General features: G+C 41.0%; 4 protein-coding genes and 3 pseudogenes across 5 annotated transcripts in view; 5 read left to right on the forward strand and 2 right to left on the reverse strand.

The window, feature by feature from the left end:
* LOC4335509 (probable aldo-keto reductase 1) overlaps positions 1-1790 on the forward strand; it is a 5099-nt gene extending 3309 nt beyond the window's left edge. Inside the window, exons 3-5 of the mRNA NM_001402349.1 lie at positions 128-300; positions 385-487; positions 1097-1790. Coding sequence (NP_001389278.1) covers positions 128-300; positions 385-487; positions 1097-1435 — 615 coding nt within the window. The 3' untranslated portion in view covers positions 1436-1790. The remainder of the gene's footprint in view (positions 1-127; positions 301-384; positions 488-1096) is intronic.
* A 2631-nt stretch (positions 1791-4421) lies between these two features.
* On the reverse strand, positions 4422-12343 carry LOC136356197 (uncharacterized; annotated as a pseudogene).
* Positions 12344-12571: 228 nt separating this feature from the next.
* Positions 12572-19822, forward strand: LOC4335510 (probable aldo-keto reductase 2). The gene is given in 6 exon segments (XM_066309709.1): positions 12572-12897; positions 13034-13237; positions 15777-15949; positions 16035-16080; positions 16082-16141; positions 19229-19822. Coding segments are annotated over 6 exon segments (1056 nt in total). The 5' UTR covers positions 12572-12663; the 3' UTR covers positions 19568-19822.
* A 3849-nt stretch (positions 19823-23671) lies between these two features.
* On the forward strand, positions 23672-26925 carry LOC4335512 (probable aldo-keto reductase 2). The gene is made up of 5 exons (NM_001419243.1): positions 23672-23973; positions 24084-24284; positions 25394-25566; positions 25651-25753; positions 26283-26925. Exons 1-5 carry the CDS (start codon positions 23740-23742, stop codon positions 26625-26627), a joined length of 1056 nt encoding a protein of 351 aa, NP_001406172.1. The 5' UTR covers positions 23672-23739; the 3' UTR covers positions 26628-26925.
* A 5348-nt stretch (positions 26926-32273) lies between these two features.
* LOC4335513 (probable aldo-keto reductase 2) lies at positions 32274-36117 on the forward strand (annotated as a pseudogene). The gene is made up of 5 exons (XR_001545428.2): positions 32274-32687; positions 32796-32996; positions 34981-35150; positions 35212-35312; positions 35540-36117. The product of XR_001545428.2 is annotated as a probable aldo-keto reductase 2 (transcript).
* A 15250-nt stretch (positions 36118-51367) lies between these two features.
* Positions 51368-56569, forward strand: LOC107278021 (tau-cadinol synthase). Its single transcript, XM_015778862.3, has 6 exons — positions 51368-51711; positions 51879-52257; positions 52717-52941; positions 53069-53204; positions 55079-55330; positions 56105-56569. The coding sequence occupies exons 1-6, from the start codon at positions 51447-51449 to the stop codon at positions 56399-56401; spliced, it is 1554 nt and encodes a 517-aa protein (XP_015634348.2). The 5' UTR covers positions 51368-51446; the 3' UTR covers positions 56402-56569.
* Positions 56570-61723: 5154 nt separating this feature from the next.
* Positions 61724-65025, reverse strand: LOC107278417 (tau-cadinol synthase-like; annotated as a pseudogene).
* Positions 65026-72089: the final 7064 nt, after the last annotated feature.

A 72089-nucleotide genomic window follows, 5' to 3' on the forward strand; every position in this document is an offset into this window, starting at 1 on the left:
CGTTGCATGTAATTATTGTCTATAAACTGAACTATCTTTTATTTTTGTCCTGAGAACCATGCACTCCTTTTAAGTAATGACCTTTCTTCTCAAGATTATCCAGTTGATTTCCCTTTCACATTGTTAGATTGGTGAACTCAAGAAACTAGTTGAAGAAGGAAAGATAAGATATATTGGCTTATGTGAAGCATCGGCATCAACAATCAGAAGGGCTCATGCTGTACATCCTATCACTGCAGTTCAGCTTGAGTGGTCATTATGGTCTAGAGACGTCGAAGAAGATATTGTTCCAACTTGCAGGCATTGAAAAAACAAATTAGTTTGTCTGTTGAGAAAAAAAAATCACATGCTGCATTTTAACTATTTTTCTAATTTTCATTTCAGAGAACTTGGAATTGGAATAGTAGCTTACAGTCCACTTGGTAAAGGGTTTTTTTCTAGTGGAGCTAAACTAGTGGATTCTCTACCAGACCATGATTTTCGCAAGGTATATTTCCATGATTACTAATCACTCAGTTTTCCCTAAGAATGGCTTTGAAGGAGGTCATTAAAATAGCAGAACGGGTTAGGGAAAATGCTGTGATACCTGTCGTGTTAATGTCTTTTAGAATAAGAAGAACAGAAATTAATTTGTTTCCTTTCTTGAAACAAATCTTGTTTATGAGTTTACTCATACATGGAGTAGAAATGAATGATTAATGTAGGAAAAACGAGAAGAAAGATCATTAAATAGGCATTCAGACCTTATATTTTGAAACCTTGTAACATAATTATATGCCTTGTTGTTTGGATGATGGGAGTAATTATTATATATGTACCTTCTTCTGTATTCTCATTTTCTGTACTTCTGCATCGGTAGTACAAATTACACTTATATTCGGTAGTACAAATTACACTTATATGTTCAGTAGAGCAAATTACATTTATGTTCATTAGAAATTTTTACTTTGTATTGATCGGACATAAGCCTTTTCCAATTAAGCTAATCTTTGTGCTGCATATTCACGTCTCGTCTATTTAGTCTTTGAAAAATGAAGTAGAACTATAATGAATTCTCATTCAATTAACTAACAACTTGTATTGGTGCCTTTTGCAGCTTATCCCTAGATTTCAACCAGGTAATATCGAGAAGAATGCTGAAATATTTGAGCGTGTTAACGAAATGGCAGCCAGAAAAGGATGCACACCGTCACAACTCGCATTGGCCTGGATCCATCATCAGGGGCGTGATGTGTGCCCCATACCCGGGACAACAAAAATCGAGAATTTCAACCAAAATGTTGCAGCACTATCTGTGAAACTCACCCCTGCAGAAATGGCTGAACTCGAGTCTTATGCTAGCAATGTCCATGGCGACCGGTATCCTCTGATGATGGCTAACACTACTTGGCAGGACTCTGAGACCCCTCCCTTGTCGTCTTGGAAATCCGAGTAAATCATTTTCGTCTGTTCAAATACAGTTCCTGGTTCAAAATAGCTGGTTCAAAATGGAAGAGCGTTGCACAAGATTTCATCAGAAGTGTTTCATCAGACGCGTTGCTTGCTCCTGTTCTTCTACATCGCGTGTATTTGGAATGAGCTGACCTGTCGATCTATGCGTAGCGTGTTGTGTCATATGCTTTCGTGATGTTTAATTTGCGCGTAAAACTTACTTGAGTGAAGCGCCGTTTCATAAGCTTGTGCATTGCACGCAGAATGTGTGGTAATATTAAATAAAGTGTTGCCATCACCAGTTTTAATTTGTGTTATTAACATGTTTGTTCAAATTAACCACTATCATGTCTAATCCTATGTTACCTTTACCTTGTGAACCGTGATTGGTGGGAAGACTATTCAGTGGGGTGGTGAAATTAAACTGAAAACTGTTGTCGTGAGCTAATGACTACCACTAGCATACAAAGTAACAAATAAGCAGTTTATATATGGAAGGAAGTTTATTTTTACATCCTTAAACTTTTTGAACTGGTCTAAATTTCATCCAGCCATCAACTTATACACTGGACACTTAGAGATGTTAATGGGTCAAGACCCTTTTGTTTTTTCACAACTCTAGGTACCTCAGATATTTTTAGACAAAGAAACATTATAGAAATTGAGCCCACCTTATTTTAGACCCAACTCTCAAAATTTTATAACCTAAAAAGTTAGGTTTATTACCACTCCTACCGACACTATCCATTAACCACGAGATGAATCTTCTGAGCACAATTAATCCGTCATTAGTAAATGTGGGTTACTGTAATACTTATGGCTAATCATGCATGGACTAATTAGGCTAAACAGATTTGTCCGTGATTTTCTCCCTAACTGTGCAATTAGTTTTTTTAATCCATATTTAATGCTCCGTGCATGTGTCCAAAGATTCGATGTAATATTTTTAGAAAAAAAATTTGGGAACTAAACCAGGCCTAAGGAGAACTTAGATGCGGTTGTGGTGACCAACGAGGATGCGGTGGCTCATCGTGCAAGTGGATAAACCTCGAACCTACTTGTAAGTCTAAATAAGTGGGTTCATGATTTATTTTGGTCCATAAGTAGATTTCGTGGATTAGTCACTTACACCCTTAGTATTGACTGCTTGATGCGTGGGAAGAGGTATATGAGGAAAATTGATGTTTATACATGGTCAAAAGTCATTTTTGCAAATGGGTAGAGCAACTGCCTGAACCCAGGTATATGTAGAAATCAGCATTTTTCAAGCCGGCTGCACAATTGTATGCAAAAAGTGATTTTCACAGACGATTAAGTTATATTGACTGCTTTCACAAAATAAAACACAAAATAACATAAATAAAAGTTCCAAAATCATGAAATCCTACTTTTGAACTCAAGCTCCGTGGTGGTGGATCCACCACTCCCCCATCGTCGTTGTTCCTGGAACTCCTGAGGCCCACAAGAAGCCCAGAGCTCACCAAATGAAGTGTCGTCGCCCAGGCTTTGCCGCCATTGCCAGTAGCCCACCGCCTCCACCCCTCGAAGCGCTGGCCACCATTTCCGGATTGGCCCCTCCCAGAGTCAGCTGCCTAGAACCCGCCACATGAGCTACTGCCAGAATCACACCATGAGGCCGCCACCAACAGATCCACCCACTACAATACCGAATCAGCTAGGCACGGGGCCACCAGCGCCAGCTCAAGCTCATGTTGTAGCTGCCATCGCCACCCCTCCCATCATCGCGGCTGCTCTTGTCGTCGCTAACCGGTGGAGGATGGGAGAGTAGTGAGGGCTTAGATTTTTTTTAAGAGAGGAGAGAAAAGAGTAGGGGGAGGACGGGCTGCCCTGCGAAAATAGATTTATTTTCGTAGGTGGATCTGTTAAGAGGCCCACCCTATAAATGATTTTTTTGTATATAGGTATTTATTGGGCACCCAGATCTTTCTTTAGCTAGTTTGAAAAATATAAAGAGGGTGCGGGTCGTGACGTCATCTATTCCGAAGCTCCACCAACATCAAGAACCTGACACGTCCCTTAGATCTGGCAGTGGGTGGTCTGGCGCTCATCGATCTGACTTGGCAATGAAGGGGAAGGAAAGAGAGAGCATTGTTTGCTGCACCTTTGTCGTCGCCAATGCGTCATTCCCCTAGTCGGTTTTTTCTACACAAATGTAGCAGAGATAAAAATGATCAGCTTAATTAGCTTCTCTGTCATGACATATATGGTATTACGTGTGGGCATCATTACAGAAATAATTGTAACTACTCCCCTTCATACTACTTGTAAATTAGTTTCCTAAATACTACTCCCTCCATATTTTAATATATGACGCTGTTGACTTTTTATCAACATTTGATCATTCATTTTATTCAAATTTTTATGTAAATATAAAAATATTTATGTAATGCTTAAAGAACATTTGATGATAAATCAAGTCAAAATAAAATAAATAATAATCACATAAATTTTTTTAAATAAAATGAATAGTTAAATTTTGGTTAAAATGTCAACAACGTCATAATACATAAAAATATGGAGGGGAAGTAACATTTAATATATTCTGATAATATATTTGTTTTGTGTTAAGAAATATTACTACATTTATCTGTAGACTTAATTTAACTTTAAAATTATAAGAAAACGAATCAAAATCGATTTATTGTATTAAACTGAAGCAATACAATATTCTTAGTTCTTACACAAGTACTCCTCCCCGTTTTTTTTGACAAATTGACCCTTTTCAAAAACTTATTTCGAAACTAACCCCTGTCAAAAACTTCAACCAAAAATAGGCCGTCGACTCAGCGCCAAGCGCATTGGCGCTGAGGTTGGTCGTGTCAGCGTCAATGGGGCTGGCGCTGATATCGTGCCACCGTGGCGGCCGGGCCGATCCCCCAGCTGACGTGGCAGCTACCTCAGTGCCAGCTGCATCGGCGCTAAGATGGCCAATCTCAGCGCCAACTGCATTGGCACTGGACCTAGGGACCTCAGCGCCAGGTGGGCTGGCGCTGAGGTGGGACTTGGCCGAATCGGCCATGGCCCAGCCCGGCAAGCCTTCTGGATGGCTTGCGGGCTAGGAACTCAGCGCCAGCCATAATGGCGCTGAACTAAGGGACCTCAGCGCCAGCCCACCTGGTGCTGAGGTGGGACTTGGCCGAATCGGCCATGGCCCAGCCCGGCAAGCCTTCTGGATGGCTTGCGGGCTAGGAACTCAGCGCCAACCATAATGGCGCTGGACCCCTTGCGGGCTTGGAACTCAGCGCCAGGCATAATGGCGCTGGACCTAGGGACCTCAGCGCCAGCCCACCCGGCGCTGAGGTGGGACTTGGCCGAATCGGCCATGGCCCAGCCCGGCAAGCCTTCTGGATGGCTTGCGGGCTGGGAACTCAACGCTAGCCATAATGGCGCTGGACCTAGGGATGGGACTTGGCCGAATCGGCCATGGCCCGGCCCAGCAAGCCTTCTGGATGGCTGGGCTGGGACCTCAGCGCCAGTGCACCTGGCACTGAGGGTGAAAATCTCAGCGCCATTTTCCCTGGCGCTGAGTTTGCAGTCCTGCTAAAACTTAGCAAGACTGCTCTCTGTCCAGTCAGACTTTGCACACAACACACATCACAGGCAATAATATATTCACAGGCAGTAATATATCCAGAGAACCATACATCCATCCATCAATTCCAACATCATTCCATACATCCATAGAATCCATCAATACATCCATACATTAACTCCATACATATAACAAATAAAAACATCCCATCCATCCATCCATCCATCCATTCATGCACAACAAGCAAAAGTTCTAGTCCATACATCCATCGAACCATGCATCAAGTCCATCCATCCATCCATCCATCCATTGAACCATGCACTCACCTCCTCCTACCTCTAGTGCGAGGATGAGGCACATCGGGGGTGTACCTCCAGTCCTGCGAAGGAGCCTGCCGGCGTCGTGGTCGAGACGGGCCGAGTTGCGAGAGATCTAGCTGTGATGACTCTGGTGCGTCCTCCAGCTGCGAGGGACCGAGCTCATCCGCCTCCTCTTCTTCCTCCTCATCCCATTCTTCCTCCTCATCCCCTTCTTCCTCCTCATCTCCTTCTTCCTCCGCCTCCTTGTCTTGCTCGCCCTCCTCGTCACCCACCTCCCCTTCTTCATCCCTCTCTTGGTGGGCATGAGCATGTTCGACCACATCGGTCGACCTGCAGCCGAGCCTTGTTGCCAACTTCTGACACCGCTGCCGTAGTCTCTGTATCAAAAATAATCCCTGTTAAGTTATCGATTTTGGAAGAAAACAACGTAGTTTCATCTCTTATTCCAACGATTACCTGTAGGGCGTTGCGGAGGGTGCCGCCCTCTCCTTCGGAGCCAGGAGCCGTGCCTAGCGCCACTCCCGCATCGTTGACGGTCCGCAAGAGCTCTCGAGCCTGCAGGATTGAAATGAAGTAAGTCACAACATTTATGGCGTTGAAATGAAGTAAGTCACAACATTAATGCTAGAACTAACCACTCTGTCGCGAACAGGTCCCGTCTCGACCGTGGTACCTTGACGGGTACGAGTATCGTACTCGCTCTGCTTCTCAACATCCTCGGGGTCATCCGCTATGTCGGCTAGCGTCCAGGCCGGACGTAGGACAAGACGGTAGGTCCTGTGGAGCCACGCCAAGTACACGTCGAACTCTGTCCTGTTGTGCTGACCCTGGTCTGGTACTCCATTCTCCTCGAACTTCTCCCATTGCGTGATATGATCCTGATGGTAGTAAGCCCAATCAGTCACCTTCTTGTTCTTCCGACGGTCCACCCTGCACATATGCAAAATATCCAACTCGAGTATTTAATAAATGTTGATGTGAAAATAACTGAGCAAGCAAAATAAATTTTTAAGTGAAATTACTAACTTGTGTAGGTCGACACTTGTGGAGAAACGGTGCGGGATTGTTTGAAGCCTCCCGAACTGCCACATCACGCGGTGGCACATCTGGAACTCCACTGCATAGAAGCAGATCAGTGGGCACCGTAGGGTCTTCAACGCATCCTCTATATGGCACATGGGATTTAGTTCTAGCTCGAGCACTTCCTGTGCCTCATATGGCATCCACACCACCTGCAGCAACAAAAATAAAACACATTGAAGCACATTTAGTACTATATAGTAAGAAACCATCTTCATGTGTGATAGAATGGTGAATTGCTTACATGTTCTGGCTGTAGATAGTCCATCTCGTTTGTGTAGTGGTAGTAGGCCAAATTCCTGCGGCCTACTACTGGAGATGGGACCGATTCCCATAGGTGAGCTACAGTGGGACGTCGGTCGGCATCCTGGTGCGGCCAAACCTGATGGGTCCTCCACATGGGCCAACCAACAGGAAGCCTCATCCACATCCAAACCTGCGTCACATACGTTAGCTTCCAACTTTTTAGCAAGAAATTGAAATGTTACGAAACATAATATGCGTGAACTAACCTGTAGCAACCAAACACAGCCTGCTAGGTTCGCGTCCCCGCCTTGCCTTCGGCAAGCATCACAGAGTTGCCGGTAAACCAGGCTAGGGCAGCAGACCCCCAGCTGAAGGTACCCGCCTCGTCCCAGTCCGCGAGCAACGGCAGCCACATCCAAGAGGCCATGTCTCCACCAGAGTCAGGGAACAGAATACTGCCGAAGATGTACAAGACGTACGCCCTGCAGTATCGCTGTACCGTGGCCTTGTCTGCCTCGGCGGGACACTGACCGAAGTTGGCTCGCAACCAACTCAAAGGAACCCCTGATGTCTTCGTCTGCCTCTGACCATCAGGTGCCACTGGAGGCTCCACACCAAGGTACTCCTCGACCCTCTCCCTCCAGTTCCCTGACGCTGTGTCACTTGTGACCGCCTGACCCCGGATAGGTAGACCCAGGATCATGGCGACGTCCTCCAGAGTGACCGTCAGCTCCCCGCACGGTAGGTGGAAGGTGTGTGTCTCTGGACGCCACCGGTCCACGAGGGCCGTCAGAGCAGCGGCGTTGTATAGAGGCATCGGTCGCTGGGCCATGGTCACGAACGCCAAGAGCTTCGCCCGCTGTAGGTACGGGACGTACCGGTCGTCGAACAGTATGTGCGCCGTGTGACCTCTAACTCAAAGGGTCTTCAAGCGCTGCATCAATAGACAAACATAACAACATATAGTTAGCGACAATATATCATATACAAGGGTTGTGGAAAATATATCAAGCAACTGGGAACTTTAATTTTGGGATTGGGTCAGCAGGAATCTCTGTGATTATGATCAAGTAATACAAGCAACTACTACTCATTATGAGCAATCTTGAGCTAAGTACTAGTTCTGTATGACCAGTAGAATTGGCATCTCAAATACTATTTTTAAAAACCAGCACTAATACTTACCATACTGGTAAGCATGTTCCCAAGTACTAAAAAAAGTCATGGAAAAAGCACATCTTAATTCAGTGGCAAGATTATCTTAGCCATATGAAAATTAGCTTATCTGATTAAGATGCTTTGTTGCATGGACGCCATTTTTCTAGGAAAAAGAAAACTGAAAAGAAGATCTATGGCATCCTTGCATACGTTATAAATAAATAAATAAACAAAATGATAAAATTTGATGAATTGTGCCAGGCTGCCAGATCGTCCAACTGGTGTGTTCCCAAGCAAAACAGATATACAGTGACGTACAAAATATCATCAAATTTGTTGTGTCACACTTCAGGCAGCTTAACTGAACTCATCAAGTTTAAGGCCCATTTGGGACCTGCTTCATACGGAAATCGAACTATTTCCTGCTCAGATTTGGGCGTTCTGGAACGGGGACAAAGAGAAGCTGAGATTTCAAAATGAATCAAACAAATTCAGATCAGTTTTTGTTGTTTGTGTGTGTTTACATGCTCTGCTTTGAGGCTCATGAATCATGATCTCTCTCTATGTACAGTGTGAAAAAAACAGAACAAAAAAAATGGGGTTTTTTCTTTTTTGTGTGTGTTTGATTTGAGATATCTCTATGATGGTTGATCTATCTATACAGAATCAAATCAAAGAAGAAAAAATAAATTCAACCATAAAAAAAATGGAATATTGTTGATGCTAACCTCTCCGCTCACAATCTGGGGAGCCCTGTGCTTCTCCTCGTAGAAATCCTCCAACCCCGGAAAGTGCTCCATCCTGCAAATGAAAATGGAATCATCAGTAATTGCAAAAAAAAAAAAAATAAATGGAAAAATCACAATGAGAACGGAAAGGAGGACAACAGAAAGTAAACATTGAAGCAACAATATGAACTTAACAAATGTAATGCAAACTAAATTTAAAACATTAAAAAATATGAATGTCATCCAATCCCACCTGTGTGCTACCCTCACCACCTCCCCCCGTCCTACGGCGCTTTTTCGGTCGATCCTTAGACTTGTCTCGCTTCGGGCACCTAGTTTTCTTATGGCCTAGTTCGTGGCATAGCGAGCATCTATTTTGCATGACCGGCTCTGAATTTGTATTGTTCGGCTTTTGTGACCGTCGGTTGGCTGAGCCTTTGTACACTTTGTCCATGTCGTTCTTGAACCTTCTTGTCCTTCTTCTTCCTCGTGTGTTGTTCTTCAATGACAAGTCCGAAACGAAGAACTCTCCATCATAACTTGGCCACTGCGATGGATCTAGGTAAGGTTCAAACCTAGGGGAGTACGTGTCCTGCACAGCCCTATTGGAAGCTTCATAACACATTCGGGGGGCCACCTCCACATCCAAACCTCGCAACTTACAAACGGTTATCATGTGGGAGCATGGCAAGTGATGGAGCTGAGGGAACTGACAACTACATGTGTTATCTCTCGCAACCACGACGTAGTGACGTCCACCCCATTGCACCCCAGCCGCCGTGACTCCGCCTTGCTCGCTGACCTCATACTTCATCGAAGGGAAATCGAAACATGCTGTTCTTTGCCCCAAAGTTCGTCTTTGCTGCTCCTCCAACATGTCCTTAACTTTTGTGGGCCACTTCTTTCCACTCAGGATATCTACAGTTGCCTCTTTGTGTCTATCAACAAACCAACTATTGCACTTCGAAAATGTGTATGCCACAATAGCTGTAACCGGCAGTTTTCGAATGCCTCTCAAGACATTATTGAAACTCTCGGCCATATTACTGGTCATTATGCTGTGGCGACGCCCGTTGGTATCAAATGCTCTTGCCCATTTGACCTTAAGTGCCATATGGTCTTCTAGCCACTTCTTTGGCCTCTCTCCGACCACACCCAATAGCCGTTTTATCTCATCTAGGAACAATGCTTTCTCATTTATTTGACATATGCGCTCAAGATCTTTCATCTGATCAGTCGTAGCTCCAGCTGTGTAGAAGTTAGCACAGAAGTGCCTCATGCACCACCTGTGGTGAATGGTTAGGTGATGAGGCATGTTGTGGTTGATGGAGTTCAAAATGCCAGGGTGTCTATCAGAAATTATACACACTTCTCTATTAGGACCGATCAGCTTGTGTCTCAACATGTTGATGAACCACTCCCAGTTGGATGTATTCTCCTTCTCTACCAGAGCAAACGCCAAGGGAACAAGATGTAACCATGCGTCGACCCCTATTGCCATGAGCAATGTACCTTGGTATTTACCGGTTAAGAAAGTGCCATCAATTGCTAGCACCGGCCTCAAGTGCTTGAATGCTTCTATGGACTGGCCAAATATCCAATATGCACGTCCAAATACTCGCCTCTGTACTCCCTCCACCATCCTTGACTTCTCGGGGTGAGCCTCAACACGGAAACTCATGGTAGGGTTCCTTGCTTTGATGGCACGCATCAGTGTAGGCAAGCGAACATACGCCTCGTCCCAATCTCCCCAAATGACCTTCATAGCAACTTGCTTAGCACGCCAAGCTTTGCCATATGTAGGCCGATAGTGCCAGATTTGCTCAACTGCCTCGACAATAGCTACAGGAGACAAAGTTGGTTCAGCTCGCACAAATGCCTGTAACCTATTTCCAATAAACCTCGAAGTAAGTTGCAAATGCTTGCCGGTTACTTCCGCACTACAGCATGTGTGGTCTTCGCCCACCCTAGTCACCCGCCACCTATCTCCTCCACTCTTCCTTGCATTAATCTGCCATTTGCAACGGCGATCGAGACAAGCCACAGTATACTTTACTGACGCGTTAGATTCCTTGACATGGTAAGGCCGGTGGACACGGATAGAATAACTCTGCAGCCATATCTTCAGATCTTCCATTGATCAAAACTCCAACCCCTTCCTTGGTTCATCACACATTGGTTCGAAGGCACCGTCATATTGTGGATCTTCATCAGCAATTGCTAGCCCGGCTCTTGTAAGATCCTCGAATTGTGTTATTTCCGGGTTTCTACCCACCAGTTTCTCAAACACAGTCCTTTCATGCTCCGACATCTTGCGCACTGGACGATCATCATCGGAGTCAGAAGCGGACTCATCCAATTCATCCTCTGTATCATACTCCAATCAGCCTGGGTTCAATCCACTGCGTATCATAACCTCCTCACACTCCTGTCGGGTATAGATTTTCAGCCTAACCAACTCCCTAAGGCCCAAACTTACATCCTTAGCATTCGCTTCTTCCTCAGGCAACTCCACATCATCACCTACCTCCCGACCATCGTCAACATCTCGTTCCTCTCTTACCGGCACATTCTCCTCTACATTAACTCCCTCTCTTAACAGCACATTGTCCTCTGCATTTGCTTCCTCCCTTAACGGCACATTCTCCTCTACATGTACTTCCTCCCTTACCGGGACATTCTCCTCCCCATGTACTTCCTCCCTGACCTCTACATCCGCTGTATCATTTACTCCCTCGCCCACCTCCACCTCAATTAATTCTTCCTTCCTACTACACCTCTCCGACTGTTCGTGGGAACTAATGGGTTATTCTATGAGTGGACTTTCATTCAGGTCTATAAGTTCTTTCTTCCCTTTCCTACCCTCTTTCTTCCATGCAAACACCTCAAGAGCTTTGAAATGTGACCCCAATACTATATCTATATATGTTTGCCATTCGATCTCTCCATTCAAGTCTAACATAAACTTATGCAACATGACACCGGCGCCCACATCGTATCTCCCTTGCATACCAACTGACTCATCACTCCAATCCAATTCATGCTTAATGCGAGACATTAACTCCTCAAATGTAGGCTTCGCATGAAACACTAACTGTCTAACAATCATTCCCTCAAATTGGCTTCCACCGGTACTTTCATCTACCACACAACCACCATAATGAAGCCGGACCAATCTATCCATCTACAATATTTAACCCATACATAAACATTAATTAATTGAAAATAATCTCTAAATACCATAGCAATCCCAAAACTTCCAAACCTATCAACATGTCCAACTTTTTCCATAAAACATAACATAATTGTTTCAACTCATATACTACACATTATTCACAAAAAAAATTTCTCTTCTCCTACAAAGTGCCTAGACATCACCACAAATCAACCCCTTGCAACCATTTCAATCACCACACAACAATCCAACAAAGCCCTAACCATCACCACACATGAACCAAATGGAGCAAGATTAATATGTGTCTTCCGCACTACATCCCCACCCACATTATCCAATTAACATCGCAATCGGAGCCAAATATTATCAACCCACGGTTGGAACCAAACAATGCGAAATATCCAATAAAACATGGGGGAAATTAGGGTTTCTAGAGGAGTTTACCTTCTCAATCGATCCTCAACTCAATCCCGACGAAATCCCCTTCGATTTGAGTTGATTTGGGGGAGATTTGGTGAGGGGAGAAGAGAGGGCGACGAACCCTAGCGCAGCCGCGGTGGGGAGAAGAGAGGAGAGGCTGGCTGGGGCGGCCTCGGCCGGCCTCTAAGTACCAAACCTCAGTGCCAAACCCGTTGGCGCTGAACTTTGGCATCTCAGCGCCGAAGTGGTTGGTGCTGAGGTAGCTACCACGTTAGCTGGGGGATCGGCCCGGCCGCCACGGTGGCACGATGTCAGCGCCAGCCTCGTTGGCGCTGACACGGCCAACCCCAAGCGCATGCGCTTGGCGCTGCGCCGACGGCCTATCTTTGGTTGAAGTTTTTCGCAGGGGTTAGTTTCGAAATAAGTTTTTAAAAAGAGTCAATTTGTCAAAAAAAAGGGTACTCCTCCCAACTACGCAGTTGCCATCGCACAGCATTATATGGGTACAGATGTACAGTGGAGGGAAATCGATCGATCCGATTCCGGCCGGCCATGGCACCTGCTGCTCCGGCGACGGCGGCGGTGCGGCGCGTGAAGCTGGGCTCGCAGGGCCTGGAGGTCTCGGCGCAGGGGCTGGGCTGCATGGGCATGTCCGCCTTCCACGGGCCGTCCAAGCCGGAGGCCGACATGGTGGCGCTCATCCACCACGCCGTCGCCGCCGGCGTCACCCTCCTCGACACCGCCGACATCTACGGGCCGCACGCCAACGAGGCCCTCCTCGGCAAGGTACGTATAGTACCTTCCTCTTCCTTCCACTGGTGTCCCTCTCTTTCTTTGGGTTGATTTGCGCCATGCGCGAGTAGTGGTGCGCTGAAGGTGCTCGACGGAATGCTTGTTTGCATATGGGTTGGAAAAAAGGCAGGCGCTACAGGTCGGCAGTGTGCGCGACAATGTTGCACTGGCCACCAAGTTCGGTAAATTTCTCGCCGACGGTAAGGTGGGGATCCGCGGGGACCCGGCGTACGTGCGGGCGGCGTGCGAGGGCAGCCTCCAGCGGCTCGGCGTCGACTGCATAGACCTTTACTACCAGCACCGCGTCGACAAGAAGGTGCCCATCGAGGTCACTGTGCGTGCCCCTTCCCTTTCTCAGGTCTCTCTTTCTGTTTTTTTCTTTTCTTTTCTTTTTTCTTTTTGCCTTTGTGTTTATTGTTTTGTTATGAGAAACATAAACGGGTGAGTGATGAAAAGCTGATTATGAAAGGGAAAGTTGGTGGTGGCCTGGTGAAGGGTTTGGCAAATGGTTGGTGTCAAGGTTCATAATTATTCGGACAGTTGTTGGAAAAACGGATAATTAACTCTTAATTCTTTTATGAGTAAACTGTACTCATGGTACAACAACTTGGTAGATAGGTGCGATAAAGTATGAGAACTTGAGAAATGAACGTATAAGTGTAACAACTTGACAAGTGGGTGTGTTCTAGTACAAGAACTTGACAATTTAATATTTTGATGCATCAACTTGGCTAAGCATATGCTAGTTGATTTTTTTTTTCACGATGTCAATATATCATTAACATATAATCCTACATATATTACCTTATAATATTAGATTTAATCTTTAAAAATTATACTGCACATACAGTTTACATCCAATTAACATTTAAGAATTTTTTTTTCTTCACCTTCTCAAATATCAACCGAAATATAATAATTTTTACATCCAGTTTAATTGACTTTTAGTAATTAGTTATTAGGATAAAAATATAAATATGCTTATACAAATACACGCTAGTATATTATCAAAATAAGTACTTAAAAATTGAATCTATAAAAAAAATCTCCAAATAATTAAGTTGTCTCATAACTTCTTAATTTATTGTATCAAAATTGTACCTACCTTACAAGTTGTTACATTTATATAATTACTTATAAAGTTCTTATACTAAATTGCACCTACCTACCAAGTTGTTGCACTAGAACGCTCATTTCTCAAGTTTTTTCACCAAATTACACCCACCTGCTAAGTTGATGCACCGTGAGTGCAATTTACTCTTCTTTTATTAATGAAGAGCAAAAAAAAGGAGCATTTGATTATTTATCGATTTCACTATATAATTAATTTCATATTCTTTCGGGAAAGAAAAAACTTTGATTGAAGGACTCATTTTTTCCTTTTGGAACATCTAACTACAAACTAGCAATAATTACTATAACACGCCCCACAGTATATGCGTGTTGATCATTCTGGTGTGCTATATCTTTCTAATAACGCATACGAGCTAGCACACATTTTTGAATTGTTGCTTTAAATTATTGTGTATAAACTGCACTACCTTCCCTTGTATTTTTTTATCTTGAGAGCTATGCATGCCTTTTAAGTAATGACCTTTCTTTTCAAGTTTATCTAGTTGATCTACTAGAAAAATAATTTGTTGCCATGAAAAAAATCATGGCATCGATCAATACTAAAATTGTGGCGATAGATACATGCTGCCACAATTTTAAAATCGTTACTAGCCGTGGTAATAAATAGCGTGGTAATAGGTTATTTTAACGATTTTTATTTAGCGGTAATAAATTTTGATGTTTCCACGGAATGGATGTGGCCAAAAAATTATATTGCAACACTTCACATCGTTGTAATAAATAATTATTGCCACCACTCCATATGTGGCATTAGTTCTACATACTAAATTAAAAGTTTAAATATTAACTAATTTTGTTCTACATCATAACTATTTATTATTTGATACCTTGTCTTTGCTAGGATTCGAACACAAGACCTATCCTTCACGTGTGCTCTCCTTTACCAACTCACCTACGCATCAATTCTGTTAGAAAATGCATATCGTTCCATTTGAGCATATCTAACTAAGATTTGAATCACGGATTTAAATATATAAAAGATTTCAAATGAAAAAGTTATCACCTATAAAATTGTAGATCTCGTTGAGAGCTATAACTTTCATATAAAATTTGTTCTAATCCATGTCCATATGAAAAAAATAAGTTAAATTATGAGATGACAATTTTTTATTGCAACGAATTTGTTGATCGTGGCAATAGAAAATAGTAAAAAGTAACATACCACAGCCATGTACTATGCAAATTGCCACAAAATTAAAATTGTGATGATAGAACATGTTTTTTCAACGGTAATGTTTTTTTTGGCAATATCTTATTTTCTATTGCAACAAAAATACTAAATAAAACAATGATGGTAAGTCGTTGCAATAAAATATAGTTATTTGTCACAGAAAAATTATCGTTGCAATAGTACAATATATTGGCACGAATTATTTTTTGTTGTGATAATTTAGTGGAATAGCTCAATTATCTTGTAGTCCTTTCACATTATTAGAGCATGCTCAATGTTTCTTACTAAACTCGGTATCAGTGTGGGCCCAAACAATAGTGGGTAGTAGGTCTTTACTGCATCTGCAATGCTTATGTGTACGGGTGATGAATAAGGTGGGGGCCACTTGAGAAAAAAATTATCCATTGCTGATAGCATTGTGACCGGGTGTGTCGGAGACATTGTTCACATAAGATTGTTTTTTCCTTCCATCCGGTAGTATACCACCTTTAAAATATTTACTACCAAGTAATAAGGTGATATTTAATACTTACTACTTGGTTTCTACTCACATTGTGGATGCCATTAGATTGATGAACTCAAAAAACTAGTTGAAGAAGGAAAGGTAAAATATATTGGGTTATGTGAAGCATCTGCATCAACAATCAGAAGGGCTCATGCGGTACACCCTATCAATGCAGTTCAGCTCGAGTGGTCATTATGGTCTAGAGACGTGGAAGAAGATATAATTCCAACTTGCAGGTAGTGAAAAGAAAACAAATTAGTTTGTCTATTGAGAAAAAATCATATGCTCCATCTTAACTATTGTTTGTTAATTCTGTTTCAGGGAACTTGGAATTGGAATAGTAGCTTACAGCCCACTTGGTAGAGGGTTAGTTCTTTTCTGGTGGAGCTAAACTAGTGGATTCTCTACCAGACCATGATTTTCGCAAGGTAAATTATCATATGCTTACTACTCGCTCAGTTTTCTCGAAACGTGGACTATCAGACAAGGTAGTCATGAAATGTGGGACTGCAAAAAATGCTGAACAATACATACCACATGATCACCGGACAAACCGTCGGATAAACAGGATGACGTACTTGGATGTGGAGCGGTGATGGTGGGAGATCCAACAGGACAACACTCACCTAGATATGGATGCGCTCCCTTCTGCAGTAGCCGACGCTACTGGCTATCCTCCTAGCGTTGGTTATCCCGTCATGGCCTCATGTCGTGACAAGTGCAAATCTGGTGGGCAGCGGCTGTGTTGGCAGATCTAGTGGGCAACAGTGGCGGCGTTGACGATTTCGGATTATATTTTCCAATTCATGGAGTTAGAGCTTTGAATCACTCTTGGCCATTTATTATGTCTAAATCATTTTTACAGGCGGCGTCTTCAGATATCTGCATTGGAATATAATTTTTCCAAGCGGATGCAAGTCGCCGCCTGCGATAACAATTTTCAAAGATTTGAAAAATTCATATGAACTCTGATTGAGATAAACAACTTATCACTATGATCCCCACTACACATGTGTAATGTGTTCCAGCTATGTTAGGTTTCTTCATTAAAATATCTGCATTACTAGGGTTACTTACTATCGTTATATGTTGCATACCATTTGACTTTAATTTGTCAGATATCATGATATTAGTGGTAATCCCTACTAAGTTTGTAGTTGAAAGAGTTATTGACTGAATTAAACTAAAGGAATTGTAGCAAGGATCACTCTGAAATTCTGTTAATTTCAATCAGCCTTCATATAAAATTATTATGAAATTTTGAATAACAAGTAGACCTGGTTCATATGCAGTGGCTTATGAAAGCCGCTTGGGAAAAAGTTGGGACCACATTTAAGTGAGACAACAAATTGTCCACCTGTCAAATGCTCTGGATACTACATTAGATGAAATATTTAATATATATTGATTTGGATGAAAAAATGATTTAACATATATTTCAATTTCTACAAAAGATTTAACCTAGAAAACACAGTACTATAATACAAATCAAAAATTTGCCCCTAATTACATACTACTGAGGCTACTTGTCGTACTTTGGGCCTATACTAAAAAAATAATATGTACAATTAGTTGTGGCGGCGGCGCTTCACCATCGTTGTGGATCAAACGTTGACAGTTAGCCCAGTGTCAGAGCTCGCGATAGGGCCAGCGCAATGGGGAAGGGCCATGCATTCTCCTCAATCTCTGCTTCTGTTGACGGCTATGCTTGACTCTAGCCAGTGGCCCATCCTTCGCCTCATCCTATGGTGCCATAGCCACATAGGTGCCCTCCTCCTGCACCTTGGCCAAGCTGGGGATCAGCTTCGGCACCTCAGCCATGTTGGGTATGCCTCTGGCATCGGCTCTAGCCGTGCCTCTTCTTAGATGGTGTCATCCTCATAGGCTGCCATCGCCGCCATGACCATGGTGATCAAGGAGGTTATCTCTTTCTTCGCACCTGCCTCTGCTGCCCTCATCCGAGTCGTCAGCCTCGTTGCCACTTTTGTCCTCGTTCTATTCCTTCAGCGATAGTGGGCCCTCGTTGGAGTCCTTTGATAGGACCTGTTGTACCACCGGTCATCCTCGCTATGCTAATTATCCCCAGGAATTTCGCCTGACAATACGGCCAGTGACGATAAGGAGGATGAGATGTCCCCATGCTCCTATATATCATTGTTGTCCTCCTCGCTAATGGCGATGTACTACGGCTGACGCGACGAGTACATTATTGTCGTAGATAGTGGAAAAAGTTGGGAGATTATGGAGAGGTTTCTCATTGCTCTCTAATAGACATGGCATGGGAGGTGAGGAGGCGTAGTGTGGTAGTGGCGGGCTTGATTGGCATCCGATGGTTCGTCTTGTGAGGAGTTCGCATGATAATCAATAGTAGAAAAGACAAGACATAGGCGGGCATTTAAGAGCAATGTCTGAAAAATGTCGTGGACATGGGTAGCTATCTGAATGGAGCTGCTTGTGTAAATAAACAGATTTTCGTACAGGGTAAAATCGTGTTACCACATGTGGTCACTGGTACCTGTAAAAATCAAGTGGCTGCTAGCACCCACCCGTGAAAATCAAGTGGCTGGCCGTGAAAATAGAAATGATCTTTATGACTTCCTTAAGCGGTCTCCTATAGGGATGGAAACAGTTAGAAAACCAACTCTACCATTTTCATTTTCATTTTCATATTTTTTAGGAATTAAAATTGGAATAAAAATCCCTATATACAGAATAAAATATTATCAAATAAAAAATGGAGCGAATATGAATAAAAGCGAATACGGTAACTAATATTTATGGGAATATAAAAAACTGTCAAAATGAGCTTCCAAATCTTTTTAAAACAACAGATAAAATTTCCAAATTTTAGCAACAAAAAATAGCACTATCATAAGATAATACCACAGTTCAGAGATCACATTGTCAAATCTAACTTATCATCTTTTTAGACAGTAGACATTATTAGGAAAAAACAAATCCAAAACCGTTCCAAGAAAAAATAATTCCAAATTTGTTTTCGTTATTGAAAAGTTCTAAAACAATTCCGAACGCTTTACATTTCAAAAACAGGTCTGAAATCATGAAACTTTTTTGTTACAAACCAGCCCCGAAATCATCATTGATGGCTAAACAAGAAAGAAACACCTGATGACGACACCGAGACACGATATTTGATAATGGAGTTCAGCCGAAGCCTACATCTTCGAGGCACTTTACGTGCACCCCTCCCCGATCCAACATATTACAGTGAACTAGAGTTATAATGACCATCGGTTGGATGCCACCTGCAGCCGCTCCTTCTCGGCTATGCTAAGTCATCATATGGTTACAACATGTTCGTCTCTCTATCTAAGAGAGAGTCTATAATAGCGTCTAATTCTTACTCTCTATTCTTTTACCTCCTACAACTCCAAGTTCTAAACTATAACCGACTACGTACAAATATTTTGACAAAAACTCTAACATTTTTTAAACTCCTTTGAGCAATCAATTGGCAGCTTAATTTGCTGAGTACGACCTTTCACTTGTTGCAGAATCTGCCTAGATTCCAACCAGAAAACCTTGAGAAGAATGCCAAGATATTCGATCGCGTCAATGCGATGGCGATGAGGAAAGGATGCACGGCTGCGCAGTTCGCACTGGCTTGGATTCACCACAAGGGGGACGATGTTTGCCCCATACCCGGTACCACGAAGATCGAGAATTTCGACCAGAATGTTGGGGCTCTGTCCCTGGAGCTCACTCGGGACGAAATGGCTGAGCTCGAATCCTACGCTGCTGCTGCTGATGTGCACGGTGACTGGTACGCTCAGATGGCCAACACCTGGAAGGATTGTGAGACCCCTCCGTTGTCCTCATGGAAAGAGGAGTAGCTGCTTGGGTCTCTCTTCAAGAAGTAGTGCTCCTGGTTGCACATGAATAGCGGAAGAAAATATATATTCTTGTTTGCTATGGTTTGCTCTTGCATGTTTGGTTCATGATGTGTATGTAACTTGACGATGTGCTGTACGTTGCTGCTGCTTACAATGCTCTACTTGCATCTTTGGTTCGTGATGCACATGTAACATTATGATATCCTATATATACGTTGCTGCAGGAAAACTTGTATGAAAAGAAACAAGCCATTTATATAAGGAAAAGTCTGAATTAACATATAAACCTTGGTAGTCTGATTTACGCCCTTAACTGTAATACCTGGACGTCCGACGTTTCCGAACTTATCAAAATGGATGAATTACCCCCTCTTACTCAATTCGAAGAAGTTTTAATCCTATGTGGCTCATGTATCAATTAAGTCAAAGGAAATAAAATTCTATGGGGCACACATGTCAAGGCCTTTTTCTCCCCTCTCCTTTCAACCACCTCCCTTTTGCAACATGAGCACGGAGGATCGAAGAGGTGGCGGATGGCCTCCGATCCATGAGGTGTGAAATCAAAGTGTTTTTTCTTATTATTTATTTTGTCATGAATAATCGACATATGAGATAATTGATTTTAATATTTGGTGAATAATTGGTGAGCTGACTGTGTTGGACCGGTCAAACTAGGTAGAGAAGGCCAGTCAGACCGGCGTATAGCATGCTATCAGACTGGCTAGCTCGACGGTCTAATCGGCTGGTTCCTGTTTGGAGTTGGTTTCGGGTTGTTTATTTGGATACTCATGATTATTTCATGATTATGACTTCTGGATGATTTCTATATATATGTAATACTGTTGTGTGCTAATGTTGAGTCAAGTTGGGAAAAAAATTATGCTCGGATATGGTTTCTTCTTTGATTCATGTGTAGGTGTGTCTTGATGCCTCGGGATAGTATTGTTAGTGATGATTGGGAGTCAACTTGGGAGAAGATGACGTCCGAACATTCAGGATATCATGTGGTATGCTTAGGCTAAAGAACAATGTGCGTGGTTGGTGAAGATTCCATGCGACATATGATGGGAGATTGTGTATGTATGGAAAGCAGAGTCAAATTTGAGAGGAGGCCAAATTTGAGAAGATTAGAGTTTGAATTGTAATGAGATAAGTTACATATTTATATGGGAAAGTTTCCTTGTGGATTAGGATGACTTGTACAAGTTGGATTCGTGGCTTTTAGGCTTCTACTTCGGGTATATATATATAGAAGAGTGGTTGAGACCTCTCGGTATCGATTTTTTGAGAGTTGAGTTGAAAGAAAAAGTTACGGTTTCGAGTTTAGTCAATTTTTTAGAGATGAGTGTTGTTGTGCACTTTGTAAACACTAATAGAGTTCTTTGATTTGTATTTGCTCGGGTTCGGCGGTAACACCGGTGGCATAATGGGTTGTTGGACCAGCAACGGCGACAAGCATCGGTGGTGCAAAGTATGGTTGGAGTGGCCGATCTATTCCGGTCAGAACTGCGATGCATGGCGATAGGCGTTGGCACCACAAAGGACAGTTGGACCGGCTGATTTACTCTGGTCAGACCAATCTCCTTCAGATCTTGAGGGTAACTTTTTCCGCTAAAAGTTTTGGTTTTTGGTGGTAAGACTTGCTTAGTTCTTATGTTTCGATGCTATACAAAGGTGATGGTAGGCTCCATGAGCTTGCTGAGGAAGGTACCTGCCCTATATCCACATTGATAAACTACAGGCAGGAAGATCCGTAGAGGATGGTTAGAAGCCCAGGGCATACTCGCATGTGGTGGGTGGCACACCCTGCGTTGTCCACACCGTTCAAGCCAAATAACTCCATCTGCTATCGTACTCGTACTCGGATCTATAGAGGGGCCTTGATGTGCGTGGCACGAGAGCGGTGGAAGAAGTTGTATTAAGGGAGTAGCAAGCGGAAATGCTATAGGGCGATCGCTCGCCTGGGGGTGGGGGTAGCGATCAATTCGCCCCACCCCCCCTCCCCCTCCCTCTCTCCACCTCTGGTTTCCTTTTTTGGCACCGCATTACTTTTCTATTTTAGTAAATTTATGCACCTAAAGTTTATATATCTCAAGTTTACACATCTAAAGTTTAGAGACCAAAAGTTTATATCTCAAAAGTTTATATATCCGATTCAAATTTGAATTTGAATTCAAATATTTTTTCATATATAGTATTTCTATACATCTAAAGTTTATACACCTAAAATTTATAGACCTAAAGTTTATATATCCGATTCAAATTTGAATTTGAATTCAAATATTTTTCATATATAGTATTTCTATACATCTAAAGTTTATACACCTAAAGTTTATAGACCTAAAGTTTATATACCCAATTCAAATTTGAATTTGAATTATATCCGATTCAAATTTGAATTTGAATTCAAATATTTTCTATATATAGTATTTCTATACATCTAAAGTTTATACACCTAAAGTTTATAGACCCAAAGTTTATAAGTCAAAAGTTTACATATTCGATTCAAATTTGAATTTAAATTTTTTATATATAGTATTTCTATACATAAATTTTTCTAACTTTTATTTTTTTTAAAATTTTTTTTGTGGTGTACTGTAGTAGGAAGAGAAGAAGGGAAGGAGGAAGGGGGAGGAGTGGGAGGAGGTATTGCCTATAGGGGGAGGGGGGCCGGATCTGATCGCTTGGATCGATCGCTGGCGATTGATCGCCCGTTAGGGCCCCCTAGTAGCAAGAGACATAAAAAACCGAGGCTATACAAAAGGAAATAATAATAATAATAATAATAATAATAATAATAATAATAATAATAATAATAAGGGAAAATTACAAAAACCACCCCACAAGTCACCCACAAGTCACTTGAAGTTTGACATTCCATCCCATAAGTCATTTTGTTGCAAATACCCACCCGCTACTAAGTTTTGTTGAAAAACCACCCAATGCTAGGGTTTGAAATTTTGGTTCGAAATTTCCGAAATTTCGCCATCCCACCGGCATGCTCAAGTCTCGCCCAAAATTTTTGGATTTTTGCATTTTTTAAAAAAATTTGGTCAAATTTTATTCAAATTCAGTCAAATTTTCAAATAATTTCAGCCAGAAATTTCTGAAATTTCAGGAATCCCCGGCATAAAATCCAATTTCAGAATTGAAAACCCTACCCAATGCGCACGTGCTTAACCAAATCAGTTTGTTATTGCGGATGTAGGGTTACCACATGCTAAGCTAGCCAAGTCAATCTTGTCTAAGTGCTTAAATTAGACTTATTTTCCATATTTGATTGTTTTTTTTTCATATAGCGAAACTCAGTGCGACAATGTTTAAACTCTCGTCCACAATTTTATTTGTGGAATCTTACATAAAATGTATCAATAATACTCTAGAAATATTTAGTTTTGGTAAGGACCACATTGATAGATCACATTTTATAAAAACATGTTGATTCGGTTAAGCATACGGGGGCGTCCCGGGGGCCCGTGCGGACTGTGCGACCGAACAGGGCCCCCAAATTTTAAGGGCCCTTAAAATATTAAGTATGCCATATATATAATAATATTAGAGGCTTTAATTTTGTTAACTTGCAGTCCAAATAGTATCAAACACAAGGCCCAAAACGCTGCAGAAGGTGAATCGATCCATCTTCCATCGTGCTCCCATCCAGGCGTTCGCGTCGTCGCGTATCGCCAAAGTCCCGATGCCGCAGCCACTTCATCTCCTCTCCCCAGTTCCCTCTAGCCTCCGCTTCTGCTTCATCGCTGATGATCAGCTAATCGTCACGCCCGTTTTTAATTTTACTATAAAAAAATTTACTAGGCTACTATGGCCTATTTTAATATTTCGCACGGGGACCTGATTTGACCGGGACGCCCCTGAAGCATGTGTTTACTGGGGTGGTTGTTGTAACAAAATTGAGTAGGTGGGTGGGCATTTGCAACAAAATAACTTACGGGGTGGAATGTCAAACTTCAAGTGACTTATGGGGTGATTTTTGCAATTTTCCCTGATAATAATAACCGACACGCGTAAGCTCTTGAACACATGACACATTCCTTCTCCCACCAACCACTAACGATTGCTCTGCACTGTATTTGTATGTACTCCACCATTATATAAGTGACGGAGTGAACCAAGAAGCGGCGGAGAGAAATCGATCGATCCGATTCCGGCCGGCCATGGCAGCTGCTGCTCCGGCGACGGCGGCGGTGCGGCGCATGAAGCTGGGCTCGCAGGGTCTGGAGGTCTCGGCGCAGGGGCTGGGATGCATGGGCATGTCCGCCTTCTACGGCCCGCCCAAGCCGGAGCCCGACATGGTGGCGCTCATCCACCACGCCGTCGCCGCCGGCGTCACCCTCCTCGACACCTCCGACATCTACGGCCCCCACACCAACGAGCTCCTCCTCGGCAAGGTACGTACCTACTTTCCTCCTGTCCTGCCCGCTCTCTTGCTTCTTTGGGTTTGTTTGTGAGAGTGCGCTCAAGGTGCTCGGCGGAATGCCTGCTTGGATCGGAACGGCAGGCGCTGCAGGGCGGCGTGCGTGATAAGGTTGAGCTGGCCACCAAGTTCGGCATCGCGTTCGAAGACGGCAAGCGGGACGTCCGCGGGGACCCGGCGTACGTGCGCGCGGCGTGCGAGGGCAGCCTCCGGCGGCTCGGCGTCGACAGCATCGACCTTTACTACCAGCACCGTGTCGACAAGAAGGTGCCCATCGAGGTCACGGTGAGTGCCACTTCCCCAGTCTCCTATCCTTCTTTCTTTTAGAAAATTTTGTGATGTGTGGATGCAAAAGATACACGTGTATCTGAAAGGGAAAGTAGGTGGTGGTGGGTTGGTTTGTCAATGGGTTGGTGTCAATATTCTACAATAATTATTAGGACAGCTGCCGGAAAAATGGACATCTTTTATTGATGAAAAGCAAAAAAGAAAAAAAAAGGAGCATTTGTTTGTTACCCACTTATCTAGATGATTAATTTCATATTCATTGGGAAAACTTACTAGAGGGAGGATCATGAAGTTGTTGAAATTTTTTTTAAGAGAGGTCAATTTTGAACAGAGGAAATTTTAACCCAGCTTAAGGTACACTTAAATTCTTAAGTTTGTTTGGCTGTTTGTACATTGACCTTTCTTTTATTCAGACCAATTTGGTATGAGTTCTGAAAGGACAGGGTATGTAATGGAGAGAAAGGATAAAAGGAACCTCCATTTCATGGCACCTATCCTTTTATTGTTGTTTTTCTACCTCATCTTAGGGCTGTACCAATTAAATTTTGACTAAACATACTAGGGCATTTGTAAAGATACGTGGTACAATATTATTTGCATTAAGATCTTTCTGTTTGGCATAACTCCCTATTTGATCGCTGGTTTCTATAATTCAAAAATGTTTTCTTCTATTTAAATATTATACTTAGTTTAGATATATAGTATTTCATTTACTCTAGACATTAGCTGTGAAATTTTGATGGGTGACGAGGCAAAGTAAAGATTGAGCCAATAATTTTCATTTACATGTCACTGGGCAGTTACAACACAGAATGCTGTTTTTGTAATAGCTTGGGATCTGAAGCACCAAGTAAACCAATATTTCAAAGTTTAATAAACCAATGCACAAATATCAAAACAAGTAAACATGAGAGGACTGAAAATTTGTGCAAATATGTTTGCTGAAGAGGACTCGTTCTCTTTCTGAACATCTAACTACAAACTAGCAAAATTTACTATAACATTTTGATAATGTGTTTTGATTATTTTGGCATGCTATAAACTGAACTACCGTCCATTGTATTTTTGTCAAGTTTATCTAGTTGATTTACATTTTACATTGTTAGATTGGCGAACTCAAGAAACTAGTTGAAGAAGGAAAGATAAAATATATTGGGTTATCTGAAGCATCTGCATCAACTATCAGAAGGGCTCATGCTGTACACCCTATCACTGCTGTTCAGCTTGAGTGGTCATTATGGTCTAGAGACGTGGAAGAAGATATAATTCCAACTTGCAGGTATTGAAAAAAACACCAAATTAGTTTGTCTGTTGAAGAAAATCACATGCTCCATTTGAACTATTGTTCTTATTTCCATTTCAGAGAACTTGGAATTGGAATAGTAGCTTATAGCCCACTTGGTAGAGGGTTCTTTTCTGCTGGAGCTAAACTAGTGGAGTCTCTATCAGATCAGGATTTTCGCAAGGTAAATTCCATGGTTTACTACTCAGTTTTTCCTAAGAATTGGGATGAATGAGGTCATGAAAATAGCAGAGCATGACAGCGAAAACACTGTGATATCTGTAGTGTTATTGTCTTTCAGATTAAGAAGAATAGAATAATTAATTTATTTCCTTTCTTGAAACCAATTTTGTTGGTGTGTTTACTCATACATCGTGTAGAGATGAATGATCAATGTAGAGAAAAACAAGAAAAAGATCATCAAATAGGCATTCATGCCTTATATTGGGAAACCTTCTAGTTTAATTCTATGCCTTGTAGTTTGAATGATGGGAATACCCATTAAGTACCTCTTCTGTATTCTCATTTTCTGAACTTTCTACATTGGTAACACGAAATACTTATGTTCAATAGAAATATTTACTCTGCATTTATCGGACTCAAACCTTTATTAAACTCATCTTTGTGCTGTGTTGTCTATTTGTTCTTTGAAAAATTAAATAGAACTACAATGAGTTCTCATTTACTAAGAACTTGTATTGATACTTTTGCAGCATATTCCTAGATTTCAACAAGAGAATCTTGAGAAGAATGCTGAAATATTTGAGCGTGTTAACGCAATGGCAGCCAGAAAAGGATGCACACCGTCACAGCTCGCATTGGCCTGGGTCCATCATCAGGGAAGCGATGTATGCCCCATACCTGGGACAACAAAAATCGAGAATTTAAACCAAAACATTGGAGCACTATCTGTGAAGCTCACACCTGAGGAAATGGCTGAACTCGAGTCTTACGCAAGCACAGATGATGTTCGAGGCGACCGGTATCCTCAGGCGATGGCCAACACTACTTGGCAAAATTCTGAGACCCCTCCCTTGTCATCTTGGAAAGCTCAGTAATTGTTTTCATCTGTTCAAATACAAAGTCCTGGTCCAAAATAGCTGAATGGCAGAGCGCACACAAGATTTTGTAGAACGTATTCATCAGTCGCTGGACGCTGCTTGCTCCTGTTATACATCACGTATATTTGGAATGAGATGTCCTGTCTGTCTGTATTGTGTTATGTTCTATGCTTTCGTCATGTTTGTGCCTACAACCTACTTGTGTGAAGTGCGGTTCTATAAGCCTGTGCACTGCACGCAGTACGTGTGCTAATAATAAAATAATGTTTTGCAATCACTAATTTTGTGTTACTAACATGTTTGTTCAAATTAAGCAATGTCATGTCTTATTCTATATTCATATGGTCTGTTGAGTGCTGACTGCCTTGACAACCTTGTTTGTTTCTTACCTTCCCCAAAGAAAAGTTCGACCGGAATTTGGTTGTGAATTGTGACCGGTGGGAGGATTATTGAGTGGGGTGGTGAAATTAGCCTGAAAACCGTTGCCATGACTGAGCTAATGCCATATTGATGAGGACACGACTAGCTCGGATATAACCATGATTATCTTATATATTAATCAACCAAAGGTGCATATGTTCTATATTTGATTTACTTGCTATATATTTGAACAAATGTTGCTACACAATGAGTTTTGTGTATTTTCGTTTGCAGAGGTACTTTCTTGGGCGAAAGAAAAGAGACCAAGCGTAAGGAATGCATGGATGATTGAAGAAGTTGATTGAGGACCAAACCAAGACCTTCTCCAAGTCTTTTTTCATATCACCACGTCACTTTTGGTCCATAGGAGACAAGAGATAAAGTTTTACACGTTTTGGATTCGGATTCGGGCCTCCTAACAGCATTAACTTCAAATGGACCTAGCCGCTGATCTAGAAGGAATTTAGGGACCCATGAGTACTTATTGGAAAGCTTATGGAGTCTACTTTTAGATGGTTTTTGTCCCACGTCAAAATTCCTACCGAGCTACCGGGAATCTGCAAAACAAGCCATGTACCTTATCCAGTCCGAATTTGATTTGTGTTTTGGGCCTTATAATTATGTCATGGGCTTACCCCAAGGGGGTGTGTGCCCTAGGGCAACCCCAGAACGTCCCTAATCATATTTATTCAGTACCCGTCATTGTTTAGAGTCGGGTTTTGCTTAGATTGTTCTGTTAAGAACAGTTTCGCCGCTAGATCGGTTTGTAGAACCATAAATTCGAGTGCTTAATCATTCATATGCAATTTGGTTGCAATTTATCTTGTTCTTGATTGTGTTCTTCAATTCACATGCAGTGATTAGCCTTCTCGGCGAGGTTAACCAGGTTTTGGCACGATTGATAACCAAAGGAGACGTGGTGCTGCGCTTGCGGGGCTCAGTAGCGTGTTCGTTCAGAAGTCGGATCGAGTTGTGTAGCGACTCCGCCCAAATCGACTGTTTATTAATACATTTCGAAAGATCAGGACCTAACACCTTCATCACATCTGGACCTGTATTATTTTATAAGCAGTGATATATATTTAAATACTTTGTTCCGCTGAATAAGACCAGTGATAACCTGATTTTAACACTCTGCGTGTAAAGGTGTTCACACGTAGTTTTGAAAATTAGGCAAGTTTTTTTTAAAAAAACAACCACACAAGATAAACACGGCTTTACATGTACGGAAAATGTTAAAATCGGCACCTATAATGCTTTTGGTATCTGAATGCGCGTCTATGGGATGCCATTTTTTAAACTGGCACCTATATGGTGACATAGATACTGGTTTTTAAGAAGGACTGGCACGTATATGTTATATCAGACGTATGTGTCGGTTGTTAACAGAAACCGGTACGTTTAATTGATACCTGTTCTATCAAAGTAGTTCTTTCGGACCCACTTTAAAATCGACATGTTTCAGACTGTTATATAGAGATACCGGTTCTAATTAAAAACCGACACCTTTGAGACATATCACACCGAAGTGACCGAAGTCATCATCAGTGCGGTTTGCGGGGTGCCGGTTGAGAAATCCGACATCTAAAAGGGTTTCTCAACCGACACCAATCTAATATTTTTATAGTAGTGATAGCACGATCAACTCGACAAGTAACTGCCACCCCCAAGAAATATAGTTAATGCAGATAATGAGGAAGTAGATGAAACCTCGCACACACGGAACTATTATCAGGAAGTACTTAGTAGTAATTAGCAATTCCCATTAAATAACCCCACAAGAGTTTTTCCACAAAAAGATTTTGATCCATACATTTATAAAGATATGTAGTATAATACTATTTGCAATAAGATCTGTATTTTTAGCATAATTGTGCAATAATTTAGCTATATATATATCATAAACACATACATGCCCATCTGTATTATATACCCACTCCTTTCCAAATTGGTCATCATATTATAAAATTCAACATTTCTTAAATTGATCATCATATAACCGCATAGACACGGATTTTATCAGAATACAATTAATGTAGCATGAGAGAATGTGTGCATGTAATTGGCATAGTGTTTTAATCGATGCATACATTGTGAGAGAATGTGTGCATAGTGTCTTGATTTATGTGATTTAAATTATTTTTCGTCTTTGTGTATAAATAGATATGACGATCAATTTAGGAAGGAGAGAGTAACTCTTACTCCAGATTGGTAGTAGAAGGAAATAGGAAGTACGGTGGCTAGATGTTGGGCTTGAAAATTGGCCCATAAATTACATGCAGATTAGATCGATGTTGGGTTTGAAAATTGGCCCATAAATTACATGCAGATTAGATCTTAGGATCTAACGGTCATGATATATCATGATATTAATCAATGGTCAATTTTTTTTGCTGATTAACATGAGAGCTAATAGAAAGTGTATAGATATAGATAGATATAGATATAATATAGATATAGATATAGATATAGATAAAGATACAGAAATAGATTTAGATATAGATATAGATATAGATAGAGATATATAGATTGGCTCTTAACATTATTTTTTATATACTTTTTGTTAATAAATAAATGATGGAGGTCCCAGCGACAGAGCCCAGGCGGCCATTTGTCCGGCCTGGGAGCTTTATTCGCCGCTGTGCGGGACCAAGATATTGCATTTTACGAATTCACATTCCTTTTCCAAAATCCCAGCTCTCTGTACAATTAGAAAAAAAAACCTACATCTGTCCACTCACTGATTATGAAGTTGTATATTGGGGGTTACATGGTTTGGAAAGACTCGCGTATTATTGTATTATTAAATGGTATCGTAGTGTTACCACGGCATATTACTATGTCTACAAATGAAAGCATTATGTTGCTTTCATCCCCTTTTTACCTAAAACAAAGTAGATTAACTAATTAAGGGATGACCCCTATGCAATATTGTTTAGAAAGAGAAAACATCTATCTGGGTAATCCGAGTTTAAGTCCCTAGCCAGAATAGGTGCTCATATTTAAGCTAATTATTCTATCATCGATAGACGATGTACCCGTTGATACTGAGATGCATTCATGTGGTTAATTACTTCGTCAATATTAAAATATTATAACAGTCCAGTGTTTAGAGGTACTCGTAAAGATAGCGTGTGCGTGTATGTTATATATATGGTGAGTGAGCTCGTGCGTATTAGCGTATATATGAGCATCTGGCCATCTGCTATTATCGTGAGGGGAAAAAAAAGAAAGGAAAGCGACACAGTTGGAAATTTAAGGCAGCACGACCACCTTTTGTGGCAAAATTTGCTACAAAACACACAAAAAATTTTATGTAATTTATTGATAGACATAAAAAAATATGTCACAACTAAAAGACATCCTTAAAAGACTGGTAATTTACTAGATGACACTGGAATGATAAATTCTTAATAAAACGAGAAAGCCCCTAAAATCACATGCTTCAAACATGATGTTAAAGTAAAAATTTAGAAATTATGAAAAATCTAAATTTACCATCACCCCAAGTACATCATTAGGATCCATTATATTCCATCTTCACTCTAGTCTTAACTCAAAAGCTTTTGTCCCCCAACAAATTACCAGTTCTTTAGTGTTTTTTTAGCCGTAACGCGTTTTTATGTTCTTTAGTGTCTTGTATGAAATTTTGTCCTTTGCAAACTGAAACGTTCCTTTCATCTCTTACGTTGAGAAGAATAAAAAAAAACTTGGAACTCTTTACCTTATTTTTTTTTCTCGTATTATCCAAAACTACAGGGGGTAATATGCTACTGTATTAATTTGCCACGGATAATGCCTGAGAATTCTCGCGCGAAGAAAGACGGGGCTGCCTACGGCTCGGACGCCCAATGATTCGGAGAAAAATCGGGCGCTGACGTCCGCGCCTGATTTACGTGCAAAAATTACTTTAAACTGATTTTTTTCTTAAATTACTTATCCAAATCATGATCCGATTGCACCATTAAATTTGTTGCAATTAAATCTTCAAAACAAGACCACACATAGATATATTCCGGCGACAACTTTTTTAAGCTTATTATTGAATTATTTTTAAATGTTGTACGATGTTCCACCAGATATATCGGAATTGTTTCGCTAAGTAGATCGAAAATGTTTCACTCGTTTAAATTGGGTGTTGTTTCACCGTATATAAAAATAATGTTTCAGCAAATAGCGAAAGATTGTTTCAGTTCATTGCAACATTTGATCCATACATAGTAAAACATTATAAATGCACTAGGCGAAACATTTTTTGGTGGAACAACAAATAAAACGAATTCTCTTAATAGGGGTTTCTAAAATATGTGGGTTTTTTTTGTTGCAATGGAATATTTCAATTCACTGCAACGTTACATCTATACATAGTGAAACATTATGAGTACACTAGATGGAATATTTTTGGTGGAACAAAAAATAAACCAAATTTTCCTTACTAGAGGGTTTTTAAAATATGTGGTTGATTTGTTAGAGGTGGAGGCAGGTATTGTGGTGGGACCAGCGACATCAGCGTGCGCGCGGGGACAGGGTTGGGGGTAGCGAACGATTTTTCCTCCCCCGCCCGGTCGCCCAACGACCATCATTATCCAAGAAAGACTTCCAAGTCTTCGACCGCGACACTCCTTACCCGCACGCGCGGCCATGGGAATGTGAATCCGACGTATGGCCATGGAAAAACTGATACTCCTTGGTCTCGGTAACTATATGATGACATCTTTTTAAATAAAATTAAACTCGTTAACTTTCGACTAATAATCATACTAACTATATATACTATATACTAAGTATTATACATACTATATAATATATCACTAGATTTATATTTTAAAATATACTTTTATATGACACTAATTTTATTTTTTTAAGAAATACAATATGTAATAAATTGATGGTCAAAAGGCCCTATTTGGATCCAAGGGATATTTTTTAGTCCTCTCTTAAATAGCCCAAAAAGATCCAAAAGGGTGAGCTATTTGAGGGCTATTTGAAAATAATCCACCAAAAAACTATCACATCCAAGAAGTGCTAATTGAGGATATTTCGGGTGAGGTCCTCTGAAAAAGTGTCTTTTCTCTCTATCTCTTTTCATGGGAAGGTACATTAAAGCCAAATAGCTCTCAAAATAACACTTGATCCAAATAACTTAGAGCTATTTTATTAAAGTGTTATTTTCTTGTGATAAAAAATAGCTCTCAGAGTAACTCTTGGCTAATTTAGGAACGGAGAAGCACGTGCGTAAGCTCTTACGCACACTGTGCAGCGACGCTTGCAGTGAGTTGTATGGTACTAGCATTAACCCCTATATATGTGAGTGGCCAGAGCCCACGTAGCATCACCACCGGAATCGCGCGCGCGGCGGAGAGAAATTAATCGATCGATCGATCGATCCGATTCCGGCCGGCCATGGCAGCTGCTGCTCCGGCGACGGCGGCGGTGCGGCGCATGAAGCTGGGCTCGCAGGGTCTGGAGGTCTCGGCGCAGGGGCTGGGCTGCATGGGCATGTCCGCCTTCTACGGGCCACCCAAGCCGGAGGCCGACATGGTTGCGCTCATCCACCACGCCGTCGCCGCCGGCGTCACCCACCTCGACACCTCCGACATGTACGGCCCCCACACCAACGAGCTCCTCCTCGGCAAGGTCAGTTATAATAAGTTTCTTCGTGCACGCTTCGGTTGTTTTTTTGGGTACTGGGATACGCGCTGAAGGTGCTCGACGGAATGCTCATGTGCGCCAATATGCATGCAGGCTCTGCAGGGCGGCGTGAGGGAGAAGGTGGAGGTGGCCACGAAGTTCGCCGTCTCGTTCGCCGACGGGAAGGTGGAGATCCGCGGCGACCCGGCGTACGTGCGGGCGGCGTGCGAGGGCAGCCTCCGGCGGCTCGGCGTCGATTGCGTAGACCTTTACTACCAGCACCGTGTCGACAAGAAGGTGCCCATCGAGGTCACGGTGAGTGCCCCCCCTTCCCTCTCTCCTGTCTTTCAGTTCCTTTCTGCTTTTTTTTTTACTTTTTTTCTTTTTACTACTTTCTCCGTCACAGAAAAAATATCACTTATATGGCCTAAATTAAATAAGGGCTGTTTGTGAACAAGGTTATAAGGGTAAAAAACAATTGAATGATTGGTGACTAATAAGATAAATATAATATTATAAAATTGTTACTTATTTTGAATAGATTTTAAATGGAAAGTGGTTTGATTTTTTTTACGGAGGAAATATCTTTTTTTTTTTGGATGAAAGGCATACATGTGTAAGTGACGGCTGATGAATCCGAAAGGGAAAGTAGGTAGTGATGTGTTGATTTGTCAATGGGTTGGTGTCAAGATTATACATAACCAGATGCGTGGTAGTGGGGAAAGTTTGCATGATAATGATAGAAATAAGGTTTGTAAATAAGATGTAAGATGGGTTTGTTTTTTAGCTGGACTGAATATTTGATCGATCATGTTAAAAAAGTTATAAATAATTCAGATGATATGGTTTGTGATAATTTAAATCTTATATAAATTGACCATTTAAAGTAAAACTAAAGTTACGTAACTTCATGAGAGAAGAAAAACAAGGGAAATAATATAGATGGATCATCCAAAGACAAAACTGCGGTGTTGTGGATTCATCGGAGAAGAAAAAAGAGGAAGACGATTTCGCCTATAGATTAATCATCCGTGGGTTATAAAAATTTGAGGTGATGTGGTATATACTCCCTCCGTTCCAAAATATAACTGTGTGTCCAGATTCATAGCCAAAAGTTGTTACATTTTAGAACGGAGGTAGTAGTATTATTGGGACAACTGCCAGAAAAATGGACATCTTTCTATCAATGAAAAAAAAGGCATTTAGTTTGTTTTCTAGATCTCGTAGATAATTAATTTCATATTCATTAGTAAAACTAGAATGGAGAGAGGATTAGGAAGTTACTGAAAAAAAATGTAAGAGAGAATTTTGATCAAAGGAAAACTTGAACCCGGCTTGAAGCACACTTAAATTCTTAAGTTTGTTTAGCTGATTATATTATACATTTGACATCCTTTCTTTCGTTCGCAGCAACTTGGTCTCTTAATTCTGAAAGGATAAGTTATTAGGTTTTGTTGTAATAGCAACATGAAGCATAAATTTCTTTTTCTTTTTTCTCGAGAAGAATTTGGAACCATACATTTGTAAAGATATGAACCATACATTTGTAAAGATATGTAGCACAAAATTATTTGCATTAAGATCTGGACTGTGTGCCATAAATCATAATTGCGTGGAAAACCTTACATGAATATCTTTCACTGTCGATGACATGTGACTGGACGGTTACATTACTCCATATTTGGTCTCGATGGTTTTCTATAATTGATAAATGTTTTATTTTCATTTATATAGTACATTTATCTTAGATACAGAGGAGGGCTTGTTTTATTAGACAATAGCTGTGGGATTTTGAAGGTGAAGACGTAAAGACAAGACTGAGCCAATAATTAATTTTCACCGACATGCATGTCTCACTCGGCAGTTGCAACATACAATGCTGTTCTTGTATTAGCTGAGATGTTAACCACAAACCAAACCAACATTTCAAAGTTTAACAATTTTAAGATCCAATGCAGCAATACATAACCAAAATAAATAGATATGAGAGGACTGAAATTGGTGCAAATATCTTTGCCGAAGAGGACTTGTTTTCTTGCAGAAAATGTGAGAATCCAAAATAGGACCTACAGAACGTCTAACTACAAACTATCAATACGAGCACATGAACTACTGTGTTTCTGAAAGCGGATACTAGCACCTGAACTACTATTACTTATGATATTTCCAAACCGTTGGATGGAATTATTGTGTACAAATAAAGTGTACTACCTTTCATTGTATTTTTGTCTGCCTTTTAAGTAATGACCTTTATTTCTTCCCAATATTATCTAGTTGATGTTTACCTTTTCATTATTAGATTGGTGAACTCAAGAAACTAGTTGAAGAAGGAAAGATAAAATATATTGGTCTATCGGAAGCATCTGCATCAACAATCAGAAGGGCTCATGCTGTACACCCTATCACTGCAGTTCAGCTCGAGTGGTCATTATGGTCTAGAGACGTGGAAGAAGATATAATTCCAAATTAGTTTATCCATTGAAAAAAATCACATGCCCCATTTTAACTATTTTTCTTATTTCCATTTCAGAGAACTTGGAATTGGAATAGTAGCTTACAGCCCACTTGGTAGAGGGTTCTTTTCTGGTGGAGCTAAACTAGTGGAGTCTATCTGTTCAGGATGTTCGCAAGGTAAATTCTTATGGATACTACTCATTCAGTTTTCCCTAAGAATGGGGATGAAGGAGGTAATGAAAATAGGTATCATGCCTCTTATTTTGAAACATTGTAATTTAATTATATTCCTTATATATAGTTTGAATATTGGGAGTTTCCACTAAATACCTTCGTGTGTACTCTCATTTTCCAAACTTTGTGATGTATATTAACGCCTCGTCTATTTATTTATACTTTTGCAGCATCTTCCTAGATTTCAACCAGCGAATCTCGAGAAGAATGCTGAAATATTTGAGCGTGTTAACGCAATGGCAGCCAGAAAAGGATGCACACCGTCACAACTCGCATTGGCCTGGGTCCATCATCAGGGAAGCGACGTATGCCCCATACCTGGGACAACAAAAATCGAGAATTTCAATCAAAATGTAGCAGCTCTATCTGTGAAGCTCACCCCTGGGGAAATGACTGAACTTGAGTCCTATGCCAGCACAGATGTTGTTCAAGGTGACCGCTATGCTCAGACGGCCGGCACTTGGAAGGATTCTGAGACCCCTCCATTGTCGTCTTGGAAAGCAGAGTAAACGTTTTCATATGTTCAAATACAAAATCCCGGTTCAAATTTAGCTCAAATGGCAGAGCACACACCAGATTTTGTATAAGTGTTCATTGTATCAGACGCGTTGCTCGCTCTTGTTAAACCATCGCTTATGCTTGTTTGTGTCTAAAACCTAGCTAGTGGTGTTGTAAAGTGTGGTTTTATTAGTTTGTGCGCAGTACGTGTGCGAATAATAAATAAAGTTCTGAGGTCACATTTTTTTTTTGTTGCCGACATGTTTGTTCAAAATTTGAAATTAAGCAGTGTCATGTCTAAATCTATATTCATGTGGTCTGCTGACTGGCTTCACAGCCTTGTTTGTTTATTACCTTCACCTAACAATAAATCGACTGCATTATATTTGGTTGTGAACTGTGTGATCGGTGGGAAGATTATATTAAACGGTGCGTGTTTTGAAAAAAAAAATCTATAGAAAAATTGCTTTAAAAATCATATTAATCTATTTTTGAAGTTTTTTAAACTAATAATTAGTTAATCATGTATTAATTCATTACTCTGTTTTCCGTGTCAAAAGTGAGGGTTCCTGACCCTCAAGCCTTACCTAAGAACACAGCCTTAAGGCATCCACAATATGGTGTAAAAGTAGTCCATAAGCAATAGAATATTCCATCCAACCACCTATAACCATTGTGCAACTAGTCCATATAGAAAAAATAACAAAAGGTATCCATATACATATGGACTACCCATATGGAATAAATTATATTATCTATCTCTACTCATCTCTCTTCTCCTAATGATACATTGTATCCATATATATTGTGGAGATTGTCATAGGTAAAAACTATTTATATAGGTCCCATCTATATGGATCACTTTGCCATATACATTGGTGATGCTCTTAGGACACAGACTGTGTCACATCGACTTGAGAAACATATATTACTAGAATATCAATGCGCCAAAAGGCACACTAAGTAATTTAACCCGTGTATAATTATTTTTATGAAGCATGTATTTAAGAAAACGGTATTTTTTAATGGAATTAGTTTAACAATCATAAATTGTCTATAAGCATCATACAATTTAAAGCATACTTTAATTTTTTTAATGGAATTATTAGTTGTTTAGTTTTAAAGTATACCGAGAAGAATCAAATTAAGACGGGTAGTAATTAATGATACCAACAAACAGGTGAATAAGTTATTGTAATGACAAAAAAAGTATTTTATGAATATTTTATCGTACTTTTGTACATTTAAATCTATTACAATTTGTAAAATTAGCAGAATATTTTTTTCATTTTTCATTTGTATTTGTTTATACTCGCTATTGTAAATTTACTTTTACTCGCTATTTTTGATAGTCATATTTCATCTTGGAACACAGACCAAGGATAAGTAATTCTACTTATCATCCATTTAAAATGCTACTAGTCATTTCTCGTAAACAAGCAATTCATTAATATTTACATTTCTCGATGTCCATATAGCTGATCTTGCGTGGAAGAATGAAAAGTCATGCATTAAATCCGAGAAAGTTATTAAGATGATATGTTGTTGAATTGAAATATGCCTATCAAAAATAAATTTTTCAAATTTGGAAATATTACTATCAAAAGTAGATGGAGGGAGTACTATTTAAATAATTGGTTTTCGTTTAAGAAATCGCGTGCGTAATTATATTTTAAAATGGTATTATTGTTAAATCTGATAATAGTTGCTTTTATAATACTATATCTTTAATAACTACTAAAATAATAGGAATCTAAACACTATTTATTTGTCACAGAGATTTTTATATGTATACCAACTAATAGATGCATAGATGTATGCATGTGGCCGGTTTAGCCCAAAGCACACGCATGTACATGCGCTGGCTTGGGCGAACTGTGCACGTATTGCCATGGGCCGGTTAGTGTGGATTTGGATCGTCTGACTTCACCCTGCAAAGGCATGGGCGTGCAGTCATCATTTTTCCACTGTTCATGCAATCAACGACTCACGCGTCACGTGCACTTAACTTTTGTTAAAACAATCCATGGCAGCCAACAAGACAAATTGATAAGGCAATCCGATGAGGTCTCGTCGTCGCTGCCGCCGCCACCGCCGTCGATGTCATCGATGGCGGTGACTAGCTAGCTTAGAGCTTGTTTGCCGGTACGCACGTGTCGTCACCAGCCATCGCCTCGGCCCAACTATTTTTTTTTGTTGTTCTTCATTTTTTTGGCCAAAGTATCAAATTTGCTAAGTTAATTTCTTTGTTCAACTGTTGATGGTACTAAAGACATATTTTAGCTATGGAGACTGTAGTTTCTAGTGTGTTGCTTTTGTTTTGTCAATCCTTTTTTATTTACGATCTCTATTCACTATCTGTTTTGATTTATGATGTGGCTTACTCTTCATTGTACTCCACTTAGTAATGAATGGTGTTGTTTGAAACTTATGAATTGCCTGATGGGATGCAATGATTTATGCTTTGCTTGCTGAGTAGTTGAATCGAATGCATTCTTTGCTCTGCTCTGCTCATTGTAATCATGTTCCATAATCCAAATTCCAAGTAGCAAGCATGCTGCATCACTGCCGATTGATACATCCAATCCTAGCAGGAAGATGGAATGGCAAAGCTTCCATATGATGCCTAAGACAGCGGCGGTGGCAGCACGTAGCGAAAGACGAGCTCCAGGCTATTCGTCGGCGGCGGCAGCGATGGCGGGACTACACGTCTACCAAACTGACCCTGAAGTCTGGAAAACGTGCCTCTTGTTGGGCGGCCATAGGTTTGTGTGGACAGGAGCCGTTGCATTGCATGGACGGTGGATAAGTGATGACTACACGTTCGTGCCTTCACAGGGTGAAGTCAGACGATCCAAATCCGGTTAATGTGGCTCAGCCGTGGATGATTAGATGGGTATTTAGCAAAGGCGCATACGGCGTGCGGAGGAACTCGGAAATTCTATCGTTATTAGGGGTGTAAGTGGATAACTCGTGAAACCCATTTATAGACTAAAATAAGTTGCGAACCTACTTATTTTAACCTATAAGTGGGTGTGCAGCTGACCCACTTACACTCCTGATCGTTGCGCACAACACTCTTTCTCACATTGCTCCACGTGTCGCTAGATTATAGGGACATCTGGACCAATCGAATCTGGACCGAATGACCGGCTTTAGAAATATAGATGGTGTAAGGAGCGATATATATTAAAAATAGTTTGTTCCACTGAATAAGATGAGTGACTAGTGACAACCTGACAAAAGTACGAACATGTCAGGTGTAAAGATGTCGACGCATTTTTTGAAAATTAGGAAAGTTATTCTCAATTATTATGCTTGTCCTGACAATATTGCATTTATGCATTTCTTTGATTACTCTAAAGATATGCACGCGAGCATGGTACACTATACTTACACACCTACGAATGCGTCCATAGCATACTCTCAAAAAAATGGAGACATATGGTAAATTCCTGAACTCATTAAAATCATGTTAAAAGCGAATCTATGTGCGATTTTACATGAGAAGAAACTACAGAGGAAGGCTGAAAACTTGAATTCTCTAGCGGAGTTGCCAATTCATATTGGCATCTATTTTGTCAACATGGACCCACCTAAAGATTTACGATGTTAATGGAGTCATGAGCCCCCTTAATTTAGAAAAACTCTTGACTTCGATGGGTTTACAAAAGATTAAAACCGGTTAGCGAAGCCAATTTAGAGATGAAACCAACACTAGTAGAAATGTGCCCATCTACGAAAACATTATTGTCATGGTAGATACTGAATTTGTCATTAAGAAATTTCTATGATGAATTTGTGTGCTCTTAAAAAATGGAGCGTCACATTAGTTTCTTTATGACGAATCAACAAATTTCGTAATAGAACTTGTGTACATCCATCAATATTCACCTTATGAGGAACCCGCTTTCTGCCACTTGCATCTTCCTATATAGATTCAAAGCAATTTGGGCATGCATCAAATTTCCCCACAAGTAATGGGAGGCACTCTCCAATCTGAAAAATAGACTCTCGCTGCTGGTGGGCCAACGCAGGTTGCCGGCGGGGAAATTGATGGCCGAGACATGGCGGAGAAACCCTAGTACTAGGGCCAGGGGTGTGCCACAGTTGTGATACCTGTGCAGTGAAGGCGCCCTCATAGTGGAAAGGTCAGCTGGAGGTGAGAGAGGTTTTGGCAAGGTGGATCTCCTTGTGTCTGGAATCTTTGGGGCAGCGGCGAGTGAGGTTGTAGGGGTGCTTGAATGAAATATGAATTGCTAGTCAAGATTAGTTATATGAACGTGAGGCTGTAAAAATGCTAACATAGTAAAGATGCATGCTTGGAGGAACTTGGACAATACTGTGCGATCACCAGACAAACTACCAGGTAAACGTTCTGAAATCAGATTTGTACGCACATGATATATAACTTATTTGTAAGACAAATGAACAGTCTCTAAGTACTGATGTGGATAGTTGTCCTATCTTCTGATAGGTTTGATTTGGTGAGGTGAAGATGTTCACGCATTGAGGCCTGCGATCAGCCGATCGTCACCTCACAACCGCTACAGCCACACGTATAGTCGTTATCAATCACGCTCTCATGCAATCAACCTTTCTAGAAGGATTATTGCTCCTGCAAACAATCGAAGAAGTTCAGGCTTCCGCCTCCCTCAAGGAGAAGGTTGCGGAGGAGGTCACTGCTGTTTCCTCCGTCCCTGCTGCCGCGGGAGGCAGCGGGATCAAGAGGATACCCTGGGCCTGGGCGAGCGGCACTGCCAGATATCGGCAGAAATTCAGCTGCTCTGAGGACCCATCATTCTCATCTTGTCGGACTTTTCTTCTTCGCGGGATAATGGAATGAGGTCGTAATTTACTATCTTACTCAGGACACGAGCGGTCTCCCTCCTCGTCCGAAGAGGAGACTACTGAAGAGGGCCACCGACAAGTAAGTGAAATCTTTGACCCCCTTTGTTGTCATGTCTACAAGTTTATTGAGGGTGTTTTTGATGTCAGCAGGAAGGCCTCAACGATCTCCGCCCAAAGCGGTGACGAGGTGGCGACTAGCGGGACTCCCGCTGTCGTCCTAGATTTTTCACAATTTGGTTCTTTTGAAAAACTTATTTTGCAAATAGATCCCTAGAAAAACTTATTTTGCAAATAGACCCCTAGAAAAACTTATCCCATAAATGGTCCTATTTGAGGCGCCAGAGTGCCTGGCGCCGTCGTCCAATGGGACAGCGCTAGCCTCTCTGGCGCCGTCCTCTTGCCGACATTGCGGGGTGGTGCTGAGGTGGCAGGGGGAGCATGATGACATTTTTAAATACTAAATGATTTCAACTGAAAAAGTCATCCACAACAAAGTTCTGGCTCGGACGCGGCGACGATGACCTCGGCGACAACGACTGCAGCGGGCGGCGGCGGCGAGGTTGGGCGCGGCGGATCCGGCACGGTGGTGAAACCTATCCCGCCGCCGTCACTGTCATCGTCTCTCCCTCACCCTCACTCACCCTCTCCTGCCGCCGCCGCTGCTGCCACGCACTGCCTCCGGCGCCTCGCGCTGTCTCCTCCATCGTGCCGTCATCATCATCATCACCGTTGCCACGTGCTGCCCCCTCCGCCTCCACCTCTACCGCCGCCGCCGTCATGTCGCCGTCTCCGAGCGATTCCGCCTCTGCCTCCTCGTCGCGCCGTTGCCGTCGCCAAGCGCGGGCTTCAAGGCGGACGCGGAGAAAGCGGGGAGGTGAGTGCTCCTCTCCTCTTCCCCTCTCGTCTCCCCTATGCCTACGAGGACCGGTGCCTTGTCGCCGTTGTCACTGTCGTCCCGCTGGTTGGCGTCGCCCTTTCCCCTCTCCCCATGGTGTCATCCTCTCCGATGCCGCGCCTTCCTCCTCTTCATCGGATGGGGTGAGGTGCTCAGCGGCGGCAACGAGCTCGACCTCGGCAGGCTGGGCAACAACGTAGACCTCGGTATCAGCACGGATTGAGCTGGAAGAAGGGGGCTTGCTCAATTCGATTTCCCGGGAGGGTGATGGGGAGGTTGCCAGATGAGTGGGGGTGTGTGAGTGGCACTGCGACGAAGCTTGTGCCTAGCTATGATCGAGTAAAAATTTATATTAGTTGAACCCAGTTTTTTGGGTTAATACTTTCTCTGGTAGTACAAGCATTAAGATTCGATGGAAATATCAGGTGCTGATTCAGATTTCACCTTTGCATGCAATCTATTTCTAATTTCGTACTTCTGTGTTAGTAAAACTTATATAAGTGATATTACCATTTACTTGCAACAATCTATCAGTGTCAGACCTGAAATTGTTCAAGCTTGGCTCTTCAGTTCCAGCTGCACAATTTTTTTTGTATGGGCTTTACTGATGATGTACTCAGGTGACACAATTGTACGATGGTTAAAAAAAGGCCTAGGTTATGATGTTAGACAGTTCATAATAAGATAAGGGAATTTGGTAGGAGTACAATTTACTCTGCAAGAAACAGAGAATTTATGCTTGTTAATCCCTGTAGATCATTGAGCCATCACTTTCTTTTACAGCAGTAGCTTCGCTCAAGAAAATGTTTGCCTTTTACTGAAAATTTTTTTGTCCTCGCAGTGCGACCATCATCACTGTCGACATGCCCTGTGGGCGCATGGCTGAGGCCATCTGCATATGCTGCATGAACTCAAGCTCCGTCTGTCTCTAGTACGGGATGGATGTTGCTGGTCAAGGTAGGGCTGATGGTAAGGGAGGTTGGAGCCGACTGAGGTAAGTGCCAGTTCACACATATCTTGAACTTGGTTTTGAAATGAAAAATTGGATCTGAATGCTGATATTTGGGTGGTTGGTTTAGTAATCTACCTTGCCCATCGTTGTCTTCTACAGTCCCATAAGATTCTATTATAAAGTTTAATTATAAGAGTGTTGAACCAGAGGTCTTTCCCTCGTGATAAAGTAGTTGTATAACCTTTAAGTTTAGCAGGAAAGTTGTCTACAGCCTACGGATTTCATCTCTAGGTTCTATAGGCTGCGTTTAGTTCAGCGCAAAGTTTGGATTTTAGTTGAAATTGGAGATGATGTGACTGAAAAGTTGTGTGTGTATGACAGGTTGATGTGATAAAAAATGACGGAAGTTTGGATCCAAACTTTGGATCTAAACACAGCCATAATCATTGTTGCCAGTTGTTAAGAGCAACTCTGGTCTCGTGGATAGCTTTCAATGGAAATATGTGTTTCCTATATTATAGAGCTGTTACGCTGGCACTAGAGTTAAGTAATGGAAATATGATATGTGCAAAATAGGAGACTTAATTCATACACTTAAATGATACAAGCACACAGTTTTTTTTTATCTCAAGCTTTGCATGTATGTTCTTGCCGTGTGTTACTAATTATCTTTTGGTGCATAGCTGCATATAATTCCTATTTGGATACCGTACCTGATGGTGCTCCTTCGATTAATTCACACAAGTTACTTGACATCGACCACTGCTGCATTGATCCTTACGATCTAAACATATGCCACAAAAATAACTCCATTAACCTATATTTATTCACATTTAGAAAAAGAAGATTAGGAGGGAGGACTAATATTGTTGAGTTGTTTAGTGACTTAATATTGTTGACTCCCAGTATTGACACTAAAATTGTATTTTTGCAGCTATGTATAAGATGTAGCAAAAAAAATCCATTTGCACATCAACAAGAAGGCCTTGCTGTAATTCAATCCTCTATTTGCTATGAGTGGAGGACGAGAAGCAAGGAGTGATTCCATTGAATGTTTGAAAGATTTGTTTTGGTTTTCTGTTTTCAGATTTCCTGTAACTAGGTTGAATCTAGGATGAACTATTGTTTGAATTCTGTTGTATTCTTATTGTATATGTTATTAGTTAAATCTGCGATGGTATCTGTAATTAGGTTTGAATCTGAAATGGTATGAGAAATTGGATTGAATTTGGTAGGCTCAAATTTAATGGGTCTGTTTAGTGGGCTTTGATTTGATAGTTGGTTGACAAAATGGGCCAGTTCTGAAATGGGCCTAGCTTTGAAATGGGCCTATTTTAAAATGGGCCAGTTTAAAAAAATTAATGGGCCGCTGTTAAAAAATTAATGGGCCGTTAAAAAAATAATGGGGCCATATAAAAAAATTTGCTGACGTCAGCTGCCACGTCATCACACACGTGTCAACGACCACGTCACCTGCCATGTTGGCCGCCACGCGGCAACCATCTATGACGTTAAATTTCGTCACAAAGGTTGGGCCTGGGCTAGACTACACGAGCCCAAAAGCGTTTAATGACGGTTAAAAAATGTCATAGATTGTGCTGATCCATGACGATTTCGGAGAAAACGTCGGCAGATTTAATCTGTGATGCTCAATAGATGACGATAAGTAGAATCGTCACAGACAAATTCCTGTGACGAATTTTCTGTGATCCATGACGAATTTTTTTGTCATAGATTAAATAGATTCTTGTAGTGCAATGATGGCGTTGTACGCGTTGTCGAATTCTGCGACACCAAAGGTGATATGCTCTGTTCGGAAGTTATTGGCCTATCCAAAGGTGACGGGTAACGTGACGTTACCCAACGGTTTAGACGATCATTCTGGAGTGATTACATGGAAGGGCTGATATGTGGGCGTCAGCTCGCTTCGAGGTATCCCCATAACGTCCAAAGTGCTGGCGAAGAGCAAGTTGATTGGACTCCCGCCATCAATGAGAACCTGTGCCACCTTGATATTCCGAATAGTGGGTTCGACTACGATCGGATATCTACCTGGTGTGGTTGCGATCTTGGGGTGGTCTGCCTTCGTGAACTCGATCTTATGCTGAGACCATTTCATCTTGGCAGTAGCCGCCTGCGATGTGGACCAGACTTCGTGTTCTACCTTTTTGTACTCCCTCTTTGAGGTGTACGATGTAGAACCGCCGAAGATATGAGAGACATGGAGGTCGTACTCTGGGAAAGCGGAGTCAGAGTCAAGAGTGGCGGCTTCCTTAGCCGTTTCGACGACACGAACTGGCTTCCCTCTCTAGATCGCTAGTTGTCTCGCGAGCTCCATTTTGAAAACATAACAATCCTCCGTGGCGTGATTGTTAGTCTTGTGTATCGGGCACCATTACTTGCGTGAGTCGTCGTTCTGGGGGTTTGGGCGCCTGGGTGGGTCCGTTTGCTCAGCAGCGAGGACCTCTCCCGAGAGTTTGCGCTTCCCACTTTTGCGACTTCTCTTTTTGCTCGACTCTGGTGCGTCTCTTTTGGTTGACTTCTTCTCCTCACCCACCTTGCTCTTTCCCTCCTTTTCTCTTAAAGCATCATCTGCATGGGCACATCTGTCGATAATCTCGAACAACTTCCGAGCAGATATGATTCGTCGCGTCGCCAACTCCTAGGTGGTGTTATCGATCTCGGACGCCTGACTTGAATGCGCGGATAACAGAAGCATCGGTGATCTCGAGGATCGTATTCCTGCACTCATTGAATCGCCGAATGTAGTCCCTCAATGATTCTCCTAGGTTCTGAGTTAGGGCATGTAGGACATCCTTAATCGCGTGGCGCTTGTAAGTTCCCTAGAAGTTAGCAACGAACTGCTGCCACAAGTCTTCCCATGAGGAGATTGTGCGGGACGGGATGTGGAATAGCCATGAGCGAGCAGATCCTTTTAATGCAGCTGGTAAATAATTTGCCAGTGCATTGTCGTCTGCACCAGCAGCGTAGAGAATTGTGGAGTAGACTTGCAAAAATTTTTCTGGGTTTGTACTTCCATCATATTTCTCGATTTCTCTTGGTCGGAACTTCTCGGGCCATCGCACATTTCGGAGTGAGGGTGTGAATGCTCTACACCTGCCTCCTGGGACGGAAGGCGGCCCATGGTTATGACGTCGTAGGGGAGGTATATCTGATGAAGAAAATGACGAAGACGAGGATGAGGGGTCGCTTGGTTTAGGAGCCCGGCTTCTCGAACAATGATTGTGTCCCCGATCTCGACTAGGCGCGGGAGATTGCGAATTGTGATCTCGTTGGTCGTTGCCGTCTCGCTCCTGATCTTGGGCATCGTCCTGAACTCAGCGATTGGCCCCCCTGATCTTGCTGGTTGTTGTAGTTGGTGTCATTGCGGCGGTCGCTGTGGGCCCGCCGGCCTTGGTCTTCGTTAGGTCCACCTCCTCGGTCGTCGTTCCTTCCTCGTTCGCGAAGGAGAGCAGTGACGATGTCGTCAATGAACAATATTCTCTCCGCGGCGAGAAGGGGAATGGTGTCGATGACGATCATTATTGTTCCGATCTCTTCTGTCTCTCCGTCAGTCATCCAAGTGTTCGCGGAGATCGCGATTCTCGCGATGCGGTTCAATAGGTTCACGTGTCGCCCGAGGTGATCGATTACCGGAGGGATGTTCTCTGTTGGCGTTTTTTGCCTCCGCATTCTCGGCGGTTGGCTCGCCGTTCCCTCAGGGCTGATCTCGTGGTGATGGCTCATTGGCCGACGTCTGGATTTGTTACGGGATCAAAGGGACTTTCCCTCAATATCGCATCTAGGTTTCACAACTGTTGACAGGCGTTCTCGCTGCTGCGGACGGACTTGTCTCGATGTTGTCGACCACGTTCACATCCCGTGGTGACTCCGAAGAGAATTCATAGTCTTCCAGCAGGTGTAACACATATGGCTCGTTTGGATTAGTGCCAACATATCCTACAAACCGATCTGGAGCCGGCTCCACATCTCGTTCCTTGGCAACACACAGAGCTTGAACTCGTGGCTGTTGGACACGATGATGCGGCACTTTGAAGGTCCTGAGGAAGATCTTGCAGCTTGTGAGATCGTGAGATCTGGATTTGTGAATTGGACAGTAGATGGCGCCCGTTGGTGAAGTGCGTTGAATTCCACGTTCCCAACAAGCGTAGAGTTTAGCCTTCACATGGACTATCAGTGGGTAGTCCTCGAGAGTATGTTTGGATGTCTTATGAACAGGACACCAAGATCTCGGTTTTTGTGTTGTCATCCTTGTCGGCTCTGATCTCTTGTATAGAGAACATAATTCGGCCGCTTGAGGATTCCTCCCAGGTGTTGGGGCCCTCGATGTTCCGTTCTCCACTTGCATGGGAGGAATCGTCGGCGGGGTGTCGTTTCTCGGAGTCGTAGCCGTGCCTTTCTCGTTCCCGGTAATGATTGGGCCATTCGAGATTGGCGTAATGGTATAGATCGGAAACACAATAGATCCGACTTGAGTCCACACCAACGATGTCGAGGTAGAGGCTCCTTGATTGACACTGGTGTTGGTACTGCTGTCGTGAAGGCTTGAAGTCATACTGGCAGAACCTTAAGCACCAAGTCCCTCTACCTGGCACGCCACTATCGACGAGTAATACTCGTGGACCGAATGAGCTGAATATTGGGGTACGTTGGAACGAGGGTCTACGTAGTACGACATCAAGCAGACAAAAGACAAGGATTATACGGGTTCAGGCCCCTTGTCAGGTAATAGCCCTAGTCCAGTTTATATGAGATTGATGATGAGGAATCACATATTACAAAGGAAGTAGACGAAACAGACGGTACCGACGAGATCGTAGTTGATGAATCCGATGAGATCTCCCGGCGACTAGGCTCCACGTACTCTGGCTTCGTAACTATGGTGTGTGTGTTGGCGATGAAATTTGATGCCTTGCACCCCTCCCTGGGGGTCCCTTTTCTACCGTGGATCATCTTGACCCTTAAGTAAGGCCTGTTAATATCTGATCTGGTACGGTATAACAGAAACTCTACCCTTCCGAGTAGGACTTTAGAAATCACTTGACTCGTAGAGATATTTTCCGTAATTTTGAACGAATTCCAAACGGTATACATGGGAACGATCCGTGTGCGTAAAGGTATACCTTATTAGTGTATTCCATAAGTCGTAGGGTAGGAGGTATGCTTTATCCATAACCCTGACAATAAGTGAATAAAATGAGGGAGTTAATTTGGACCATATATTAATCATCTAATGACTAAAAGTAATTAAGGTGACATGGCTTAATTAGAAAAAAGAGAAATAACATTAAACCTATAGGACGGACTTTATTTATATATAGGATATATTGGATTTCACCTGTTATCCTGTTCTTTTGTTGATTATTTTTCTCACTCGCATCCTGTATGTATAACGAAAATCAAGCTTTAATTAGTAGTATAATGGAGAGGCAGCGTGGCAGCGCTGGCTTTGTTCCCTGCCATCATGCTATAAACTAATAATATATAAGCGTGTCACATCAATGAAAACATAATGTTGTACGAAGTATTCACTACTCTACTATACGAGCAACTAGTACCAAGATGAATCTCGATGAGATATTATGTTCCTTTTTTTTTAAAAAAAAAACACTGTACCAGCTATTAGTACCATGAAGCCATGCATGAATCAAGGGCAAAATGTACTTATCTACTCTCTCTGTTCGAAAGAAAAAAAAGACAAACCCTAAATTTTCGTATCTAACGTTTGACTGTCCGTCTTATATGAATTTTTTTTATAATTAGTATTTTTATTATTGTTAGATAATAAAACATGATTAATACTTTATACCTGACTTGTCTTTTTTTTTCATAATTTTTTCAAATAAAACGGACGGTCAAACGTTGGACATGTAAATTCAGGGTTTGCCTTTTTTTTTATGAGGGAGTACGTAAGTATCGTGCTTCCTAATTATTGGTGATATTACTCAAACACGCGATTCAGGCATGGAAAGTTTAATCGATCGAGCATATTCTCCGTGTTAATCATTAAATTAATTTAGTGTGTTCAACCCTGACAAAGTTGGATCCGATCACCGCTGTTGAGCCCATATCGTTACCTCTGACAGGTTTGATCCTCATCAGGTAACAGTGGTTAGTCATGATTGCACCTCATCTCTAATCGGTGGAAGCCCTTTAGTGATGATTAACATCTTTAATGAGCCATGTAGTCTAGTGGTTACAGTGACCTGAGTAATACTCTAAGGTTTTGAGTTTAAATCTTTTATAGAGCGAATTTTAGATTGGGTTGTTTACGGGGTTAAGTACCTTATTTCAATGGTCGTATATATCCGGTTAGATATAGAGGCTGATACTTTTTTTTAAAAAAAAAATCTCTAATGGGCCATTTTGAAATATCCCGTTGCAGGTGAGATTCACCTGTATGACATATGGCTCTTTCTTGCCTGTCACAGATGACAGATTGTCATTCATCAACTGTCATAGGTGTGAAAATTAAAAAAAAAAAGCCTCGCCCCCCTAGCTCACGATATGGAGGAAAAACTGTAGGATAAATATCAAGATGCACGACACATCAACTTTCTATTTTAATGGCAGATCCAATAACATCAGAGAAAAATTAATGGTTTTTGCCAAATTAACTAATTTGGGCAACATATCCTAATTACTCCCTTAGTACCTTTCAAACACAGTCACTATCCAACTTTGAACATCCGTCCTAATTAAATTTTTTTAAATTAGTATTTTTATTGTTCTTAAATGGTAAAACACGAATAGTATTTTATGCGTGATCTGTGTTTTTTTAATTTATTAAATAAAATGGACGATCAAAGTTTGAGACGAAAACTGCAAAACTACACTTAAAATGAGATAGAGGGAGTATTATCCTTGCATGGCTAGCTAGCTACTCCCTTCGTCCTAAAATATTAGAGATTTTGGACGGATGAGACACTTCCTAGCACAGCGGATGGCTCTCTAGATTCGTTGTGCTAGGAAGTATCCCATCCGTTTAAAATCTCTTATATTTTAGAACGGAGAAAGTAGCTAGCAGAAGTAGTATGTCCATTGCTCTATATATAGGATGGGTGGCAGCAGGGTGGTTAACTTAACTGGCTATAAGCATTAATTAGCAGAAGCTAGCTAGATGATATACTCGATCTATATGTACTACTACACCAGATCGATGCATATGGATCACCGCTTAGCATGTGCTTTCACCATTTCGCAGCCACCGCCGCCTGCATGTGCCTGCATGTGCCTGCAGGTTTCGCACAACGCCACCACCACTGCTGCAGCTAGGAATAATAGAAGCACTATCATCGTGTGCAGCCCAAACGCAAGCAGCAAGCATCACAGCAGCAGCAAGCGTTTACGATCATCGCGTGTGGTGTCTTGTCATGCAGCACCATCGTCTGCTCCAGCTGCTGCCCAGGCTCCCGGTTTCGAGCCCTCGGTGTGGGGTGATTTTTTCGTCCACCATGAACCTCGGCCAACGCAGGAAAGTTTATACTGTATTATCCGTACCTCAGTGTGTGTGAAATTTTCTCAACCACAGACAATATACTCCCTCTGTCCAAAAAGATAATTCTTAGGTTTTCGTGTCCAACGTTTGACCGTCCGTCTTATATGAATTTTTTTATAATTAGTGTTTTCATTATTGTTAGATGATAAAACATGAACAATACTTTATACACGACTTATCTTTTTAATTTTTTTCATAATTTTTTCAAATAAGACGGACGGTCAAATGTTAAACACGGAAACCCAGGAATCGAGTCATTTTGGGGCGGAGGGAGTACTACATAAATATATATCATTGTCATGCATGCATGGATCGAGTTATGCATTGAGTGTCGGTTCAAGTTTTACAGAGGTTAATAATTTTAACCGATTACCATCGAATTTGCATTCCTGCATGAAGGTTACTACCTCTGTACTCACTTGACTAGAGAACATTTTAATTTTTTGTATTGTAGAAAAATCAGCAAAATACACATTTTTTCTCGTTCAATTTTTTTAATATTTTCTTTAATAAATATTAAATTAGTATGCTTTAAAACATAAAAATATATTTTATACATAAGAGCTCTGTATGGCAAATTAACCTATACAACTGAAATATATTTTTCAATGTAAACTTATTCTATTGAAATATTAACCATTAGATTAATTTGCATCTAGATTGGATCTAGAAAAAGCCTTAAAAATTGGCATATTGGTCAACAACTTAGCTAGCGTGAACATTTAGGATCCATATGTCACACATGAGTCTTTTAGCCATGGAAGCTGGCCATCTCAACAAAGGTCTGCAGGTTTTGCTTTTGATTGCTAGTTTTCATCGTTGCATCCAGGCTAGCATGTGCAAGGAAAGAAACCACAGTGCTACACTCCATAACAATATATTAAATGTTATCGTCTCTCGACAATGCAGTTTTGTCATGATTCATATCTCCAGTCCTTGCCTAAGTCTCGTGATTCACAACTTATTGTTTTAAGACTGAGAACATGCAAACTAACATAATTTCCAACCAATTCGACTCCTCAAACATATCTTCTATCTCCAATAATGAACACTGCAAAATACAAAACAATCTAGCTGATATGTTTAGAATGCAGAAAAAGAAAACAGAATGAATCATCAGTAACACTATCTTTGACAAACGCGGGTGATTGCCATGTCCATGTACCGGCATGCTTATTTTTCAAGTTGTTGTACTAGATGACCACTGCCTACTATATTCTTGTACTGAGGGTATAATTTACTCAAATTGTTATGTTTCTCTTTGTCATATATAGCTTCTAAACTATTGCTACTGCTTTTGACGAATCTCTTCAAGTCTATCTTTTTTTTTCCTGCAATCCAAACTAACAAATCAGTACATTCATGCAGCAATCGACAGAATGGATGAGGGATAGGGCCGACAAATTGAAAGAGGATGTATGCACACTATTTACACCCACTAAGGACATCTTAAGGAGGATGTACTTAGTAGATGAAATAGTGCATCTAGGAATCGATCACCTCTTTGAAAAAGAGATTGAAACTGCATTAAAAGACATACATGAAACCGAATTCACTAGCTCTAACCTTCACGAGGTTGCTCTACGGTTTCGTTTGCTTAGGGAGCGTGGGTTTTGGGTATCTCCAGGTATTTCTCTACTTAGTTAATGGATTGTGCATAGTTATTTTGGAACTGTTCATTACTACGACGATTGAGGACCATATATATATAAATGTTCAAAAGAGATTGCGAATAACGTGCCTAGCTAAACCTTGGAACTTCACAAACATTTTTATATCAAATCTCACATGCAGATATATTCAACAAATTCAAAGGAGATGATGGTAATTTCTTAAATGAATTTGCTGAAGACCCAAGGAGCCTACTATCTTTATACAACGCAGCCCACCTCTTCATACATGGTGAGCCAGAACTCGAGGAAGCTATTTCTTTTGCAAGGAACCATCTCGAATCAATGAGTTCGCATAGTGTTTTGAAGGCCCCTTTAGCTGATCAAGTGAAGCGGCATCTTCGCTTGCCACTGCCAAGGACTCACAAGAGAGTGGAGATGCTACATTATATGTTTGAGTATGACCAAGAGAATGAGCACAATCCGGTTCTTCTTGAACTAGCAAAGTTGGATTTCAACCTACTGCAGCAGGTTCACTTGAAAGAGCTCAAGGAAATTTCTAGGTACTAATATGAATGCTAACTTTAATTTGTTATTTTGAATAAAATAAAATCAAAGGCTAAGACAATTCATGGTGTACGAAATTAATGAAAGAAATATGCAATAATTAAAATCAATAAAAATGGTAATCTATAATATAGTCTAGAACAAAAGATTTGATGACCATTACTGCAAATAGCTATAACTGTCAGTTGATTTAGAAAAGACATACTCCTTAATTACTACTTACGTGCACCGTATAGAGTGTGTTGCAGTTTTTATAGAATAAATGATCTAATAACACAAGCATAAGTTTCGCGGAACATGAATTATGTTTTCTATATAGAAAAAGAAAATAACCTGAACATTAATATAACTTTTATTATATGATACATGTACCGTGCTATGCTACGACCTTTAACTGTTTGTGTGTATATATTTAAGAACCTGAAAGTAATAACTAGTATTAATTTTTTTCTCAGGTGGTGGAAAGATGTTTTGGCATATATGGGTCTAGACCATATCCGAGACCGTGTGATCGAGTGCTACACCTGGTCCTATGCTGTATACCACGAGAAAGACTTGGCACTTGCACGAATGATCTTTGCTAAGCTAGTCGCGCTAACTTCCGTATTGGATGACACATACGATGTCCATGCGTATACCTCCATCGAAGAGTGCCGGATGCTAAACGTAGCCATTCAAGGGTTGGACACTTCATTAATTTTTATGCATCCAATTAATCTTAAGTTTTGGATAATTAATTAAATTTCCCCTGACGTAACTGCTAGATTATTTAATCCTGCCCTGACTAATAATGTTATACCGTTCCAGATGGGATGACAGCGCTGCCTTGCTTGTACCAGAGTACCTGAGAAAGTTTTATGAAATAATCTTGAGGACCTTTAGGGAGTTTGAGGATCAAATACCAAGAAATCAGAGGTACCTTGCTGCTTTCTCCAAGGCAGAGGTATGACTCACTCCCTCTTTACTTCTGACCCAGAAAAAAACTTAGACCGTCCTTGTTTATTTACTCTCACCTTTGATGACCAATATTTTAACTTTGACCGTTACTCCCTCCATCCCATAATATAAGGGATTTTGGGTGGATGTGAGGACAGATGGAGTAATTAATAACCTTCAAACAATCAATATATGATTAATCAAAATTAATCATATATTTTAATTTGATGAATGACGTATCGTAGGGTGGTGTATACTTTAGGAAAAAGTATGAATTACCCCGTGAACAATCGTGGTAGACCGAATTATACCCTGAACTCGAAAATTGGACATTCGATACCCTCAACTATTGTTTTGAATGGTTTTGACTTGAAATTACACACGTGGCACCAACGTGGCAGCCCAGTCAGCAAAACAAAAAAAACTGGGCCCACTTGTCATACTTCTCCCTCAATCCCCTCAACCCAGTCCCTTCACATTCCCCCCTGCTCTCTCTTGCCACGTGCTCGGTTGGCCGGTGGTGGAGGAGAACCACGCCCGAGCGGGTGGAGGAGGCGGACCGGGCAGCCGGCGACGGATGCGGACCTCGCCTGGGCAGTGGGCAACTAAGGTGGAGCTCGCCCGGGCAGCTGGTGGCGGAGGCGGACCCGACGACCGACAGTGAATGCGGATCAGGCTATTGACGACGGAGGCGGACTAGGCAGCCAGCGGCGGAGGTGTAGCTCAGCTGGTGCCTTAGATCCAGAGCCCGCCGTGGGCCGGTGGGGGACGAGGGTGACGGCGATGAGGTCAGTGCTGGCATAGGAGGAAGCAGAGCCCTGGGAATCAAGGCGACGGTCCTGACAGCAATGACGAGTGGGCTCAAGCTCCTCCTCTCAAGCCATGGCACTACCGAGCTCCTCCTCCTCGAGTTCCCTCCCTTGGTTGTGAGCTCCACAACTCTCCTCGCTAAGCTCGAGCTCCGCCTAGTGCGAGTCCACGTGCACGTGGCTCCGGCAACAAGCACCCCCTTCTCCGAGCGACGGCAAACCACCACCATGGCACCAAGCCACCCCTCTCCTTCTTCCTGCCTCCACTCAGGCATGAATCCCATCCCCTTTTGTTGAGCTCAGAGAAGACGGGGTCAGCAGCGAGCTTGATGTAACCGGGGCGGCATCCAACTCCATGGCAGCATCGAATCAAAGCAATCCCCTTGCTGAGGTCAAGGAAGATGGAGTCGTCGGGGTGGCCTCATGCCCATGACGAGCTCCACGGAGACGGATCCGCATAGGTTGCCATTGGTAGAGCGCCGGCGGCAGCAGCAATAGCTAGCCGAGCTCGTGGAGCCCCTTCCTCCCCCTCCCTGTTGGATTGGCCCTGGCCACCGGTGCTCTCTCCTCTGCTCACCGAGAGAGAGAGGCTGAGAAGGAGGGAAAAAAAAGAGACGCTGACAAGTGGGCCCCATTGTTTTTTATTTGTTTTCTGACTGTATCGCGACGTGTGTGCCATATAGGCTGAAAATCGTATCGAATAGAGTTACAATGGTAATTTGTCCGGTTTTAAGAGTTTGGGGTGTCAAATGTTCTGTATTGTAGTTTAGGGAGTAAATCGTACTATTTCAATATTTCGGGAGATAAATTATGGGGTATATATACAATACAGTACATATGTCCGCGATAGAAGAAGTATTTGAAAGTGTTTTAAACCAGAGGGAGTAGCATAAAACCTGCTGCATATATATACTAATTTTTATTGTATATTTTGTAGTAATGAATAGTATTGGAGCAATTGATATCAATTAGTAGTACGTACTATATATTTACATATCTATCTATGCAGTTAGTTTTGTTTCGTGAATACATTTGAATCCTTAATTTACTAGCTTGCATGTGTGCATGCCAGTTCCAAAAGCTGACCAGTAATTACCTGGAAGCAGCGGAATGGTACCACCGGAATCACAAGCCGAGCTTCAACGATCAGGTGGCTCTGGGAACCGCAACCACAGGCACAAGATCGCTTGCTGCCGGCCTAATGCTTGGCATGGGTGATGCTGCAACAACAAAACAAGCATTCCAGTGGGCTGTTACTAGCACTGACGCCATCATCTCCTGTGGAAAAATTGGGCGTTTAATGAATGACATTTCTGGATTCAAGGTAACAGAGAGAGTTGAATTAATTTAATTTACTGCTGGAGTAGTATTTTACTAGTTACCAAGTAATTAATTAATCTCAATTTAGAACTCCATGTCAACGAGAGAGCTAGCATCAGGTTTGACAGAATTTTCCACTTAACATAACGCTCGGAGATATCTTAGGCTAGTGTGTAAGGACATGCATGTTTGACACGGCTAGCTTCGAATCCAATTTTTTTAAAAGCTAGATATTTTGATTGCTATCTAGCTCTAGAAATCCATAGAGCTTTAACTATGTCGATAGCATTTGAATTAATTATCCTTTTTCTTGCCATTTTCAAATCCGGTCCTTATTGAGAAATATATATAGCTTTCAAAACATGGTGTATTTGTTTCTGAAATAAAAAAACGCAAGTACTCCCTCCGTCCCAAAATATAACAACTTTTAGCTCTCAAGATTTGTCCCAAAATATAACAACTTCTCCACTAATCCCTAACCAATCACAACCCCCCACCATTCAATTTTTCCACTTAACTCCACTACTCAACCAATAATAACTCTCCACCATTCACTTATATATACTTTCTTAATAACTGTGCCAAACTCTAAAAATACTTATAATATGGGACGGAGGGAGTATAAGGGAAGGACCTAATATTAAATAAATAAAAGGGGAGAGGCTTCGAACCCAGGCCGTACCACCTTATGAGAACTCTGGCCGTTTCTCTATTTCTTTCTGAAATATAACTGTTTAATTATTAATCACTATTCATTTATACGGATGCGCATATGCAGCTTGGGTCGCAGAACAAAGCTGACATGGCATGCGCAGTCGAGGCCTACATCGAGGAGCACAAGGTCACAGCCGACGTCGCCATCGCCAGGATAAACGAGGTGTTGGAGGACGAATGGAAAACAACCAACCAGGCTCGCGTCGACCACCGGGCTGTTCTTCCTGTGGTGCAGCGTATGATCAACATCACGCTGGGCATCCAGTTGTTCTACGGCAACGACTGTGATGCTTTCACGTTCGGCAAACAGCTTCAGGAGGTTCTTGAGGATCTCTATGTCAAGCCCATGTCCTTATTATAGAGGCTGAAACTAGGTGAAACCCCGCGCACTGCTGCGGGAATTTAGTATAAAGATATACATTGAAACATTATGTGAGTTATGTTGGATGATAATTTAACATGTTTGTGTTTGAAAAGCTCTTAAATTATAAAAACTATGAAGATATAGCATGTTTGCATGATGTTTAAATGTGATGATTGTTAGTGGATGATGATGTGGCATCTTGTTAATTAGTGAATGATGATGTGGCATCTTTGCATGAAGATATACATTAAAACATTATGTGAATTATGTTGGATGATAATTTAACATGTTTGTATTTGAAAAACTCTTAAATTATAAAAACTATAAAGATATAGCATGTTTGCATGATGTTTAAATGTGATGATTGTTAGTGGATGATGATGTGACATCTTGTTAATTAGTGGATGATGATGTGGCATCTTGTTAGTGGATGATGATGTGGCATCTTTTAATGTTAAGCTTAAGGAGTTAGTGGGGATAACTTTACAGTAAGATAGGATTAGTTATTGCATGCATGGGAATGATTAATGCCAAATATATCCATCTGTCTCGTAGTTTGCTCAATCAGTACCATATATATATTTTTTTATCTAATTCACATGATGATCGATGTACGTGTCCATGAACTTTTTTTGGGCAGCAACTTTCCTCTATTTATCTATATGGACAAATAATGCTAGTGTTAGCTGCTAATCACCCGATCGAACACTTTGTGCGCACAAGGCACACGTCCGGCACGGCAACAGACGAGAAGACTGAAGAATGCTAGGAGAAATTCAGAACAGATAAACAGAGTATTTCAGAGTTTCAGAGAATCATGGGAGAGAGAGAATTTGTGGGGTAATTTTCTGGTTTCTTCCATTCAACTGAATTGTAAAAACTTACAAATGGAAAACTTAGCTACTGCTACTTATACTCCAATAACAGAAAAAAGGAATCCAAGCCTACAATTGCGCCATCCCACGATCCAGAACTCCTGGATCCAATGCCGTGCAAAACTCACGCCCACAACGCACGCCTGACGCGGTCGTCGACTCCTGCAGCGCACCACATCTCTCGTGCACGCATAACAAACTCAAACCTGAATTATTCATCCAGCCGTTGCAACTGCCACAGTCTGGAACACCTTGGGGCCATAGCTGAAATAACAGTCAACAAATTCCCCCTTAATTCTGCTATGACCCAAAATCACGAACACCTAGCAGGTGCCGTGCTGTCGCCAATCTCGCTGTTGGCAACCCAGTTAACACATCCGCCCACTGCTCCTCAGTCCGGACGAACTCAATCTAAATCTTCCCACTTTCAACACACTCCCGAATGAAATGGTAGCGGGTGTCTATGTGCTTACTTCTCCCATGAAACACAGGATTTTTCATGAGTGCAATTGCTGATTTGTTATCAACATACAACTTCACCGGCCTAGCGTCTGCACCAATCATCTCAATCATCAATCCCCTGAGCCACAAAGCGTGACAAGCTGCTGCAGTGGCTGCCTCAGCCTCACAGGACGAAAGTGCCACCGTTTTCTGCTTTTGTGAACACGAAATCAGACTATTGTTGAGATAAAATGCCATATCGCTAGTACTCCGACGATCATCACTGTCACCAGCCAGATCACTATCTGTGAATCCGATGATCTCCACTGCACCTTTACCACCAGCAAACGTGAGCCAACAGTTGATTGTACCCTTGAGGTACCTGAGAATTTTCTTCATCGCCTTGAAATGCATCACAGTCCGATGCTCGATGAACCTGCTCACTACACCCACAGCATAGGACAAATCCGACCGTGTATGCAACAAGTAACATTTTTTTGAACAGTTTAAATTTGAATTTAAAAATATGACAACTTCAAACAACATTTTCAAATACTAAATGATTTCAATTGAAAATGTCATCAACAACAAAGTTGAATAACTCATCAAGATCTAAAACTTTTATTTTTGTTATTTATTCATCCGATGAAATGTTAGTAATATTATTCATAAATTTTACATATATGTGTTATAGTTTATAAAACCAGATAAGAGATATGTCAATTTTGTGAACAATGTTACTATCACTTTGTCGTATGAAGAAATGACCAAAATAAAAGTTGTAGATCTTGATGAGTTATTCAACTTTGTTTTTGATGACTTTTTCAGTTGATATCATTTAGTATTCGAAAATGTTGTTTGAAGTTGTCATATTTTCAAATTCAAATTTAAACTCAAAAAATGTTATATAGAAAAATGACCAAAATAAAAGTTATAGATTTTTATGAGTTATATAACTTTGTTGTTGATGACTTTTTCAGTTGAAGTCGTTCACTGATCTAAAATTCTATTTGAACTTTTCAAACTTTGAATTTCAAATTTCAAATTGTTTAAATAGAGTCAAATGGAGAAATGACCAAAATAAAAATTTTGCACCTCGATGAGTTCTACAACTTTGGTTTTGGTGACTTTTCCATTTGAAATCATTTAGTAACCCTAATTTGATATCTTGGCCTAGGGCATAATAGGATTAATAGAATACTCATACCAACATGTTACAACTACTTTTTCGGAAGCCAATCTTCAAAGAACTTTGATGTCAAGCGTGCTTGGTCTGGAGCAATTTCAGAATGGGTGACCGATCAGGAAGTTCCCGCGTGGGTGCACACGAGTGAGGGCTAGCCAAAAAATAAAATTTTTATTTTTGGATTATACTCATCTGTGACGGGCATTAACTTATGCTATAGTTAATGCCCGTCACAGATAAGGGTCATCTGTGACGGGTGCTAGTTGTGGCCCGATTGAGATAGGTAATCTGTGACGGGCTATAGTTTGACTGGTCGTCTGGATCAAAGTTATCGGTGACGGGCTTTACTTAGGGCCCGATTGAGATAGAATCATCCGTGATGGCCGTTTGTCCGATTGAGATAACTCTTCACATCAGTGACTTCTAGCCTGTGACGGACGCCATGCCCGATTGAGATGGGGCTTACCGTCCGATTGAGATGAGGGTATCCATTCTAGTGGTGGTCCATACAAGTACTAAACTGAACTTTCAACTTATGTGTGTATGCCGACAACCATCAATCATAAATGTTTGGTTCGTATGCGGAATCCATTTTCGTTTATCATTGACAAGAATTAACAGTGCTTTTCCCCATAGACTGGTTGCAATATTATGAATGAAATAGCCAAATCAACTTTAAAGTCTGACTGCAACAACTTGTAAAAACTTATTTCATTACTTCCTTGAGGAATATTTCATCACAATATGATGCTTGTTAATGTTAAAAATAAAAGATATAATTAATTTATTCATGGGTTTGGTTTAGTTCTAGACGTTCTTTCTCTCCTCTCCAATTCTCAACTTATACTTTGTAGGTCGATCTGACCAATAGGTGATGGTGAGAGCATATGAGAATGGAGCTGGCCTAGGTGAGACCTGTGCAATTCATTCCTCAATCCAAAACTTCTTATGTTGCTTTTCTTAATCCTATTCACATGAACGGCATATAGCATTTTTATCCATTAAAGGGTAAATTTAAGTATAGTAGTTAGCAGTCATTTTGTTATACGATTTAAAGTCAGTTTTGTGGTTTTGTTATGCAGAAGAGTACTTAGCAGTTCTTTATTAAAGTTGACTGTTATGCATAGTATTAAAGTATAATTGATATATGGATGGATTTTGTTTGAAGTTAGTAACAAAATTAGTAAAGTTCAGGGGATAAGAGGGTTGTTGACACTGAAAAAGTTGTGTGATGTGCAACTAAATAGGTGTCCATTTAAATTGAAATTTATATTCTGCATACTGGGGCTTAATTCCTCAAATTATTTTTGTCTCACAGATGCCTAGGAGGACTACATTCAGGTTGCTGCGGAGTATTTTGGTTTGCTGATTTCGACATTCATTTTGGTGAGTTACTTGTGGCTCGACATAGTGTGGACTTGGCCAGTGAACCTAGTTTCCTCTTGTGGTTGCATTTGGTCAGTTAACATAGGACCTTATTTTGCTATCTAGGATATGGTGGAATTGCTAAAACCAAACCTAGTTTGCAATTGTAGCTGGATTTGGTGAAGATGTACTAAACATGTTATTATTTTGCTATGGTCTGTACTGATATGAGGTCAGTGATCACCTGTATATGTGAATGGGCTTTGATTGTAAGTACTGGTTTGATAAATGGACTTGTGCTATATTGAATGTTAATTGGGCTTATATATACTCTGTTAAATGGTTGTTATATCTCAAGCTTATGCAAGCTTTTGTAATGGGCTTATGAGCTAAAATAGTGTTTAAATAGCTGTCTTATATGGGTCATTCCAATATCTTATTGGACCTATAATTGGGCTTAACACATAAACATATTGCCTCGTACATGGACCATAAATAACAATAAATAACAGCCCACAAGAAATTTCATCACGATTAATATCGTCACAATTAACATGCCATGTCAGATGGGACATTGTACTACAATTTTATGATGTTTCTTGTCCTACATGGCAACTGCAAGCCTAGTGATTTGTGACATTTTCTAGGCTTCGTAATGACGAACATGAGCATCATAAAGCAATGGTGAAAGAAGGATCGTTTCTAGGTTAATAACAAATTAAATACGTTTTCGTTACAAAACATGATTAGAGAGGCATGATAGGTGACGATCGACTTTTCGTCACGCGATCATCACAAAGTTTGAAACGTGACACAATTTTCATTCTTTGTGACACAAATGAAACGTCACCTAGCTATCATAAGATCTCTTGTAGTGTGGGTGATAGTGCTCGGTAAAAATGTGAGCCCCAGTTTTCTAATAGGTGCCCTTTTTTTAAAAAAAAATCGGCACTTATACTTATTTTAAAAGAATCGTCACCTATAATACAAGTATATGTGTCGGTTCTATTTAAAAACCGGGAGTATTGATGCCGGTTTTTCTTTAGAATTGACACATATATTGCTTAAAGGTGTCGGTTCTACTTTTTTTCATCGTGCTGAGGTGAGAAAATGCTATATTTGCCGGTTTTAAATGAATCGGCACCTATAAGGCCGGTCCCTATGTGGGTTTTTTAAGTAGCCTTAACTTCTATAAGGCACACAACCATAGGTTTGTTCAATGAATAAAAACATACGGTGATGATGGAACAAACCCTCAACTCCATCTTATTTATTAAGTAGCCCTAAATCACATAGATTTAGCTAGCAATTTTAAGAGTATAGCGCCAATAAATACAGTAATATTATTTGGCGCACATAGATAAAAAATAGAGCAACCCACCATGATAATCATTATGAGAAAGATGGATTTGCATTACCCCCATTTGGGCATGCAGTAACTAATTTTGGCCTCTATATGGGCATGGGCTTGACATAGAGATTCTCAAGAATCTCCCGAAGTTGCTCGCCGAAAGTGAAAGCATCACTGTCATAGCCGTAGAACATCGGGATGGCCATCGTTAAGTTGATAAGGCGCTGCGCCACTGGAAGAACAGCCTGGTTGTCGATCCGAGCCCGGTTAGTTGTTTTCCACTCATCTTCCACCAGCTCATTTATCTTGGCGATGGCAACGTCGACCGTGACCTTGTGCTCGTTGATGTAAGTCTCCACCGCGCATGGCATATCGGCTTTGTTCTGCGACCCGATCGAGCTGCAAGCAATTCATATGCACGCATCCGCGATATGTAAGAGGCTATAATTAATTTAGAGGAGGGATATAACAAAAGTAAACTTCAGAGAGGAAAAACGCACACCATGTTTTTTGTTTTGTTTGAAATAGAAACAGAGAGGAAATCTATATAGTTTTAGTTTCTAGAGCTAGAAACAGACAATCCTAAGAAATCTTAGATCTGAACCTATGGTAAAATATGGTCCAGTGAAGATTAATTTTGTCAAACCTATTGCATGGTTATATATGTTACATTATTACTCTCAAAACATGCATGGTGATTTCTGAAATTTACTTCCTAACTAAAATACTACAGGTGAATCAATTCGAGCCTATGCATCGATCGATTAATTACCTTATATCCGGAAATGTCATTCATGAAACGCCCGATTTTTGCACACGAAATGATGGCGTCGGTGCTAGTGACAGCCTACTCGAAAGCCTCTCTTGTTGTTGCTGCATCGCTCATGCCGAGCATTACACCCGCAGCTAGTAATCGCGCGCCTGTGGTCTCGGTCGCGAGAGCCACCTGCTCACTGAAGCTTGGCTTGTAATTCCGGTGGGACCATTCCGCTGCCTCCAGATAATAACTAGACAACTTTTGGAACTATGCATATGCATATATGCACAGAACATATTAAATTAATTAACGATCGGAATGTAGCTATCCATGAAACAAATGAACTCCCTCAGTTTTAGGTTATAAGATGTTTTGACTTTGGTCAAAGTCAAGATGCTTTAACTTTGACCAAGTTTATAGTGAAAAGTACTAACATTTTCAACCCAAAACAAATTTATTATGAAAATATATTCAATTATTAATTTAATGAAACTAATTTAATATTATAAATATTATTATATTTGTCTATAAACTTAGTCAAACTTAAAATAGTTTGACTTTGACCAAAGTTAAAATGTCTTATAACCTGAAACGGAGGGAGTACTAGCTAGCTAGTAATTGATATTGTTCCAATATATACTATATATTAATTACGCCAAATATACAACAAAATATAGTGTGTGTGTATATATATATAGGTAGGTAGGTTTTATGCGTTTACCTCTGCCTTGTTGAAAGCAACTAGGTACCTCTTATTGCTTAGCATTTGATCCTCAAACTCCCTAAAGGTGCTCAACATTATTTCATAAAACTTTCTCAGGTATTCTGGTACAAGGGAGACAGCGCTGTCATCCCATCTGCATGATATTATATATATTAGTCAGAACGGTATTAATTATAAGTTAATCTGTGTGGATTATATTTTCAAATGTAAACTTAACAAATAAGTTCAAACAAATGGTCTAGGTAATACAATACTAGAAGAATTTTCTTGTAGAAAATATGTTTCTTGAAGCTAGCGTGGAATAAACCATTACACAATAACATATACTGCGAATAAGTTAAATTGAAGAATAGAACATATGCCCTTAATTAACTAGCGCGAGGTGTTAACCAGTTAATACATATCCATGCTCAAATATCATACAATAATGAGTATATTAAGATTATATTGAGATCGATGTGAGACGTAGAAATACCCCACCCTTGAATGGCTGCGTTTAGTGTCCGGCACTCCTCGATGGAGGTAAACGCATAGACATCATATGTGTCATCTAATAGGGTAATTATCACAACTATCTTAGCAAAGAGCATCCGTGCAAACGACAATTCTTCCTCATGGTACACTGCGTAGGACCAGGTGTAGCACTCGATCACACGGTCTCGGATGTGGTTTAGACCCATATATCCAGAAACATCTTTCCACCACCTGAAAAATAGTTATTCCAAGTTTTCTTATATACATAATTAAGCTGACGAACTAATTAAATAGGACGATAATTAACAACATATATATAGGGAATCTATCTAGCTTGGACAATAATTGCAAACTAAAACCTTTATTAATTGTTGTCATCATAATTTACTAAGCGGTCAGTATGATATATAGCACGGTACATACATGTATCCCATAATGCTTAAAAAATATATTTGTCATATCAGATCGATTTCTATAAAATGTGCAACACATTCTCTCCATAGTGCGATTATTTTCTATATCTTTCCGACTATTCTGGAGCTACCTATGATCTATCGATGATATACATATTTGAATCCATTGGCAGTTGTAACAATTTATAATAAAAGATTGTCATTTGTATTGATTTTATTGCATATTTCTTTGAGTTTTGTACAGCTAGCCATGAACTGTCATTACCTATCCTTAGATATTATCCTTATACAAAATAACAAAGTTATTATGCATATTAGTACCTAGAAATTTCCTTAAGCTCTTTCAAGTGAACATGTTGCAGGAGGTTGAAATCCAACTTTGCTAGTTCAAGAAGAACCGGATTGTGCCCATTGTCTTGGTCATACTCAAACATATAATGTAACATTTCCACTCTCTTGAGAGTCCTTGGCAGTGGCAAGCGAATCGCATGCTTCACTTGATCAGCTAAAGGGCCCTTCAAAACACTATCCCAAATCATTGATTCGAGATGGTTCCTTGCAAAAGAAATAGTTTCCTCGAATTCTGCTCACCATGTATGAAGAGATGGGCTGCGTTGTATAACGAGATTAGACCCCTTGGGTCATCAGCTAATTCATTTAAGAAATTACCATCATCTCCCTTGAATTTCTGGAATACATCTGCATGTGAGATTTGATATAAAAGTGTTTGTGAAGTTCCAACATTTAGCTTGGCATGTTATGCTCAATCTCTTTAATTTGAACATTTTTATATATATGGTCCTTGTGATTGTAATCAACAGTTCCAAAACAACTATACTCAATCCATTAACTAAGTAGAGAAATACCTGGAGATACCCAAAAACCACGCTCCCTGAGCAAACGAAACCGAAGAGCAACCTCGTGGAGGTTAGAGCTAGCGAATTCGCTTTCATGGATGTCTTTTAGTGCAGTTTCAATCTCTTTTTCAAAGAGGTGATCGATTCCCAGATGCACTATTTCATCCACTAAGTACATCCTTCTTAACATGTCCTTAGAGGGTGTAAATAGTGTGCATACCTCCTCTTTCAATTTGTTGGTCCTCTCCCTCATCCATTCCGCCGATTGCTGCATGAATGTGTATTGATTTGTTAGTTTGGATTGCAGGACAAAAAAAAAGATAGACTTGAAGATTCATCAAAAGCAGTAACAATAGTTTAGATGCAATATATGAACAAGGGAAACATAACAATTAGAGTAAATTGTATTCTCGTACAAGAACTTAGCAGGCAGTTGTCATATAGTACAACAACTTGAAAAATAAGCATGCTAGTACATGGACTTGGCAATCACGCGCGTTTGTCAAAAATAATGTTACCGACGATTCATTCTGTTTTCTTTTTCTATATTCTAAACATATCAGCTAGATTGTTTGTATTTTGCAGTGTTCATTCTTAAGATATCTTTGAGGAGTTGAATTACTTGGAAATTATGTTAGTTTGCATGTTCTGAGTCTTAAAACAATAGTAAGTTGTGAATCATGACTTAGGCAACTGGACTGGAGATATGAATCAATGAATCATGAGAAAACTGCATTGTCGATACGATAAAATTTAATATATTGTTATGCAGGAGTGTAGCACGCTGTGCTTTCTTTCCTTGCACATGCTAGCCTCGTTGCAATGATGAACACTACCAATCAAAAGCAAAAGCTGCAGACCTTCGTCGACATGGCGTGCTTCCATGGCTAAAAGACTCTTATGTGTGACATATCGATCCTAAATGTTCGTGCTAGCTCAGTTGCTGACCAATATGCTAATTTTTAAAGTTTTCACTGGATCGCATCATATCCACCAATCAAGTTCATGTAATCTAGATGCAAATTACTCTAATGGTTAATATTGCATGCAATAGGATAAGTTTACATTGAAAAATATATTTCAGTTGTGTAAGTTAATTAATTTGCCATACAGAGCTCTTATGTATGATACTCAACGTATTGTTATACTCATCTCTGTTTCATTTAGGTCATAACATGTTCCTAAAATTCTGTTCCATGCCATCTTATCTGTTAATTAGCGCTTCATTGTTTTCGAAAATGATGAAATTGGTAATATCTTGCACACCGATAAAATGGAACATGCCACACATTTTTCGTAGTGTTAACCACGAGATGCTACTTTGATCACAATATATTTATTAGAGAAGTTTAAAAAATGATTCAATTTTACGAGAGTAATTTGCATTTATGTATGACAAATTTATTAGAAAAGTTTAGAACATTTATGCATTCATTTGTAATATATAAATGCATTTGAAACATACAAATGGTGTATACATTTGAAAGATTTTTTAAACTTTTATAACAAAAAATAAGAATGGTGTGTATTGTGTATGTACATCACGTACACAAGATAAATGTATATATATATACGTACACACCATTTTTATGTTTAAAGCATACTAATTTATATTAAAGCAAATATTAAAATTATTGAACGAGAAAAAATGAGTCTTTTGCTGATTTGCCTACAATACAAAAAATGAAAATGTTCTCTAGTCAAGTGAGTACTCCCTCCATCCCAAAATATAAGCATTTTTGGCTATGAATCTGGACAACTGTGTATCTATATTCATAGCTAAAAGTTGTTATATTTTAGGACGGAGATAGTATATATGTATATAGGTAGTAATCTAGATTACTACCTATTCAATGGTAATTGGTTACTTCCTCCGTTTCATATTATAAGACTTTCTAGTTTTGCCCACATTCATATAGATATTAATGAATCTAGACATATATGTGTGCCTCGATTCATTAACATCTATACTAATGTGGGCAATGCTAGAAAGTTTTTATAACCTTAACGGAGGTTGTGGAGATTATGCATTTCTTCTCAACAGTTTGATGGATTATTGTCACTGACATCATCACCAGCACCCCTACTTCATCGGCCCTGACGTCTCCGCCGTTGCTAAGGGGTGACTACATCCTCGCTGTCGGTTGCTTTTGTCATCATAGACTTTCATCGCTGACTTGTTATTTCGTCTTCATGGTTGGCCTACTACGCAACTGCCGATGGGAGACCTCATCGTTATCATTGACTGCTACACTGCTATTGACTGAATCAATGATATGATCATCTTCATCAACATCCTACCATGCCTATTTGCCTATGCCTACTCTGCTGCTGTTGATGGTCAACTTCGTCATCACAGCCGGCTATCTTGGTTGCCGCCAATTGTCATTATCGCCGATTGCATTTGCCATCGCCAATTGTTTTCTTCTTTTGCATGATTGATGGATTTCGCCATTGCTATTGATGAGCGTCTACGTCTTCACCACCGGCTTGCCTCTGCCACCGCCCATGGTGTCATCGCTTTCACCGCTGGCTTATTATGCCTCTACTGATGGGCGTCTTCGTCTTCTTCACCGGGCACCTCGTCTGTTATCTACTGTTTATTTCACTGCCATGGCTGCATAACTCTGTCGCCGTTGCTGGGCGCCTTCGTCTTCACTGCTGGCTGACTTGACTGTTGCCAACTGGTTTCTTCGTCTCCATGGCAATGTGACTTCATCACCTTTGATTGGTGTCATTGTCTTTACCACCACCAACATCATTGTCAGCTTTGATGGGTGATATCATCTTTGTCGACGGGTGGTACCGCGACTAGGGTATTTGGATAGTTTGGGGATCGTTGGTACCAGGGTATATGCGAGATTAAGGTAAAAAACATGGGGACGAGGATTTTTATACAGGTTCGGGCCCCTGAATTGTCAGGTAATAACCCTACTCCTGTTGGCCGAAGTCGGTCGTTGCTCTTATTCACTATAATCACACTAGTACAATATTTGGGGTAGCCTATCTAACTGTTGTCGACTTGGCGGTCTGAAGTGCTGACTCGTAGTCGACAACAGGGTAGCCTTCCTCCTCGAATCTGCATCCGACGAGATCAAAGATAACGCTATGTCTCTCCTGACAGTATCCGTAGACACCGTAGGGGACTAGCCATGCTTATCTCTGAAATCGATATCCGCCGTCTTGTCTTGGCGCATGTTTGCTTGTATGTTGATCTTGTGTCTTGATCTATTGTTCCGTGTCCCCTCTCCTCCTAGGGGGCCTTGTATTTATACCCATAGGTGTCCCCTTGTCGAAGTAGAACTAGGGAAACCAATATGGATACAATCCGAGTAGTCCTTGTCGTTTCCATGTAGAACTCTATTCATCCTTCCTTATGCGAAACTCCTCCTATATCCGAAAGTTGTTTCCGTATAAGACATGGTATGTGGTGGGTCTTATTGAGATTTAGTCAACTAATATTAGGTATGTGGTATCCATAACCCTGACAGTAGCCCTCGACTTCAATGCAAATGAATGAGTTCATATTCTCCATCCGAAGACCTCGGAATAACTGTTATCGATCTCACGTGACCTTTCTCGGTGAGTTCAGAGATAACGTTAGACTTCCCTTATCATCCTTGTGCGGGCACCGTATAGGGTTTGTCTGAGTCAATCTCTGACGTCAACTAGGAATGTACAGAGCATACGACTAAGTCTCCCGTCTTGCTGTAATCGAGAATTTGGATTGAAGTCAAGAAATTTTATCTCGGCGGATACACCATCTCTTCATTCCGTATTCCTTGTCGAGATCCACCAACCATTCTCGAGTGATCGATGTTGGTATTTCTTAACGACGTTACTAGAAATATAATTCTCAGCAATGACGTAGAAATACTCCAGGTATATTATGGTCACAGAGTTTATCCGCAAGCGCACGGATATACCATTGTAGCATTTCACCCGAGAGTATTCCAAGGGTATTGTATTTATTTTATCCCGTGGGAAGATCATGTAGAGAGAACTCAATTAATAATTTATATATTACTTGTGATATTTATATTCTAAGCAGGGGTTAAGATAATCAAAGGGTAGAGTGACACACAAGCATTACTACTCATTCTCATAATATATTATCTGAGTTAAGTGGAAAGAAAAGAGAAAGAAAATCTATTCCTATACTTCTAATATACATAGTATACATACATTCTAGTTAACTGATATACTAGCTAATACCCTCTATCCGATGCCCTCCTAGTACTTCGAGAAGCCACCCCTGACTGCCGAGTTACTTACGACAGCCCGTCATGACCATACAACCGGGGCTAAATATGGAGGAATACCCTCCCCAGGGAATTAACTTTGGATTATAAACCGGCGTGGAGGAATATCCGTACAGAGCTGTCACCATCAGCGGCCCACCTCTCATCCGCAATATATAACCCTAAATAATGATATCCCGTAATCTAGACACCACGTCTAAACTACCAGATACTACTCTAATATCATAGTCATGACATAGAGTAATTGCATAAGCAAACATTATACCCACACCAAAGCATCTCCCAGATAAGCTAGCCATATATTCAGTATAACATGAACATAATGTAAAGTAGGTACTCATATACTTGGAAAGTATTTCAATACCATAAATGTATTTAGAAGAGTATTCTAATAAAAGTACAAATCTTACAAAAGAGAAAAGAAAAGCTACTAGAGCCATACCCGAATTCTTCCGAAGGCTTCCGGACTCCTGATTTCTACTCTATTCCTATTCCACCAGCTAGATACTACTAAACTAAACTTGAGAGAAATGAGAGAGCTATTGCTTGAGGTGTGTGAGTGAAGTGAGAAGGTGAAGTCCTTTTATAGCTGAACTATGACGGTTGTGACGGTTGGAATGGTCGGTAATACCCTCCAACCGTCATTGGGGCTTCATCTCAACCGTCCAGCCAAAACCTGGATCCAACAGAGGCGAGGAAGGTTCGGCCGAACCACCAGGTTCGGCCGAACCTGGTGCTGGCCCGATCCAGCCCAATTTCGGCTGGTGGCCTTCTCCGTTGTTCTTCTCCGCAGACTTGTGAATTTTGGCCCAATTTGTTGTGTCAATTCTGAGTTCTTGGCCCATTCATACATAAGTCTGGTTTTCGACATCGTCCGATTGATTTATCGTTTGAGTTGATGTCGATTCTCCTCCACTTTATTGTCATTCTCTGCAAAAGGTTAGTATACCTAATACTAGTGGAATATTATTATTCTAACAAACATATGCATTGCAAGCATCACTAGTTCTCCTCTATTTTGGTAATATTAACGGTCGAAACTGATCGATAACGACCGTCAACAATCGAGAAGGGGCAGAGTCTGCGACGGAGCCTTGTCAACATTTGTCGTACTCGCCTTAGTCGATCTTGGTATAGAACCATAGAGACATGGAGTCTTTGACAATGTCGAATAGAATTTTCCTGAAATCAATTCTTAGAAAAGAATATTAGATAGAAATAGCCCCCGAGTGAACGCTCAAAGGGTGACATGTTATAATATGTATGGAAAACTGAAAATGAATTAAATTTACAGACCAATGTTTTGTATATGAGCGTCTTCTCTTTTACCGACTTCGATAAGTCAGTTTGTTGAGTCATACACTCTCCCTAGCCCCCAGCCTTGTCATCAGAGATAAGTTCTCGAAGGATAAGGCTCTTGGACCCTTGACCGGCCTTGGTTGAAAAAGCGCTTACCCTAGCCCCCAGCCGTGAAGTTGGAAAACCCAATTTCCGATTAATGGCTTGGTTAATACGCACGGTGAGAACTCTTACATGACCAGATCTTACATGGTCATTCGTCTCTGCATTACCTGACAAGGCCTTATCCGCTCTGGGCGTCCCCAGTCGAAGTTCCCTTAGGTTCCTCGGAGTCCTTGCTAGGGCGGCGTAAAGGGACAGTAGGATTGGTTTCAACTCTAGGTGTTGTCGTGGTAAGGGATCTCTGGGTAAAACACTTGGCGATATTGTGTACCTGATATCAACTTTGTTGGAGTAGAGGTAATGGGAGGATCGCTACACCGCTGGTTGAAAACCAGTTGTAGCCCCAACTCGACCACTTGAAGTAAAGGTAGTGGGAGAATCGCTATACCACTGGTCGAGGACCATGTAGTAGTTGTAACTCAACCACTAGAAGTCGATGTAGTGGGAGGAATTGCTACACCGCTGGTGGAGAACCAGGTGTAGCCTTAACTCGACCACGAGAAGTAAAGCTAGTGGGAGTATCGCTACACCGCTTGGTCGAAAACCAGATGTAGCCTTAACTCGACCACGAGAAGTAAAGCTAGTGGGAGTATCGCTACACCGCTTGGTCGGAAACTAGGTGTAGCCTTAACTCGACCACGAGAAGTAAAGCTAGTGGGAGTATCCCTACATAGCTGGTCGAAAACCAGGTGTAGCCTTAACTCGACCACTAGAAGTAGAGGTGCGAGAGATCGCTACAGCCTACTGGTCCGAGAACCAGGAGTAGCCTCATCCGTTTGCCGATTGATGTCGAGGTACGAGAGATCGCTACGGCCTACTGGTCTGAGAACCAGGAGTAGCCTTATTTCTCGACCAATTGAAGTGGTGCGAGGACCACTACGCTACTGGTCGAAGACCACTCATAGTCGTACCTCGACCATCTGAAGTCGTGGTGCGAGGACCGCTACGCTATTGCCGTAGTCGTACCTCGACCATCTGAAGTTAAGGTGCGAGAGATTGCTATGATTTACTGGTTCGAGAACCAGCGAGTAGAATTATCTCTCGAACACCAATGGGGGCACTAGAGTTGGTTTATTACATGTGCATCTCATGTGGCCAGCATGACTCACATACCCAACTTGTAGCATATCCGGATGTCCGTCCGCAATCATGTCGGGTGATCAAGCCGACATCGTTCGCGAGCAATTATCCGTTAACAACCCTTTTCTCAAATAGCCCAGCCATAGCCGGTGCTATGAGATAGATCATTGGTCTTCGTTGGTAGGTTGGGTGCGACAACTCTGCATTTGTCGAGAACGTTCTCGATAATGGGGTGTGCTCGACCACAAACTACTCGAGTGCTCAATTGTTCCTGAAAAATATTGTCTAGAAGACAAGATATATAGCAAAAAATATCGAGTATGTACTCAAAAGACTGCATGAATCTTCTAGTATTATCAGGGTATAACGAGCAGATTAAATATTAGACATTATGTAAACCGTAAAAAAGCATGATTTATACAGAAGAAAATAGAATGAG

Source organism: Oryza sativa, chromosome 4 (assembly GCF_034140825.1).
Source record: "Oryza sativa Japonica Group chromosome 4, ASM3414082v1".
NCBI classification, from domain to species: domain Eukaryota; kingdom Viridiplantae; phylum Streptophyta; class Magnoliopsida; order Poales; family Poaceae; genus Oryza; species Oryza sativa.

What these genes read in the sequence shown, in the direction of transcription:
- LOC4335512 (NM_001419243.1), top strand. Translation starts at nt 23,740, where the DNA reads ATGGCAGCTGCTGCTCCGGCGACGGCGGCGGTGCGGCGCATGAAGCTG. An exon ending in ACGAGCTCCTCCTCGGCAAG is followed by an intron (nt 23,974 to 24,083) that starts GTACGTACCTAC and finishes TCGGAACGGCAG; the next exon opens with GCGCTGCAGGGCGGCGTGCG. An exon ending in GATATAATTCCAACTTGCAG is followed by an intron (nt 25,567 to 25,650) that starts GTATTGAAAAAA and finishes TTTCCATTTCAG; the next exon opens with AGAACTTGGAATTGGAATAG.
- LOC107278021 (XM_015778862.3), top strand. Translation starts at nt 51,447, where the DNA reads ATGCAGCAATCGACAGAATGGATGAGGGATAGGGCCGACAAATTGAAA. An exon ending in GAGCTCAAGGAAATTTCTAG is followed by an intron (nt 52,258 to 52,716) that starts GTACTAATATGA and finishes TTTTTTTCTCAG; the next exon opens with GTGGTGGAAAGATGTTTTGG. An exon ending in CTAAACGTAGCCATTCAAGG is followed by an intron (nt 52,942 to 53,068) that starts GTTGGACACTTC and finishes ATACCGTTCCAG; the next exon opens with ATGGGATGACAGCGCTGCCT.